The sequence below is a fragment of the Oreochromis niloticus genome, linkage group LG4 (genome assembly GCF_001858045.2).
Source record: "Oreochromis niloticus isolate F11D_XX linkage group LG4, O_niloticus_UMD_NMBU, whole genome shotgun sequence".
Taxonomy (NCBI): Eukaryota; Metazoa; Chordata; class Actinopteri; order Cichliformes; family Cichlidae; genus Oreochromis; species Oreochromis niloticus.
The window spans coordinates 24,614,312-24,685,786 of NC_031969.2; the positions used below are offsets into that span (position 1 = coordinate 24,614,312).

General features: G+C 39.1%; 4 protein-coding genes across 11 annotated transcripts; 1 reads left to right on the top strand and 3 right to left on the bottom strand.

The window, feature by feature from the left end:
• Positions 1-1,144: 1,144 nt before the first annotated feature.
• On the top strand, positions 1,145-10,715 carry LOC102075575 (uncharacterized). Of its 5 annotated transcripts, none has more exons than XM_025906351.1 (28): positions 1,145-1,343; positions 1,431-1,532; positions 1,650-1,694; positions 1,830-1,949; positions 2,032-2,134; positions 2,211-2,316; positions 2,392-2,631; positions 2,719-2,937; positions 3,020-3,164; positions 3,234-3,419; positions 3,511-3,651; positions 4,393-4,584; positions 4,676-4,783; positions 4,920-5,064; positions 5,144-5,450; positions 5,681-5,763; positions 5,929-6,083; positions 6,718-6,844; positions 6,972-7,103; positions 7,184-7,345; positions 7,476-7,778; positions 7,846-8,127; positions 8,229-8,338; positions 8,435-8,549; positions 8,883-9,085; positions 9,186-9,271; positions 9,369-9,438; positions 9,576-10,715. In XM_025906351.1, the coding sequence occupies exons 1-28, from the start codon at positions 1,257-1,259 to the stop codon at positions 9,642-9,644; spliced, it is 4,143 nt and encodes a 1,380-aa protein (XP_025762136.1). In that variant the 5' UTR covers positions 1,145-1,256; the 3' UTR covers positions 9,645-10,715. The 5 variants fall into 5 exon arrangements, with proteins under 5 accessions (XP_025762136.1, XP_019213309.2, XP_005468841.4 ...); XM_019357764.2 differs by having other exon boundaries at positions 8,244-8,338; positions 9,576-9,771; XM_005468784.4 differs by having other exon boundaries at positions 5,171-5,450; positions 9,576-9,771.
• Positions 9,862-27,883, bottom strand: unkl (unk like zinc finger). 4 transcript variants are annotated; one of them, XM_005468785.3, is made up of 16 exons: positions 27,732-27,883; positions 26,899-27,108; positions 22,443-22,619; positions 21,299-21,432; positions 21,011-21,146; positions 20,815-20,932; positions 18,698-18,782; positions 18,430-18,596; positions 18,066-18,257; positions 17,105-17,155; positions 16,827-17,004; positions 16,640-16,729; positions 16,303-16,539; positions 15,899-16,086; positions 15,538-15,795; positions 9,862-15,374 (listed from the first exon to the last, which is right to left on the bottom strand). In XM_005468785.3, exons 1-16 carry the CDS (start codon positions 27,794-27,796, stop codon positions 15,219-15,221), a joined length of 2,442 nt encoding a protein of 813 aa, XP_005468842.1. In that variant the 5' UTR covers positions 27,797-27,883; the 3' UTR covers positions 9,862-15,218. The 4 variants fall into 4 exon arrangements, with proteins under 4 accessions (XP_005468842.1, XP_013125052.1, XP_013125051.1 ...); XM_013269598.3 differs by having other exon boundaries at positions 15,899-16,017; positions 16,640-16,750; XM_013269597.3 differs by having other exon boundaries at positions 16,640-16,750.
• Positions 27,884-32,490: 4,607 nt separating this feature from the next.
• gper1 (G protein-coupled estrogen receptor 1) lies at positions 32,491-36,359 on the bottom strand. The gene is made up of 2 exons (XM_005468788.4): positions 36,247-36,359; positions 32,491-35,030 (listed from the first exon to the last, which is right to left on the bottom strand). The coding sequence occupies exon 2, from the start codon at positions 34,596-34,598 to the stop codon at positions 33,534-33,536; it is 1,065 nt and encodes a 354-aa protein (XP_005468845.1). The 5' UTR covers positions 34,599-35,030; positions 36,247-36,359; the 3' UTR covers positions 32,491-33,533.
• Positions 36,360-43,340: 6,981 nt separating this feature from the next.
• gpr146 (G protein-coupled receptor 146) lies at positions 43,341-54,727 on the bottom strand. Its single transcript, XM_005468789.4, has 2 exons — positions 54,353-54,727; positions 43,341-47,245 (listed from the first exon to the last, which is right to left on the bottom strand). Exon 2 carries the CDS (start codon positions 47,202-47,204, stop codon positions 46,203-46,205), a length of 1,002 nt encoding a protein of 333 aa, XP_005468846.1. The 5' UTR covers positions 47,205-47,245; positions 54,353-54,727; the 3' UTR covers positions 43,341-46,202.
• Positions 54,728-71,475: the final 16,748 nt, after the last annotated feature.

Consider the following 71,475-nt stretch of genomic DNA (forward strand, 5'->3'; position numbering starts at 1 on the left):
GTGTTAAATATGTGTTTTGAGCCCTACTTTATAAGTATGCATATTACCCTTGAGGAGTCTGATAATTCAGATTAAGTTCAAAATATACTAAGAAGCAATCAAATTTAACTTTTCATATAGGTATATTACATTTCTTGCAGTATTCATTGAAGCAGTCAGTACACCGATTACCTGATCTTTGCTTGCCCATAGCAGTCGTGACACTAGGGTTAGCCTTGGGTTAGGGACTTGGGGAACTGTACCACACTACCAATCATACTATGTTGACATGGCAACAGCCTTGCAAGACTACTCATGTGAAATTGGTTACTAATCCCCTTTTCATGCTATGCTATATGTTTGTTTTTGTTTTTTTTAATGTACAAAAGTTTAAACTGGTGCTTGTTGAGTTTTTAATAGTATATTTTAAACTTAAATAGAATTATAAGACTCCTTCAGGGCAGTAGGCCTTGAAATAGTAGGTAGAGTATGGCTATGCACAGCACCTGAAGGGGTGTCCAAATTCATAGGCTGGATCCACCTGAGGACTCGGCCTTCGCGGTCTACGTGGGCCAGGTCTTCCGAAGGCCGGTGAGGCCGGAAGTAAGCGGCTGTGAAACTGGATGGTCTAGCCTTCAGTTTTGCGTCACCAGCTGTCTCGGTGGAGTTAAATAAACTCAGCTGTCAATGGTCAATGGTCAATGGTAACTTTATTGTCCCTAACGGGAAATTGATTTGCAGTATGTCCATACAAACAAACAAACTTGTCTGCTCCTTTCTGTCTAAAATATAACAGGACACTGGCGTAAATTTTCGATCATCTCACACTTCTGTTTAATTGGTTTTCTGTTTGACGTTTATTCAGCTGTGTGAAAACTACAACTTTAACCAATTTTAGCACGGTAGCTAGCAAACTAGGAAAATTTCTGTTTAAAAAGTCATAAAAAAGAGTGTTAGCCAGCATAAAAAGAACATTTCCCTATATTTAGAAAAGTTACAGCCTGGTGAGCTTACCTGCCCTAACACACACACAACACAGCTTTGGAACACTATGCCAATTTAGTACTTGTTTGCTTTCATACTTTCGCGAAACTTTCGCGTTTCAGTATGGGAATTTCTGGCAGCATTTGAAGGCAACACTGTTGTGAAGCTTCTCGTTTCCAATGGTAACCAAGAAGTACCCAGGGACTAACAATTACACGTTCAGCGCAAAGAGACACTAACAGCACAAAAAACGTTCTTACTTTAAATTAGTTTGTTTTTATACATTGTTAGAAATGGATTTTAACCGTTCTTCGTGTTGGAATTCAATTTCGGAGAAGGTTAAACCAAATATTCCTACCATGGACTTTGACTTTTCACCTGTAAGTTGTGTTTTTAAACTTAAATCTTGCTAACGTCCTCTAATAACTATTTTTTTATATAATTAATATCGTTTTAACGTTGTATAGCCAGAGAAAGACGAAATTATCGCCGTATATCAAAGACCAGCTGCTCTTTCACTGAAGCTTTCTGAGGACTTCAACAGTTTTTCAGTAGATGCTGAATTTGAGGTCAGTGAATATTTTTTTTCCCTCTGGGATTAATAAAGTTTCTGTGATTCTGATTCTGAATGATTATTGTTATTTCTTATTTTTCTTATTTGTATTTGCCTCGTTTCCCTTAAACAGGAGCTCCCAAAACCATTCTCCGAAGAGATTTGCAAAAAGATGGATGTTAGTGAAACTATAGAAAGCAGGACATTAGCCTGTGTGGATGATGCTGACGTGGGATATACTGGTCTGGTTAGAGCACAGCACCATAAAGCCACAGCACTTTAAATGTACTTTGTTTTCTTGTTATCATTAAAGGCGGGTGCTGGTGAGGATAATTCTGAGGTGTTGAATAAAGGAGTCAAGCTGAAGGCCTCTTTAAAACCAGACCTGGAAAATGTGAAATCCTATGATGGTTGCCCTGTTCTCTCGTTTGCTGTGAGTTTGAAAAGTAGAAAAACATCATATGAAAACAGTTATAAATAATGCAAGTAAATATTCTCTAAAAAATTACATTCAGAGGCTTGACCAGTGGGATTTGGATGATGCCCTTAAAAATCTAAAAGAGAACAGGCTGTCTTTGCAGCCCCATGTAACAGTGGCACCCCTGAAAACGCATCAAGGTAAGTCATTATGAAACGATTTACTGAGGCTGTAGTGATCGATGACAGGTTTATGAACTGAATCTTTGTTTTGCAGGTGATGGCATAGACAAGTTGCAGGAGAATATAATGGATAAATTAGCTGCTTTCTGTAAGAATCAGTCTGTGTCTGTGTTAGAACCTGTGAGTCCAGACTCCGACAGGTAAGTCATATCACTGCCCAGGATCCGTAAGCCTTTAAAGATAATATTATTATAATAATCGCCTTTTTCTTGCAGAGAAAATAGAATGTCGAGCAGATCAGTGGAAAAGTGTGGAATAGATTTGCAGTTAAGCCACCGGGAATGTCCCACTGTTTATATTGACCTGCGTTGCCCTGATCCCTCAGTAAAACCAGCAAGAACATCCCCAAATCTTCCATCAGAGTCGTCAGCCAAACACAACAACACTCACCAGAAAACACCACCTGCAAAGAAAAACAATTTAAAAGTGCACACTGGATTGCATATGGGAGGCAGGTAAATACATCCTGTGTCAGGAACATTGGTCACACTTCAGTTTGGCTTGTTTTCTTTCAGCTCATGTTGTCATTGCTGTGCTTGCAGGGAAGAGACTGGAAAGAGTATGTTGCTTAAAAAAATAAGGGAGATGAATAGAAATGAGAATAAATATCCTGATAAACGTATGCGTCATCCAGAGCTTGGCGTGGAAGCAAGCACAGATGTTAAGTCAGAACATCTGTGGGTAGATAAACAATCCGAACCTGAAGTGGAAAGCCCACAAACTGTTTTGGGACGTTTAGTTAAAGAACCAAAACAGCAGAGGTATGGAGTTTGTTTTGTTTGCCTTTATTTGTATTAACTCTTATAAACAAATATGTTAACCGCGATGATGACGAACTATTAGGGACCAACTGAGACGACGGGTTAAGAAGGCGTCTCACCGTGAACAAGCCCAGGAAACTCTTAGGCAGCTGGAAAAACACCGTCCAACCAAATCTGTGTCCGGGAAGCAGCCAGCTGCCGAAATGACTGATGTTCTCTATGAGTTTGTAAGTGTCACTGAATTCAGAATAAATGCACAGTGCATTTCCCTACACTTACTACTTCCCGTTTTTCAGGAAGCATCTCATCAAGAGCCAATCAGCACACTACCAGCAGGTATTGAAAGTAAGGGCTCTATGCTGCTGAAAGTCAACCTCTGCAGTGCTGGTGTGATAGAAGACAGAGGACATGGGAAGAGAAAATATCCAGCTGCAACCAAATTACACATCTATAACACTTTAGTGGCATGGTTTCTGTCTCTGGTTAGTGGATAATGGCTTCTATCTTCTTATGTTAGCCATACTGTAGTTTGTTGTTTGAGTTCTTTCCCCCCCTGTGTTCCTGTTTTGTCAGGTCGGCCCAGAGCCATGTAGCAGTGAAGACGAGATCAGTGCAAAGGTCCCATTCTGGGTTGCAGGACTTCAACAGCTGTGGACAGAAGATGGACTGGCTTTGCATGTTTTAATTGTGGCTCGTCACTGTTATCCAGCAAGGGTACATGCAAAACAAAAGAGAAAGAAATTACACACACACAAAAAAACATTTAAACTGCACAAAACTGATCTTTTAAATTCTGATTTGAGCCAATTCAGTCCGTGGCCTAAATCAGACACAGGTCTGTATATAGTTTGCAAAGATTGTAGGTGCATCATGAGTTCAGACTGAACAGTAAAATGAGACTTCTTTGAAGCTAACTTAGTTCCTCAATGACACTCTACCCTTTCCCAGACTGGCATTGTAAAATGCTCGTAGGTTGTTTTTTTTTAGTGCTTTGCCTGCTTAAATAAAGGATAAAGTGACATGGTACTTGGCATGACATGAAAGTATGGCCTGGCTGTAGTTCAGCTGCACAGGATATCGCTTCAACAAAGTTATCAGATGTTTTGGATATAAACTCGTAGTGATTATCTTTTCACATGACAAAAATGTTTTAGCTCTTTTTCGAAGGGTTTTTACCGTCAGATACAAAAAGCTTGAATTAAAAAGCAGACTCTCTTTATTCTCACTCTTCTTTATAAGCTTCTCACAAAGTTGCTGGCTTCCGCTGTACATCGACTTATTGAATTGCTGATTTTATGTATAGGTCTGTAAAACAGTACGGCTTTGTTATTGAATGGGCAAACAAACAAAAGGATGTAAACGGTGGCTCAGATTTGAGTGCTAAGGCTTGCAGTGTGAATGTAGCCTTTGTCTCATGAATTTGACAGTGACGCAGATCTCATGTTTGTTTTCTAGAAACGGGACACAGACGTCCATGCACCTTTCTATAATGATGTCTGCAGGTTCCTCTCTGAGACCTCACTCACTGCAATTACTAGCTGGCTGCCTCACATTAAAAACCTGTTGGACCAGCAACCCTGCACCTCTCCCATTCACCTCCCTTCATCCTGTTTAAATTGTTTTATCTCTGCCACCTCCAACCAAACGGTGGGTTGCTACAGCAAGGTTGCTTTAAGACTCCCAACATCAGAGCGCTCAGATGTTTTTCCTTCCTGTCTTTTGTTTTTTGTTTTTTTAGGTCATAGAGAGGACATTTGGTCTAAGTCCAGGTTTTTACTGGCAGACAGTGGAAACTCAGGATCGTACTTTTAAGGGAAAAGAGACCACACAGGAGCTGCACACAGAGGTGAGCAGGCTGTCTTTAAAAGTGCTATCTGCAGGAGTAATTGTGCTTTCTTTAACGGCTTTCTTTTGATTGCAGGAAGCACAGAGTCAGAGGAACAGCAGGGACTAAATTTATTTTTACTCGACTTTTGTTGTAGGTGTCAGTTGTTCTGGGGTGCAGTGGCTTCTTTCAACATCCTCTTCTAACACACTACGCCCTCCAGCTGGTCCTAGACTCAGGACTCGATGTGTGTGGTCTCCGGCTGCTTTATCCACCACAGGAGCTTCTGAGTGAGCGCTTTGGTAGGACATAACTAATACCATCTGTGCTTAAAGTTACTCTACTTGGCCTGGATGCTTGTTTTTTATTGATTAAAAAAAGTCTTTGAAAATGTCTCCTCTCATTCAGGTAGCACAGCGGGTAGTCTGAGAGACCATGAGCCCTATCATCCTGTTGTTACTCTAGCAGTTCGAGGTCCTTATGCCCACTCCTTGTTGAAGGACATAACTAGTTCCTTAGATTCTCTGCGACCCAAAAAGGCAGAAACCACTTCCAGCAATGGTCTACACTGCAGAGATCAAGAACCACCATTCATCTATACCCCCCAACTGGCCAGTCAGGTCCACAGTGAGCTGTGCCTGTGGTTTTCAGGAAGACTGCAGGGAGGAAGTGCACAGGATTACAACAGGTGTGTGGAAAATGTTCTTTAACTATGTCCATGAAGTTTTTTTTTTTAATCAAATAACTGATTATTGCACATTTTCCGCCACCCTGGACAAATTCCAGGGTATTTATTATATTGAATTGATGCCATTAACTGATGGGTGTTGGTGTAATCCTGTGGGGATGACTGGAGCTTAATTTAAAGTGTTACAGTGTGATGTTTTTAGAATCAGCTACCTAACATTTTCTTTTTAGAATTGTGCCTTCAGATGACAGAGCTGGAGCCATCCTGTCTAATCCAAGCAGATCATCTTCTTTCCTGTGTGCCACAACTAAAGGTACGGTAATTCAGCGAGTCCAAACTGTCACAGTGGGGAAAATTTGTCAGTGCTCACCTTGCATTTTAACTTTTATCATCCTGAGTCAAAGTCCTTGTTTGTATCAAGGATAAAAACATTTTACTTGAGTGGAGCTGCTCATCTTTCTCTCCCTAATTCTTGTAGCTGATTTCCTCCTCTTGGTGTCACCTGTTGTTCCTCCATGCTGCTATGGCCAGGTGCTGGCTGTATGTGAACGCAGAGGCTTCAGTCTTAGAGGGCTGCAGAGGCTGCAGGTTCATAGCCATGGGGCCTCCCTTCTGGGCCTCAGCAGCTTCCAGGTAGAAGAACCAAGACACTCACTCAGTACATAGAGCCTTAGAGAGAAAAGCTCTAATCAATCAAATCTAAGCAACAAAAGTTTGGAGATTGTCTTAGGTCTCAAGAATTATTCCTTCTATCTGTCTCAAAGGTTCACACTGAATTTGGAAAAAGAGCATTCAAATGCAGCTTTTTCCTGCTGGAATCAGCTGCAGAATCAACTAAAACTTAAGGAACTAGCCTCACCTAATGAATTTAAGGCAGTTCAGGTTTCAAATGTTTTGTCTGAAACACCTGAATAATTAGTCATTATTATTGTACTGCTGTCGAATTATTCTTTTTCGTAGTTAAATAAGGGTTAATAATAATAATAATAATAATGATAACAATAACAAAAGAAAATAAATATAATATGACTTTATTTTTACTCATAGGTACAAGTCAACCAATAAAACATATAATAAGATATAATTTGTTGGTAGGCTGCTTGTAGGAGTGCGATTTTTTTGAATATTTGAATGGAAACAATAACATCAGCTGTTTGACTCTCAGCTGATTAAGGTGTACCGTTTACTGAGGAAGCAGATACTTCTTTTTGTACTTATTCCCTTTTTGATGTCATCAAATCTTGAAGTCTCTCTGTGTATGTTTTAGGCATCTGTGTTCTGCAGTCCACCTGCTTCCACTCCAGATCACAAAGAGCTAGAGCCGCCCTCTCACTGTCTCGTGTTACTGCTGAGAAAAGAACATGCATCGCGTCACAGTGTCGGTCTACCATCAGGTCTCAAAATCTGTCTCAACCCTATAACATAATTCATCTCTGTAACATGAAATGTCAAAATGTGTGTCTTATAATGCAGGAAGTCTTTGCTGTCAACATAATCTCGTCCAACTGTCATATGTTTCAGCGCTAATGAAAGAATTCAAAGCTCAAAAGCTTCTGGGTTACATTCACTCAGGAAAGGATGATGTTCACACATCAGAGCCAAGCTTGTGTTTCCACACTGTACCGATCAACAAGAGCTTATTCCAAAACTTTGGTAAGCAGTTTATGGTCAGTACAGATACAAGAAGAAGATCCTGTGCTGAAACTCTCTACTTATTTATGTTTTCTTTGTAGTGAGTTGCATGTGGGCAGTGCCAAATCCCTCCAGTGTGATCCTGTCTCATCACAGGTGTTCATTCAGACCTGACATGGAGCAGGTAGTAGTTTTGACTCTGTGTGGGAAGGACTTGACCCAAGGCCTCAGCCTCCTAAACAGAGTGCTGTTAGGAGAAGAAGGTAGAAGTATCTGAGAGCACAACTAGCTAAACAAAGCTCATTCTGAGTGATTTTTTTTGGCCTCTTCACAATTCTCTTAATTACCCTTATTGTTTCTGACTGGTTGCAATACTTTTTTTTAATGTTATAGGTGATGAACAACATGCTAGATTTAGGCTCCTCAGCCTGAAGTATCTTCCTGTGCTGACTCGACTTCAAGCCCAGGAGCTGAGCCCGTATGAGGTGGGAGATCCGCTCTGCTATACCAGCACGGAAACACTGATGTCGTCTCCAGCTCTAGTGTGTGCTTTGAGAGGGTTTGTTGATTTTTCTTCGTTGAGGAAGCTCCTACCGCATGACTATCCTCAAAGCCTGAGTGTCCTCATGTCTCCCACACCTGAAGTGGCCCTCAGACAAGCCTCCCTTTTTTTCTTTGAGCATGAAATGATTCCCGGTAAGTTTGTTGTGCTCTATGAAAGTTGCTCTCAGTGATACTTAAGAGCAGCTAACTTTCTGTTCAGACCCACAGATGCTGCTCACCGTGTGCCTGTTGAAATCACGAGCCTGGAATCACAGTCTCACTAAAATAGTCAGCAAACTCCAGCAGAGTGGCCTCACGTTGGTGGGCCTACGGGTAGTGACCCATGACAAAAGTGGTGCTACTTCACTGCTGCGTGCAGAAAGTGGGCACAACCTGTGCTCTGGCCCCTCGCTGGCTCTCTGCCTTCAGGGAGAAAATGCTGTGAAGAGGCTGCTGGACATGCTGAGCCAAGAGGACTCTTCAGTGTGGATGACCTGTCATGGTACGACCTACTTGTAGCTTCTGTGATCACTGCCCTTAACTGTATACTCGTACACTGTAGAGAACAGGATTGCCATGCAAGTATTATGTTTAAAATGTCAGTAACCAACGTTACAGGATCAGAATCGTATCAGCAGGCAATTATGGATGTGAGGAGGTTTTTTCCTGAGGGGCTCTGCTGTACTGAGACCAACACAATGAGACAGGAGCAGGTATGCTTGTTAAACACAGGACATGGGTAACCAGACTTCAATGTTGAGTACAAGGGTTGTAATTTTGGCTAAAAACAGATGATTTGTTTTCCCCAGATACTCCGCTTATGTTCAGACCCTTTAGCCTCCGTAGAGCGTCAGCGGAGCTGCACACTGACTCAAGCGGCTCAGAAAAGTCTTTCAGTCTCCTCTGAATCACGACCAAATGGAGGTTTGGTGTGTTTTTTTAATATGCCTGTATTATACGGTATTGTTGCTGACAAAACAGAGCTGTGAGCAGCTATGCCTTTTAATCGTAACGCATTAGTGTACTCATATTCATGAATCCACATCTCCCCGTTATTAAATATGACTCAGTTTAAGTGACAACAGTGAACATTGCAGGGCACACTAGTTATTTTTAAGCAAATATGTCCCTTTAAATGATTTATCTTTTTGGCAGAGGTTCTCTTGGAAAGGATGTTGAAATATGACTCAGTTCCAGGTAACCTTTGTAAGCTATACACAAAACAAATGTTCTGTTTTGCTTGTTTGTTGGTACTAGGGTCCCTGAAGCACAGGCAAACAACCTGTCTGCTGATACCCTCGAACGCTACACCAGGCAGCCAAGTGCCTTCCCAACTGGAGATAGTGGAGCAGGTGCTGGGATCAGACTGCCATCTGGTGGCAGGAAGGATGAGCATCCTAGATGATGAGCAGCAAAAACATATATCTGAGACACTTAAAGTGTCAAGCATAAGGGAGAAGGTGAGGAATGGGGCCTTGATACAGGTTTATTTGGACCATAAATTCATGCAGACAGTGCAGTCAGCTGCTGACTTTGGCTGTTGTCTTATGCTTTCAAAAGATGGCTCCTTTTTACTCAACTCCTTGTCTCATCATGGCTCTCCGAGGAGAAAATATCGCAACTGAGTTTGGCCTGATCCTTAAAAGGTATGGAGGAAAAACAAACTTAATAAAAAAATAAATAAAGTCTAAGTTTAAAATTTACTTAGATGTAAATAACTTTCTGTTTGCATTATTGCAACAGGATTTACAAGGCAAGGCCAGACCTGGAGCAAGTAGGGAAAAGCATCGTCTTCCCAGAAAATGAAAGAGAGGTACACCTGAAAAATATCAACTTTTGATTCTTTTTTATTCTTAATATATTTAAATAAACCACATCCTCAGCAGCTTAATAACCCTAACAATGTGTTAATATACATTTGAAGTTTGTCCATTTTATATTCTTTTCCAGGCTATGCTGCTGATATGCTACCTATTTGACACCTTGTCTTCTGAGAGCTGTGATGTCACTGTGCCATAAACATTCAAATGTGTGCACGTGTAAGCATATTTTCCAAAGATTGCTCCAAAAAGTGCAAAGAAATTTATAGCTTTCACTTGTTTTAGTTTTTAGATATTGTTCAATAAATATTTATTCAAAAACAGCATTTTGCCTCCTCTGCTAGTCCACTTCCTCTTTAAGGCGCAAACCCTTTTCTGTCAGTTGTGTTTGAGACAAAAATTAGTCACACATTTCAGATGAAAAATTATTTTAATTCTCAAGATGATAAAAATAATTTTGTGAACTCTGTAAACCATTGCATAACTGTAGTGTAACAATTTAACAAGTGTTAACAAACTAGTAATACACTACAGTAAATATGCGGTACACAATCCTCAATGTAGAAAAGAAACATCTAGTATTCTAAGACTTGCACCTGTTTTTGTGTTCACAACACAAAAATATCAATATATACCAACAGAATAATTTCTACAATTATCAGTATAGAATTTCCTACATATCCATACAGCTCATCACAAAATAAGGGACATATGTTTTAATCTATAATGTCTAAACCCACTTACATTAAGTAAATAGATCCATGAAATGCAGTTTCCTCAGATTTAACATTCTCTAACAAATCACTGTTTTACCCTGAGAAAAATACATTTCTTTCTTTATAGTTATTTTATGATTATGCTAACAAATAGAAACTTGAAAACTTGCATTTGTTTAAGTTCTAATAAATTTTATTGAATAGAAGTTCACAACTAGATGCTACATCATAATCAATTAACTGCGCTCCATAATATCCAGTGACCTATTCATTGAAATTCTAATTTAGAGCAATACATTCAATATTTCAGGGTTTCAATGTTAAAATAACATTTTTACTGAAATTTTCTAGAGTACATGGAACAAGTGGTTCCACATTAAGATCATTTACTTTTGACTTTACACTAATATTTCTTTTTTTTACTTAATTTGAACAGCTCCATACATCATACATGTACAAGATTGCATAAATCTTCTGGCTCCATTTTTATAATGTTGAAAAGAAACAACAAAAAAAAACAAAGAAGACAACAACTAACAATAATGCAAAATAGATTAAACTATTCCAATGCAGAGCATAATGATACATCTATTACAGTTCATATACAAGATTCTCCCTGTTTGGTGCTTTTCTTTGCAAACTGTTGGGTTTCTGATATCAAATGACAAATCCACATCAGATCTGTGTGTTCAGTGGTCGGGCGTTGCTGTGTTTTCTTGAAGTGCATGGCAAATACAGACGATTATCAGTCAGTTTAAAAAAAAAAAAAATCTGCTTCATCCTCTTAAACTGGTGAAGCAAACCTCATTAGATTAGCCTTTTTCCTTTCAGCTGAAGTAGGCTGAATGTATGAGACATTTAGCGATCACATTATGGTCCACAAAATACTGTAAGGCACTGAACTTTTGATTCCAATTGAGAAAGTTATATTTTGTCTCTTCAATCAATCCACATTACAGAATTATTAAAAGGCACAGACGCATTTGAAAGCGTAATTGGTCCGTTAAGAGAAACAATTGAAGAAATCTGAAGAAATGTAAAGAAAAACCAAGCTGTGCTTCCAAAGAGAACGTTTGATTTCTTCTAGAAATTTTTGGCAGGTAGACTAGTCTCTAGAGAGACTGACGGTCAACAACAAATTAAGTGGAATTATGTCTGTATCTGCCATTGATGCGTCACAATCGTCATCTGTCCCAGGGAAAACAAAAACCAATTTGGACCACGGCTTTAAGAAACAGAAAACAGAGTCGGATAAAAAGAAAGCACCTTACAGGCCTAGCATAACAGTACACAATGCTATTCATTTCCAAACTGATTTTTATGTAGATAAGCAAAAATCAACAAACAAAATTGACTTCACAACAGTAGTGAAGTTTATATGGCCACTTCAGAAGCACAAATGTCATTCACCTTTGACATTCCTTCACTGTAGACAACAATTAAACTTACACTGAATCCGCGCTTAAGGTCAGCATGTGCTTGTGCCATAAACATCAATGTATACTTAACACAAAAATCAAATGTACGAATACACATTTTGTAAGGATCTGACCCATGCATTTTTAATCATCTGCCACTCACTATGACTAGCTTTAGATAGAAAAAAAAAGATTAATTACTGTTAATGAACATTAACTATTTAAGGTACTAGGTGATTTACTTTTTTAAATCAATTTCACTTTTCATTAATGAAGACAAATGATGAAATGTAGTAGAAAAGAAATAACAATACAGGTCTTTGGTAAAACTACAAAACATGGGCTCAAGTCTGTTACTGTTGTAAGCAAAAGCCATTGGCAAAGTCCTGTTATTGACTCAAGAGGATATACTGAATGAAATATTAAAGAAAAAAAAAATCCATCTAAAAACAGAATTCCTGCCACTCACAACGCTGTCTCACCTGTCACCTGGACACCTGGAGAAAGACCGAGCTATGCTGACAGCTACAGGGTGATCTGCCCAATACTCGGGTACTTGTCTAAATTCTGTTCAAGGGTAAATTTTCCCCTCACAACACATAATTGGACAGCTACTAGACCACCGCTTTGGTTCATTTTTAGATTTTCCCCACTAGACATCATTAATTTCGTTGGCTTCACAGGCAAAACAAAACAGACCAAAAGGATACTGTGAATTAGCTGCACTGTACACTGCTATCCAGTGTATAGGGGGTGGGGAAACAAAGCCAACCTTCAATCAGTTCAAATAAAAATAAACAAAAAAGGGACCATCTACTGTAGTGCAGGTCCTTGACATCATTTTAAGGATTTACAAAAGTACTGAAACTTAGACTCAAATGAATTTACAAATGAAGAATTCAATTTAAAACAAGAAAAAGGTCAAGTTAGATGCAGAAGACATTATTCCAGGATCTGAAATCTGAGCTGTGGATGCACAACAACATTCAAACATCTAAATGTTTACAAGAAACTACATTAATACCTTTTCCAGTAGCAGCGAAGCTTGCAGAAGTTATTAAGCCTTAACTACACTAAAATAAGTCAGTACAAATATTCTGGCAGTGTGACACAGTGCGAACATTTTTTTTTTCTTTTTTTCTCCTTTTGTGTAGCTGGTTAATATATCGCATAACATGCAATACCAGAAGTGTTTAGCCTGCCTTTTATGCTTTAATATAATCATGAAAATCCTAAAATACCATTAACCTTTCTTGATAGTTTTCCTCTGAGTTTCTTAATTGTCATCTGTGTAAATGTAAACAATGCATTTTCCCATTTATAAGTAGCAAAAAGTGTACCTGGAGATACATGATTTTCTACTGGTTTTAAAGCAAGAATAAAAAGGGTTTTTTTGTTTTTTGTTTGTTTGTTTTTTTAAACACAGTAGAAGGTCATCTGAATTACAGGAACCTAAGCACAAATCCAACGCAGAAAATTACTATGGAAATCTTCATTCACTGCAGAATCATTACAACAAAACCTACTGAACTGTTTAAAAAAAAAAAAAAAGCATTTTGTATGTTGCTATATAAATTCATGTAGCCTAAGTTTGCATACTCCCAAATCTTAAACTGGAAATCTAAATTCAAAGACTGAAGCTGCACCAAAAGAGCACCACAACCAAGGAATGAATAGGTGAGTGGGTTGGTGGAGCGGAAGGTTCATTTCTAAGGGCAAAGTCAGGACACAGGCACTGACAATTTTCATATTCAATCATCTTCTGCAGAAATACTTAATGGAATTTGGCCAAATACACTGGCATATATTTATATATACACACATATAGCCATAAACATGTCAATGCCTCTGCAGAATTAAAATACACATTTTGCAGAAAACGCGTGCACAAGCTTTGACTACTTGTGTTTGCGTTGACAATTCTACACATAACCTTTTGAACTAAGGCAAGGCACTTTAGAGTTAGAGGCCGATATGTTCTAGACAAGGTCAAGAGGCTAGATTCCTACAAAAAATAAGAGGAAAAAAAATGTGGGAAAAAAGGAAAAAAAAAACCATCCCCGTTTCAGGCTTATAGCAAATACAATACATGCTTCTCTAATGGATAGGCTATATAAATTTCTACAAAACAAAACTGATTGAAAAACAGCCTTAACATGTAGCATGTGCCTTACTGATATTACAGCTGCTGGTTATGCCTAAAATGCAGTTTAAATTTGCACTTATTTGATTGAAATTTTTATAAATCTAGCTATGAAAGTAGAAACTATGAAGTACTTTTTTTTTTTAATATGAAATCTTAATATGTAGAACCATGCTATGATCTAACAATAGGAAACATGAAATATTCAATTATGTTTCACAGTACACACAAAAGCTTCAGACATTGTGTAGCTTATTATGTAGAAAACAAATGTATAAATCTAAAAAATAAAGACACAAAAGAATACCTACAAAGCAGCTTAAAGCAAATTTCTATATTTATATATATTTATATATACCCTTGAATAAAGTCCCAGGTCAACAAAGTGCTTTTAATAAGAAAAACTTCTTCAGAAAGTTGGTCAAAATAATGATGCTTGACTGTTTGCATTTAAAAAAACAAAGTTGGTGAAATTTTATTTAAGGGGGGGTTAAAGAAAATATGACTTTAATTAAAGAGGACTGCTTTAAATTGTGTTTTGACATTTTCTGTTGATTTAAAGATGACAAACCTTACTGGATCTGTAGTATTTTATGAATCTGTTTTTTACTACAATGAAAATTAGAGGTTTTCAGCACATAAACAGTTCTAGTAGCGCTGTGTTCAATAATGAAATGTATACTAACTCAGCTTGACACAGACCTGCTTTATGGTTCTCCACCACATACACCAGTGCACATTTTTTTGTCCTGATCAGACTAATTCAGCTTAAAACAAATATGTGATTCCTGGATTAGACATCAGTCACTTTCAGGTGCTAGGATGTCTGCTTTCTTGAATTGCTTCCAAATTATTATTTTTTGATCCAGATGAGTTCCTCTGTAATTAAAGACATATCTGCTTTGAGTTTTGCTCACTTTAGGTTTTCCATCAGCAGAATAACCTCAGCTTTTGATGGCCACCATGTTCCCAACATGCCAATTTTTGAGATGCCATCCTAAAATGCTTATGTTTTAATGCTTCAATGTTTATTCACATTAAAGCAGTTCATAAATGTAAGTTATAAACATTGCATACAGATACAAACTCAGTCCTTATGTACTGAGCTTTTACGTAAGCTTAGTAGCAGACTTCTAATGTATAATTTTGTATGTACTCTTGCCTAGGTGGGATCGTAGACAGATGGTTGTGTGCTAGGAGGACCTGATTTTATGCCCTGTACAATGTTTTAGTCATGATTCCATATTATTCATTAACTTTGTAAGTGCCTGGTTTTCATATAGAAAGTGCTTGGCTATTTGATGTAAAGTGAACATAAAATGAGCAAAAACCACAACGATTGAATCCCCTGTATGCAATCTGATTGATAATACTATTTGTTTGGTCAGTCAAACACCATTTCATCCTAACAGACACTGCTGTGTAGAAAATTGTAATATCTATTAGTAGTTTTTCAAAGGGCTAATTGATTAAATAGTACCTTAAGTAACTGTACATCACCACTTCAATATTTTTGTTCTACAGTAGGGACATTCTGTTTTACTAGGTGCACAGTTCTCACAGAGTACATAATGTTGGCAAGGCTGCAGAACAATGCAACGATCATGCTTTTGGCAAACTATACATTTCTTTGACTGAAGCTGATATATTACCTGTTGGGGGAAGAAGAGAATTGAGATCAGCTGCAACTTAGGGAAATGCAGTTCATGCAGACTTTTCAAATAAACATGCTTGATGACAAACATGGATCTGAACTGTTTTAAAACTAAACCGATGCTACAAATGAAATGTTGTGTGTGCTCTGGGCTTTCTTACCTCATCTATAAGGTCTAGGTCATTACGCAGCTGACTCTGGATGGAGTGAAGCTTAGACAAGGGGAGCTGGTCCAGCTCTCCATAGCTACGTAGAAGAGGTGTTCCAGGGGTGCGACAAAGCGCATCAAAGTCCCCCTGGAGCTCTTTCAGCTTGCGCTCTGTTTCTTCCCATTTCTGTTCTGCCAGCTGCCGCTCTGCCTCTGCTGTCTTTGCTTGCTCCTTTGCTTCGTGAGCGTCTTTCTGGCAAGCTTCACAGGCCTGAAACAAAGGTGAGGGTTGAATTAAAGAGAAAAAAAAAAAAAAAGTACAAAAAGTATAAAAAGGGAACTCACTCTGGCACACAGTCAATTTGTATACTTACTTGCTTCACCTGATGCCAGGCCTCCTCAAATTGTTTGATCTTCCTCTTGGCCTCATCCAGCTCTCTGAAAAGGCGGGCCACATCAGCACTGGTGGTTGTGGAGGTTAGGCTGCTGAAAACTGGAGATGGACTGGGTGAAAAGCTGCCACTTACAAAGTCCCAAATGCTGCTAGCTCCTCCGTTCAAGCCTAGGTAAGCGACGTGTTAAGATAAGAGTGATTTAGATTAAACAAAATCTTGGTTGCACTAACTTGTGTCACTTTTTATACGATCCAACTCTAGTCATACTTTCAGCTTCACTACTGCACACAGAACTAGATTAAACACCGAAGGGAAGCTGAAGGAAGGGGCTGATGAAAGCAAATGCTTTCCAGCTTGCTCGGGGGAAAATGCGATCAGCTTACCCAGAGAGTTCTGGGAAGAGGAGGTGGGTGTTCCCAGAAGGCCGTGCTCTTGCTTGGCTAGCATGTTTGAAGGTTGATTTTGCTGAGATACTGTCCCCGACAGCAGGGACTGTGACAGTGACTGGGAGAGAGAACTTAGAGGGGAGGTGGAGAGCGATGATGAAGAATTAAAAGAAGATGATCGTGCCAATGAGCCAGGAATGTTGACGGGAGCAGATCCACCTAGCACCCTTTGACCTGAAGGACAAAGCATATACAGGTTTTCTTTAGAAACACACAAATCCTAATGGAAGGATTTGTGAGGAATAAGTGCTTGAAACATATGAAGTGACCTTACCTGCCATTCCCACACTGTTATCTTGATCCTCTAACTCCTTATCAAGCGATGCAACATTAATGTCACTAAAGTTGAGGTCCAGTGCGGATCCTGACGGGAAACAAAACAAATCTGACTGAAATTTGACAACAAACTGCAGAGTGACAGTCACTTCAAGCTGTTTTCCCTTTGTTTTGCATACACTTACCAATGACAGACTCCACTGTGTTGCTCCCCGGATAGAAAGGAGTGGCTTTTGCATTCATCGTTGATAAGGTGGTGGGTGAAGAACTGTCTGAACCAATACTAGAGGCCAAGCTTGACGTTATACTGGAGGTAAAGCTTGATGCCAATGGGTTCACCACAGAGAATACAGTATTTTGTGTCTAAAAGCAAAGTACAGTAAAGTGTTTAATTCCTATGTTCTCAATTACAAGTTTCATAATAAAATAAACACATTATGTAAATGACTCACTAAAAACAAACCTGTTTTTCTTGGTCCATCATTTTTTGATCCACCTGCCCCTTGTTCTTAATCTGAAAATGATCAAATGGCATAGAAACAATCCATTTCAATGCCATATCCTTTACATCAAGCCAGTATTAATCAAAATAATTTTATTGCACCTGCCCTGGACTAACACATTTTATCTTAACCATTTTTCACCGTCCCTGCACTTAGGCTCCCCGCAGCACTCACGGCTCTTGTCATTCTGATGATTAACATTTATGGAGCAACTTTCTTCAGACTGATTGCAGACTGTAATTAAACCGATCGCATTACTTCACTCTGCCTTCATCTTGTAGCACTAGCAAATCGCGAGTGCAGGAGACAGTAACATTTTACTGTGAGTGGAAGTCTTCTATAAAGTGAGAAAACATTAAAAATTCCCCTTAGGGGAATTCTTAGCAAGGAACTATAAAACCACAAATGCAGTCTAAAAACTATTTGCTGGCCAGCTTGATCATAAGACAATGCTATACTTCAGAAGATTTGGCATTTCTTTAGACGGGGAGGGGAGGGGTGCGGTGGAGAATATTTTTATTCCATATTTTTATTATAGGGCTCTAATAAAGCAGCTTTCTATGATTCACAGTTCTAATTGTTATTTCATCTTATACTGGGCCTTGGTGTAGTGTCTGACATTTTAGCTCCGTTTCACTTGTTTTAAAATGACTTTAAAGTGTCCTGTAATATTCTAGAGGTGTTTTAAATTTAATAAGTCATCATCACATACATATAGTGCATGTAAGTAATGGAATATTTTAAAGAAATCAATGACATGACAAGCAAACAATGAAATACGAGGAAAAAGGCTTGAGGTGGTCAAATTAAAATGGCATGGCAAACAATAAATGAGTGACAAATGGCTGCGATAACAGTGTAAAGCCCTAAGCTGTGTGTGGGGTTTACTTTTCCCGAGGTTAGAGAGAGCAGTCTGTGTACCTGATCTTCACGTTCAAAGCCCGGAGCTTTGGGATAGTTAGACGTCAGAGATGAGACACTGGATGTGGTGGACTCTGAACATGAACTATTATTATTTAAGGATTTGAGCCTGCTGCTGATGGATCCCATTGGGGATAACAAAGTGTCGCTTCCTGAGCTTGACGTTACAGTTGAGCTATTAGAACATGAAACCTGAGAAAGACAAGTGCACATGGTCTTATAAAAACGATGAATACAAAAAAATGACACGAAATAAAAGCATCACAATGGATGAGCTATGAAAGTGATGACAGAGTTCTCAGATGTTTGAAATCAAACTGTTTAAGATTGTGTCTCGTGTGAGTGAGAAATGGAGACAACCTACACTTCCTACTTGTCCATTGCTACTGGCTGTGCTGTTGGTGGAGTTTCCTCCACTGTTCCACTCAGTGACTGGACACTCCGAATACTGCTGAGAGCTCAGCTGGGACTGAGAACTCGACTGTATCGCTGTTAGCAATGAGCTCATGGTCTCTTCTGTAGAAGGAATTCCTAAAAACAAATGAACATAATATATGTATATGTTAAGTCTCAAAAAACCCTCAAAACCTTTTCACTGTACTCAGATAGCATTAAGGCAAACATGCACTTACTTTCTACATGTGCAAATGCACAAAACGGCCCTCTGGGACAGTATCCAGTCTGGCGCATGTCATTGCATTTGGTGGATCTGTAGATCTTGAGAGACAGAAAAACAGGATTATAAAGAAATAAGATGAAAATGTATCTCACTATAGAAAACTAACCACAGCATCAGTCTCATCAACAAAACAATAACGGTTCATACATTAGAGACTGAGGAGATGAGTGATGTAATCACAGTAATCTGACTGTAATACATGAAATCTGTCTGTGTGTTTGTTTTTTCGTCAACAAACTCCTTCTAAACCATCGGGAGTTAAGCAGCTAAACTTTGCAAGCAGGTACACGTTGGAGCCCTGAAGATTCTTATCTACATCAGATATTATGACATTGTTGTGTTCTCTACCAACCACATAGAACAAGCTAAAATAACCCAATTTTGTCATTTTTGCACCTTACAGGTTTTATAAGGTGTTATCACTGACACCTATAAGGTGTTATGCTGGATCAGGTGACCCTGTACCAGTCAATGATTATGCTGCAATAGGCTTAGGCTCCTGAGGGGCCTCTCATTCTATACCACTACTGCATTTATTTTTTTACAAATTTTTAAACACTGGCTTTTTCTCCCCATAGTGTGCTTTTTGATTGTTCATGGGGGTGAGGGTTGGGGGGGTTGTTTGATTGTTTGGATTTATTTCTGATATTGTAGGCTTTTTACTTACAATAAACAAAATAAATATAAAGCACCTTGAGGTGGCTGTTGTTGTAAACTACTGCTAGACAAATAAAACTGAATTGAACTGAATTGAATCTATATCCACAGGAGTTGAATTACGCAGGATCTAATGCCATCATGTTGCCTGGAAACCACCTATCAATGGGCGACAATCCATTTTTAGCCTTTCCTTCAGCACCTTATGAAAGCTTCCTATTGTTTTAATTTCACAACAACAACAACAACTCACATCACAAAAATTTAATTATACATGCCTAGCAACAAGGCTAAAATTACTCTGTTTTTCCATATAAACAACATCTACCAAGCACTTGTAATTTTTCTCAATGATATATGTATCTGTCTGGCAGGAAGATGAACAGGACAAGCAATACGGTAGCATGGGCATGTACTAGTAATGAAAATGTGCAATAATCTTATCATCATAAATGTTCATGTGTTATGTAAAATTGTTTTTTAACTGGATAATTCTGAGCTGTCTGAAAAACACTAAGTGAAGAAATTATTACATGACACCAAGTGTCCAGTGGGAGATTGAGGAAAGATTTCAAAAAGACTGCCTAACCTTTGTATGGGAAAAAACAAATCATGCAGGGTAATGGGTAAGACACGGGTAATGGGTAAGACACGAATAATCAGGTGAATGGCAGAGAAGCATAAGTATGGACTTCAGACCCGGAAGGCCTGCAGCACTTCATCATGAACAAAATATACATGAAAGTTAACTTGAATATGTACAAAAAATGAATATACTACTGCAGAGATCTGTGAAGTTCTTTCTATGAAGAGATGAGACTAAAGTGGAATGGCTGCGACTCAAAGATCAGTGGGATGCCTCATGTGAAAGTATGTAAACTTCATAAGAGCAGGGAAACATTTTCCCAAAAGATAAGTATAGAAGACTTCTACCAATTTGAAGATGTTTTGGAGATCAGTGTCACAGGTACAGTTTGAAGGGAAAAAAGAGAGATGCCCAATCATTTAACTTTCCAGCAACAAAACAATCCTGATTTTTCCAATTCATCAAAAGCTTTGTGCTCCTGAAATGCCTTTAAGTGGCCATCTTTCTCACAGCTCTTGAAAACAGAGGGTTAGGGTTAGATAATCTTTGATTTGATTTGATTTTTTTAAATGTAGCACCAACACCAAATGTTAATGAACCATTTGCAAGCTGGTAGATACGTAGATGAGAAATAGGTTAAAATTATGGGGGTGGAAGAGTTGTTTTTTTTTCCTTATAAGCATTTCTATGAAGATTTCGTTGACATTTCACACTACTTCTAGGCATAACTTAATGTTCAAAAATACATCATATTATGCATTATGGCCATTGTATTTTCACTCCAAGCTTGAAAAACTTGCATCATGACTAAAACAAACTTAACTCACCTCTGGGTGAAACTGCTGTTCAGTACGAGAATGGCAATACTGGCAACTGTCTCCACTTTCACACTTTGAGGGCTCGCCCCATTCATCACCGTGCTTCACATTAGGGCAAGGAGTTGACCTGCATTCAGAGTAGGCAGCTTTAACATTTTAGAATTAAAAGCCTTCATATTTTAACTTATACTGAATCAGAGCTCACCTGTACTTGAACTTTCGGGGATTTCTCCTCCGATCTCTACTGTTGTGGTAGTGGGGGCAAGCATAGCCCTGTCTGCATAGTCTGGGTGGCTTAGTACACTGATCTGTTTTATAGTTGGCTAAAACAAAGGTGGTATCTGCAAAAAGAGGCATCCCCAGTTTACTTTCTTATACCTTTCACAATGAAATAAATAAATAAATAAATAGAATAAATAAATAGAATAAATAAAGAATGTTGATTTGATTAGCATTCAATACAACAAATGGCACGCAAGTTGGAGTTTCTTACCTTGCCACCGGGGATCTTCCGTCAGAGTTTTTTCAATCATAGCTTGGCTGGCTAGCACACCAGGCTGCAAATCAGGAATCCCTTCCCCTGATCCCAACTGTCCATTTTGGAGGGCCTCTTGTGCTTGGATTTCTCTGTGCACAAAAATAAATAAATAAATACATTTTTAATTCAGTGTACCTTAAAAAAAAAACAAAGCAACAACAACAACAACAATACCAAAAAACACTTTTAAAGAAAACTGAAAAACACTATGAAGGGGAAATCTCTAAGTCTACTCTCATAACCAGTCAAAACCAACTTTCAATTAAATGATATTTGCTTACTTTGAAACTCAAAATACTACACAAACAGATATAAAGGGACACCATATCATGGACTAACTGTATATAGTAAATGCAAAGGAAGCTGCAAACCTACAGTCTGTGGTCTGGAACTGGACCACTAAAGGATCCAACAGGGCCCACTGTAATGGTTTTTGAGAGTAAAACTTTTAAGGGATTTTGGAGAAGTTACAGCAGGAAACACTGACAATGATGTCATGAAAGTAGTAGTGTGAGCTGGTAATTTAATCTGAGTCTGAACCATTGTCACTTTCACAAAGACAGACGGTGTGAAAACCAAGATGCTATGCCCACACCCTTCTTTCATCTGCAATAGTAGCATTTCTTTGTAATGTGAGTATAGTCCATGCTGGAAAAACTGAGATATGCTGTCTTTTTTTTCTTAATTTGGCTATCACTTGTTTTATAAATGACTAGTTAATTGTTAAATGTTAATGTTGTCAGACTGTCTTCACATGAGAACACAAGAAAAAGTTTCTTTTTAACAGGTTGTCATTGATGTGTTTTACTTGTCCAGCTCACATGAAAGTCAGCAGAGCAGTACATGACCATTACTCATGAGTGTATGCACTGATTTAAACACTGACTCCTTAAGATCATTAAAACATATTTATCTATTATAACTTGTTCAGGAAAAAAAAAAAAAAAAAAAAATCGCTCTACAAACCAAATCCACACATACAAAATAGCTACTCTGCACTGCAGGGGTTTAATGTAGCTCAATTGTTACGTGCATTGTGAAGCTCTGAGTGAAAAGTCTGGCAGGCATAAAAGAGGCCACTATTTGCTTTGCATGTCACCTGATATCATAGACTGGAGGTCGGAGATCATGTGGCCCATGAGCAAAAGCACAGTGGAGGCCATTCTTCACACAGTGCCCTCGAGCATCTGTCTCATGGATACAAGTGCCAGTCTTGTAATATCGTAGATGGTACTTGCGCTCTGTGTCACCAGTGGTCCGGTGTAAATAAGGACAGCTAAGAAAAACAAAGAAAACATTCACAACTTTCACCAGTTGATCCAAAAAGGATATCTGAACAGAAACAATCTGGCAAGGCAATGAAATAATATGTAACATAAAATGTCCAAAAACTAAACATATAGCACAAGTACAATTATTTTAAAATGCTTCATCCTTCTTTGAGTATTAATGTTAATGCTCTAACAATTCACTATAAATCCATAAGGATTATAAAGAGAAGGAATTCTTATAGCTGTACATATTTTAATATTCTGCTTTAAGTGCAGGGCTCTGGAAAGTTTTAAAATGGTAACTTTGCAGGCCAGTGATTCAGACTTTTAACCTTGATGTAAATGTTGCAATCTGTGTACCAACCACACAGGTTGCAACACACTCTTCCAAGCAAACGTTTTCAAACTTAAAAGCAGCTCAGCGGTTATCAGTGCTCAGTTCAAAAGCCTGCATCTCTGATCCGTATGATATGGGGTATAAGGGTATTAGTACCTATGGATTTGCCAGATTGCAAAGGCACCATCAAAGCTAAAAAGATATACTGGCTTTAGAGGAACATATATTCTGATCCAAATAAACTTTTTCAGGGAAGGGCTTGAATATTTCTGCAGGACATACTAAATCCCAAACTTCATCTGTTACAGCAGCATGGTTTCGCATCCAAAGATCCAGTGTGCTGAACTGGCCTGCCCTTTCACCATCTCAAAACATTTGTTGCACCATGAAATAAAAAAATAATACAAGGAAGACAGAACTGTTGAGCAACTAGAAATCTATATCAGACAATAATATATCTTATATTTATTGATTTTTTTATTTTAAAAAAAGAGGCATAGAGGTTGTTAACCCCAACCTAATAATATCAAAGATGTTTAACTAATGAGATTTTCCCTGCGGTTCCAAAATACATGTATTTTTTTCTTTTTATGGTTTCAGGTCATTTTTTAATAGTTTCCAATATTTTATTTGGATGACATATTGCTTTGTAAGCACTTCTTTTTATGGAAAGTATTTACATGAATATGTCATTTTATTTATCCACTGTATCTTTCTTCTTGCTGTTTTTAAGTATCCCTTGTAATGGATATGTGTGACATTGGATGAAAATGTTTTTTTGTTTTTTTTGTTTTTTTTTAAATACCCCCTATTATTTACATTCTTCCTGTCTAAGTGTCAAATTAGGTACCACCCTGGTTTTCTATTGGGCACGCCCCATTTTCAGAGACAATGATTGGCTTTAAGCCACATGACCATACACCCAGCCATCCTTGCTGTTGCCTCTTTCATGGATATGTATGTTGGCCATATACGAGTGGTTTTACTTATTTATTTAGTCTGCATAGTGCACACATTAAAATGTTGCCTGCAACATGTTTTATAATGATCCTGATGAAGGCCACAAGCTGAATCCGCCAATATTAAACTTGTTCTTTATAAACATGTTGCTTGAGCTTTAATCGACTTTGTTTTCCTCCATACATGTTGGAATAGGTGAAGTTGCGCTAAATGTTCTATTCTGTCACCACAATGCAGGGCTAACACACTACCAGTGCCTCAAGATATGTAGAGCAAATAAGCCTCTTGAATAAACCAAATTTTCCTTTCTTGAGCAGTTGCTATAGCAACACATAAGGTCATGCAAAAATAGCTTCCATTAGTAGAGGAGGAATTGTAAGGATTGAATACTTTAATCATTTCATTTCTTTTTTTTAATAATTTCTATCAGGCACTCGATTAAATGCGCCATCACAATTTCCTGTCACACAGAGAGGCTGCTGTCTGTATACACTACTCGGAGCAAATTATTGCATTAGTATTGGGAATGTCATTGCAACCCTTTAGCAGCTCGATAATTAAACTTTCACCTCGCCTAGAAGCGCAACCCTTAAGCAAAACCATTTTCCCCCCAGGGACAGCCCACAAAATACCCAACACACAAAACTACAGATGTTCCATAATCAGTAATCACATATTAAACTATAAATGGGGCACTATAGTAAACGGATATTTCGAAAATATGACGCCTGGAATATAAATAAATGGTTGTGTGTCAAATTACACAGCCTTTAGATGGAGGTAATAGCAGCAGCAGTAAATATCATGCTGGAGGGCAGAGTCAGCCTCTCAAATAGCCCATCTCAGGGACAAAAGGGTTTGCTCTCATACTACACAAAGGGCGAATCCAGTCAGAAATGGTCATTTCAGACTTGTAGATTTTTATCAACATCCACAAATTAGGACATGGCCAATATTTCATTTATCTGTTGTGTCCCATAATTTTGCACTGGCTACATTTTCAGACAGTCATAAAGAGCTAAAAGTCTCTGAAATAGCTCCATTATTTATTCATAAGAAAGAACTCACACTGTTCCAGTGAGCATCAACATTAGACCACAATTCCAGCATCAGTGTATCTCTAAATATTACATTAGTTGCATATTTTTTTATATTATATGTAGTAAGTGTATGAGACACCAAAAGGCAAGGTGATACATTGTCAGTGCAATGCTACATCTGTAACATTCTGACAACATCTGTGGCAAAAATTCTCTTTTACAAAAGGGATCTAAATGATAGATACAGCCAATTTATGAGTCAATACTGGCATAGTAAAGATATGCAGGAACGTTTATGTCTGCCCTGCACCTATCTGCACTAATGCTAAGAACTACATGCAATGCATGCAACACTGGTGTGAAGTCATGCAATGCCTTCATACAAAATTGGTAAAAATTTGTTAAAAAACAAAGAAAACAACATACATACATTTAAACAATTTTGGCTAATATATACTAATAATGGAAATGTTTCCCCCCCTATTATCACTATCAAACTAGAACTGCACGATTATGGCCAAAATGCTTATCACAGTTACTTGGGTCTATACTGGGATCGTGAATAGTTATCAAAATGACTGATTCATTTTTGTGATTAAAAAAAACAAACAAAAAAACAATAAAAGGATATAAAGGTGTTTTCATACTTCTTGGCATTCCTGCTAATGTACAAATTTTTTGCATTAAAATAAAACTGGTCCTCTAGTGATTCAGTGAAGCTTTTAGAAGAAAAATATTGAAAGAAAAAAAAGCCCCAAAATAAGTACTTTTACATTGTGGTCCATTACTATTCATTACTATTACTATTCATTTAAGAAATTCTGAGGTGTTGTGTTATACACCAGACCGAAGTGCACCTTTTGAAGCACAATATAAAGCCTTTCACACCATTTATTGTACCTGCATGACGAACCTGAATACCACTCGGCAGCTGTGAGATCCCCCTCTAGTTCACATGCAATCTTTTGCATACAGCGGCAGTTTCGCCACTTTGGAAAAGTACAACATATCTTTTCAGCAGTATGTTGACCATTTTCATGGAGGCACATCGTTGGCCAAATGGAATGTGATTGCTTTGGTGATTTTAGGGAGTCTTTGTAAAGCGGATGGAACACTGAGTAGTTGTGCTGCTTTGTAGTGCAACACATCTAGAAAAAATGCTGCAGGCTTGTTGCATTTATTAACATCACCTGCCCTAAATCCAAAGCATTTCTAAACAAGAGATGATGATCCAACTTCTAGGAATGAGCTCTTCACTTTCTGCTGTGCTGACAGACTTTTTCAATGGTTTGTTATCTGCAGTATGTCATCACTGCGGTCCAGTGCATTCAGGAAACCTGAGGCTGTGTAGCGTGGTGCAGGTAACGGCTATGATTGGCACAAGCAGACATGTCGTTAGGGAGTGTCTGATTTGCTTTGACTTTACATTCTATTGACGAAGGACGTATTTTCAATATCGATTAATCATCATCATTTTATTGTGGAAAACCAAAATCATGATGAGATTAATATTCAATTAAATGTGCAGCCCTATATCAGAAACACAAAACAATGGCTAATTTTTTGATGGGCATTTCTTGCATAAATTCGTTTCAATATTAATTATTTAGGAAGATTCTGGACTGATAGCAATACTGATGTTAAAATTAAACACATGAAGTGTTACCCAATGCTGACATCATTTTCTCTTATTTGCTTTTTTACTTGTTATTAATTTCCTTTTATATGCGAGACAAACAAAGAAATCTTCATTACACATAAATAACTGAAATTCTTTAAAACCTTTCATGAAAGCTATTTTAATCATATCGCCTGAAAAATGTAAAACAGGACATGACAAGAGTAAACTGAGATAAAACAAACATGCTTCTCATTCCAAACATCAACAGCTGCCAGGACGCAGTGACACACTCATGTAGCTGCCCTGACTGAAGTTGCGGGACTTACTCATCGCCATCTGGGCAGATGCCTGTGGTCTCGTCGTACTTGGTGCAGTAAACGTCGGGGCTGTAGTTGAAAGTCCCGTCCCTTCTTCGTATGGGTCGCCTTCGTCGCTGGTTGAGAAAATGCCAGTGAAAGCACGTAAAGGGTCTGTGCTGCGTACACTTGTGCTGGAGGAACAACGGGCACTGCTCTGTCCTGAACTCCTTCAAGTATCTGAAACAAGCAGGGCAAACACGAAGCGGGATTTAAACGGCTATCCGCTAGCAAGCAAGAGCTAAGCCAAGAGAAAAGTTTAGCAGGGAGTCGTGTTGTAGCCTACTATACATTTTGGGTCAGTAGCGTTAGCTTGCTATGCTGAATGAAAACTACGCATGTTTTTCGTCGTAAAGCTCGTACAGAGCACCTGAGCGTACGTCTATAAATGTGCGTAGTAAGAGGGAACTCAAAATAAGGCCGAGCTATTTACAAGCGGACTGGTTAGCGAGTTCCTGGCTAATCATTTAGCGAACCAAGTTGACGGTGTAATATTAACCAGACCCAATAAAACCCTTCATCAACAGCGCGAAACACTTCAAAACGATCCCGCTAATGGTTGGCTAACCAGTTTGGTGATTTAAGATCCTAGAGTTTCCTGTATTGACGCAGATGTCGTTAGCGTACAGTCGCTGTCTGCTATGTAACGTTAGGTAGTCACAAAGCCAGGAAAAGCACCATGTTTTTAACGCACGCACAGGAGTTGAGGAATGCTGGAAATGCACGCGAGCAAAGGTGCGCGTGCAAACGAGCATTTTCAGCAGCGAACGATTTTGTTGTTTCTTTGCAGCAGCTTTACTCACGTATAGTGGGTAGGTTTCTCGGTTTGAGGAGACGCATTGGCCGCCGTTTTCGAAACCGACGGCATTTTCAGTCAAAACAATGAATTGCGCATGCGCTCGGATCTGTTGCTCCCGTGGATGCATGTTCGCCTGCACGCCAGCGCACTGCAAACACCAAACGCGGCCGCACGGGGGCAGTATGGGGGCACTGTAATCACGGAACGATGACTCACTTCCCACACTGTTTATGTCTTATTCACATGCCTTTGTTGCGCCTCATACCAATATACCTGTATTTGTTTGTATTGTACTTAGATTTTTATTCGTTTAGATATTTCATGATATTTCAGTCATTCTTTTTTTGTAGTTTTTACCTATGGATATAGCGTTCTTTCTTTTTCTTTTGTATTTATTTTTAATAGTCTGTATAGCTGGTTTGCTATAGGTTGTGTTTAATATTTGGCTTAAACACAAAAGTAATTCATCAGCTTTTGTGTTAAATAATTTGTCTGCCTTCATTTGCCTTTATTTGTCTGTTTGTTTTTAAATACTTACAACCATTAAGCTTGTCATGTTAAAACCTGTAAAACACTCAGTGTTACTTGAAAAAAGTGACTTTGGTTTTAAATCGAGATGTATTTGTTTAGTCAAATGCCCCTTACTGCTTGTGATTAGTATAAATAAATGGTCTCTCATCCAATTAAACCTTTTAAAGGATTATCAAGCCATCACTGAGCAACAAGTGGAGTTTAAAGCTCCAGTCAGAAAGGGGCCAGAAAACCAAACTTCATCTTAGAATAAGATGTTCATTTAATCTAACCGATTTCAGGCCAACTCTCTTTTGTGTCCCAGGATTTAAAAAATATGCTTGAATGATAAATTATCTGGAATGACAGATAAAATCAATGTGATGTAGTTTGTAGTAAGTAAGCTTTGATCTAATAAGTTATGTTAAGAGATGGTGATATATCAGATTGTTTCTCTGTTTCTTTATTGTTGAAAAATCTAAAGGAGTAGTTGTTTTGCTTTTTGCATTTTTCTCAGCTTACCAGAATTCCACATTAAATTGACATCAAGTAGTTTCAAGGGTCTTTACTTCTGTATCTGGGAATATAATCTGCACTGTTCAAGTTCTTTTTTCCTGGGATTTTAATGTACAAATGCAATTATACAGCTCATCCATTATTCAGCTGCTCAGGTGCACCGAGTGCACTGCCTTATATTTATGCATAAGCTCCAGAGCATCCCGTTGTAATTACATTGACATGCCCCACCCATGCTAAGCTTACAGTTAGACAATGTTGGGAATGTTTGTTATGTAAAAATAACATTTAAGGAGCGGAATCATATTTTTCAAGCATTATTTTTGGTATGCTTTAAGCAACTCATGTTCATAGCGGAGGATAGATTCTTTTTAGATTTCAGCAATACGAATCGTACAACATACAATAATGTGCAAAAGTCTTGAGCCACCCAACATTTCTTTTATATTTTGCTAGAAAATGGGAAATAGGTGCACAGCTTTATTGAAATGTGCGAACATGCATGGAAATACTGTACATAAAGCTAAAATAGAATTAACAGAAATATTTTGAGCTTAAAAGTCAGTGTCTGGTATGACCACCTTTATTTTTCAACATAGCTGGAACTTTCTTGGACAAGCTTTCTTGTAGTTTCTTTAAGCAGTCTTCAGAAATAGGTCTCCAGGCTTCTTGAAGGACATTGTAATTATACGTTACAATATAACGTACCTTGAGGAGACTGCTGTTGTGGTATATAAATAAAATTGAATTGAGTTGAACTGAATGTAATGCTCTTCTTTAGATGCTGGCTGCCTTTTGTTCTCTTCTCTGTCAAGATGATCCCACACTGCTTCAGTGTTATGGTCTGCACTCTGGGGAGGCCAATCCATGACTGATATTGTTCAATCGTTCCATGCTTTTACTGGATTAGCAGTATGTTTGGGATCATTGTCATCCTTGAAAAATCAAGCCATTGCAAGTCAGATACTTTCTAGATGGCACTGCATGGTAGATCAAACTCTGACTGTACCTTTCTGTGTTCATATTTCCATCACTTTTGGCACAATGTCAAACACCACTGGCTAGAATTCAGCCTCAAACCATGACAGAGCCTCCACTGTGCTTTACAGATGGCTGTCAACACCTCTTTCTCAATCTCCTCCATACATGCTGATGAAAAAAACAAACATTTTTGAATTTGGAATTATCACTCCATGAGACCTGTTGCTACTATTTTTCAGTTCAGTTCTTGTGTAATACCTGGCATACCTCAGCCTTTTCTCCCTGTTTCCCTTCCTGGATAATGGCTTCTTGACAGCCACCCTTGCTTGTCTGAGGCTTTGGCAAACAACAGATGGATCAACTGAAGGGTCAGATACACCTCTCAGGTCCTCTGTCAGGTGTCTGCTGAATTTCCTCTTATTTCTGAAGGACAATACTTTGAGAGACTATTCATCTGCTGTAGATAGTTCATTTAGGACTGCCACTTATTTTGTCCTCCACTTGTTCAATTTTCTCAAGTTCTTTAATGACACCATACTGAGATATAACAAGTATCTGGCTAATAGCTCTTTAGGAATAATCTTGTTGGTGCAAAAATGCTCGCAAACTGTGTTATCATCAACATTTTCTTGTAGATTCACCTAAAAACAATAGGAACAGTGATGTATTTGGCTGTCAGAAATTTAAACCTTATGTGTCTGTTATATGTAGACACATTATTGGTTCATCCCTTCAGTTAGCTACCTTTTGAATTAGCTGCCATGAATGATTCATAAGTCTATGTTAAGACAAACAAAAACATTCTTCTGAAAAAGGTCAGGTAAAAGCACTGGATTCAAATGACGTGGGAAAGCAGCCAAGGAAGAAGAACTGTTAAAATCCTCCAGAAAGAGTGAAGAACTGTTGCTCAAGACCACTTTAAACAATTACAATCGATTGTTTTTCCATGGAAGCAAAATATGAAGAAATAAAGCAGATCTCCGTCTTAAGGAATGACCAAAAATTCAAACATTGTATAAGTCAATAGTATTTCATTCTGCGCTTTTATCAAATGGTTCTTGCTTATTGTGCAATTCAGAATTATCAAGAGGACAGACTGAATTTAGGCAGTGGAAAAGTCGCACCCTTTTCCCTTCTGTGACGTCAGCCACCACAACCCTTTAACCTTCCTCAGTAGTCTCAGCTGTTCACATAGTTCACAGAAAAGCTCTTCTCACAGTTGTGTGTGTTTATATGTGTACAGATGGGGTTTTTTTGCCTCTCCTTCAGGGCTCAACAAAGAGGGTCTTGGCTCTGGAGTCTAGGTGTTGCTTGTTTATATCAATGAACGTGACAGCCCTCATTGCATTATTACTTGCCTGTCTTCCTGTTTCTGTGCCCTCACGGCACTGTTAGAGCTGTGTGCCGTTTACAGAACATTATAAATCTTCAAATATGTCTACGGTCATATAAAATTTCCAAATATACAATCTGTGCTTAATCTTTGTTAAGATTAACAGATTTATGGACAGGTGTGAAAAGCAGAACTTGTTGAATGGGGAAAGTGCAAAACAAAAAACAAAAACTAGCGTAATGGAAACACTAGTCGAGAGAATTTTTAGCATCGTGCACCGCAAAAAGTTTAGCATTTTTTGCAGACGTCTAATAAACAATCACTGAAACAATACTCAGAGTAGCTTTCCCAGGCTGAGGGCCCGTTACAGCTGGAATAACAGTTTGTGGTTTGGACTCCTGTTTTTCCCAGTGACGCCATTATCTTTGGTCGCCTAATGCACACACACACACACGGCCTGCAGGCTGACAATACACAGATTGCATATAAAGATAACCTGGTTGTGATGGCAATTCCTGTATCCAGTATTCATAATGCATGATACTGTACAATGTTTGCTTTTGTAAAAATGTAAATAACACTGTCAATATGCTTTGAACCATGTTATAATAAATTGTAAAATATATTACTATAAGGACTTGTGAAATTAAGAAGGCAGTGCAGTACTACACAAGAATTTACGACGTTGATTACAGATCAATAAACAAAGAGGCTGTAAATTATGACAGGTTTCATGCAACCTCTAATATGACGCCTCAGGGAGCATACAGTTGAAAATTTGTATACTGCACCTGCTAATCTGCATTACATTAACCTGTGTGGTCAATATCTTAATGTTTATTATGTTCTGTCAAAATCATTTTGTCAATTTACAGGCAACTATATTGCAGTGATGGCCTCTGGGAACACAGTGAATCTGGAACAAGAACATATCTGACTGGCTAAATTGTGTTACTGCCATTAGTTGTTTGATTCTCCCTAAAAAAGAGAAGTTTTTACCTTGTAAATAAAATATGTGGATACAGTATGAGAAGATGAAATGTTGTCTGTCAAAGCCTCTGTACTAAGAAATTAAGAATATATGTTAAAGAAAGCCTGAATGAAGCAGCTTCATGTTGTTAGCATTGAATGATGTGTTTTCTCAGTCTCCTGCCCTTCTGGCAAAACAACACCTGCCTCTTTGCTTTACCATCATGCTAACAGGAACTGTCAAGTGAGGTAATAACTGCAGCCATCTTTAAAGTGAGCCCTGATCCTCATTCTGACATTGGATTCAAAAAAATTTGAGCACAAATGTTCTGCTTATCAATTAAGAAATAAAGGTTGTGTGTTAACTTCTATTTACTGAAAGATCTACAAAATAATCTCAATATTTAAACAGTTTTATTGATGCTATCAATAACTTTGACTTTCAGTTCATGGAAAAGTGGGACATTTTCTTTATTTATAACAATAAATTAGATTGTGAACCTGTGTTTGCATGCTCCAGTGAATGTTTAAAGTGGACCTATTATGCTTTTCTTTGTTTTCTGTCATGTTAAACACGGCCAACATTTCAGATTTCTAAATCCGTGTAAAAGAAATGTAGATTTTCATCTACTTATAGCTCTTTATGAGGCTGGTTATACCAAATATGGCTGTCAGACATAGATCTGCAAATCTTTTGCTTGCGAGGGGCAGCTAATAAAGACTAGGTTGGCTTAAAGGAGCTACAATGTCTTTTTTTGCAGGGAGTTGAACTGAGGGGCTGAATGACCCCCAGTATGAGATAAATATGGATTATTTGGAGCTGTGAATCATGCAAAGTCACTCCAGTAGAGTAAAAACATAAAAATCTGGAGTTTTAAATAAGTTTAATAGGTCCACTTTCACTAAACATGGCAACATTTCAACAAAAGTAAAGAAAAAACTTAAAAGCAGAAATAAATAGGCACTGCATTGTCTTAGACAGGAAGAGAGCAAAGACGGTCACTGCTACTTGTTGTGTCATCAATTTAGTTCCAAATGCGGCCACATGATGGTGTGGATGTGTAGGCGTCCTTATGCTATGTTTATATATATATATATATATATATATATATGTATACATAGCACACAGGTAACATATTTATTATTATTATTATTAATCTTAATCTCACTTTGCTGGACTTTAAATAGCACATACCAACATCTTTCTTGTCATTCATTTTCTGGCATCAGAAAATGAATGACAACTTAAGGAAAAGTAAATTTGGAGATTAGCATGAAATAGATTTTATATACTGTATTTGTGTGTTTGATATTTACTAAACACCTTGTTTTCCTTCTCATGGTGTAAATCCTTGATGTTTTTGTTCAGAAATTGAGCAGGTTAACTGAGACACTGGCACAGCTACTGTATGAGGCAAAGCTAAATAACAGTTGAAGAAAACTGATACGTAACTTTGATTTGACGCAAGTTTGTGTAACTTAAGTAACTGTCTCTCTTCACACCTCTGACACCTCACCCCTGACAGGGAGGTGTAAATCAAGACCATGGTGGCAAAAGCGGTTCACTGCCGACCAGCTGGCCTTCTGCTTAATGAAGAGACGCAGCTTGTCCCTGAAGGTCTCTCCTAGAAAGCTGTAGATAATGGGGTTGAGGCAGCTGTTGGAGAAAGCTGCCAGATTAACAATGTGGCCTGTGAGCGGGTAGTCGTGCCACAGGGTGGTAGCAGTCCTCTGCGATGGGTCAGCTGTGCCCTGCAGTAGCTGAATGCTGATGAAGACGTTCTCTGGCAGCCAGCAGATGAAGAATACCAGAACCACCACCACAATCATGCGCAGGGCCTTCTGCCGCCGTGGCCACAGTCCACGGTGCTTCTGGGCCCTCATGAGAATTCGCCCAATCAGAGAGTAGCATAGACCAATGATGGAGAAGGGCACCAAAAAGCCAATGGTTACCTCCAGCCACTGAATCTCAAAGACATTGGCGAAACAGAAGTGCACCTCACCCCTGTGTTGGGTCTGCACAATGGTGAAGGGGAGAAGTGTGGCCAGGATGGAGGCCATCCAAATGAGGCCACAGCTGAGCTTGGCGTGCTGCATAGTCCTCAGTGGGTTGCTGCTCATGGAGCTAGCCAAGGCGATGTACCTGTCGAAGCTCATCCACGTGAGAAAAAAGATGCTGCTGTACATATTGACCTGCAGGAAAAGTGACATGAAGGTGCAGAGGACGGCGTAGTCGTAATACTTTTCATTCAGATTAAAGACCTCAATGAGGGAATCTGCCACCAGGATGAGGTCAGCTACTGCCAGGTTAACAAAGTAAAGATCGGGGATGGTCATCTTCTCTCTGTGGTTCAGGTTCACCACCAGGATTAAGATGTTACCAATAAATCCAATAGGAAAAAGGAGGATGGTATATAGGCAGGAAAGGAAGAGACCAACGATGTATGATTGGTATTTGTCTGAGTTTTCGCTCAAGTCTGTAGCATTGTATGGATATGAAGTGTTCAGTTGTTCCGTACTGTTTACATATATCCAGACCCAAGAAGTTGTCTGCCCTTCCATACTGTCTGTGGTCGGCCTGTCCTAAATCATAAGCCACGTGTAAGTCACCTGTAGCTGCTACATCGTTACACCACGCTAGTTCCCAGCTTTGCCTCTTCAAAGGGTGAATCATCTATGCTGTGACGGCATGCTGGCAGAAGTCAGGTGAGTGGAGAGAATCATTTATGGCTTCTTTGACCCCATGCTTACATCAAGTTTCATCTACCAAAAGGTGTTTGATGCCGAACAGGAGCGCCTCCATGTCTTTAAATGGCCATTGGCCCTCAGCTTCTCCGATTCACATCACACGTGCGGTCCTGAGATTAAAGGGTGGCTTTCTTTCTCCTCTTTTGAGTCATCTGATTTGAGTGCTGATTTGTCTCTTTAAGTCCACGTGTATCTCTATTCAGCAGGCCTTGACCCAAGATGTTATTGCTGTGACACCTGAGCTGTCTGAACAAAAAAGCCCCCCCAAAAACAATAACATGAAAGATAATTAGGGGTAAAATCTTGGAAAAACAACATAAATCATTATAATTATGATACAAATGAGATATATCAGGTTTATAGCAGGTACTTAAAAATACTATCAAAGATAAAACATGAAAATTATACGCCTTAAAGAGAACATTTAGGGGAATAAATGAATAGAAACAACCAAATGTGCACATTAACATTCAAGCTTTAGACTTAAACAGATGCATTGAAATCCTTCTTTAAAATCCTCAGCCAATCCGAACACCCTCAAACCGGTTTGTTCACACTGACTATTAATATGAGATCAATCCTGACTGTTAACAATTAATTTAAGATGAAAAAAAAAAACATTTCGTTCATTCTTAACCATTTTTTTGACACACACCAGTCAGTTTTGAGTGTGTTAAACATAAAATACGTTTTTTCAAAAACAATAACAATAACAATAATTGTAAGGTTATTTGGTCTCTGCATTATATTTAAAATTTTGAAGGTAATTTCAGTGCCACATCTCAAGCTTTCCCTGGTGAAATGCAGAGTGTATATGGCAAACTTGACCTTTAACAAACATTCTCAGCTCCCAGGGTTTTATTCCCATCAGAGTAAACCCCTCTGCAAAATTAATGCACTCTTGAGAGGCAAATATAATAAATTAATGTGTAGACTATGAATCTCACAAAGCAATATGTGTGCATTATTTTTACATCTTTACTTTAAATGTCTCTGCTCTTGAAATGCATTGCACGTCATGATTATCTTCGTAATTAGGCTTTTCTGTTTGAAGGCAGTGCAAACCCCGAAATCTAATGGCAGCATTGATCAACGAATCATTCCTATGTTTTTTCAACAATCTAAATACTCTAAAAACATCTTAACACTGTTTTTTTTCTCTTTCAAGGTCGAGAATTTCAGTAAAAATCATCTGAAGATCATTGACATGTAAAAAAATTAATATATTACAGCTTTCTGAGTGATTACTCAAGTTGAACACCTACTTAAGAATTACATAACTTGTGGAACTGCATTCACACGACAAGAGAAAGCCCCATTCACATTGAAATTGATTGTAAATGATCAAATACATAGAGTAACACCCACATGTCTATTTTCTGTCTTTTTTGGACAAAATACATAAAATACATAAATCTCCAAACAGTACAAAGAATTTGGTGATTAAAAAAAATACACTTACATATAAATCTAGCATTTATTGCTCCTCCTTGCTTGCCTGGTGTAGAAGTCAGGGAGCCAAAGATTTGTATATCCCATGTCCAGGCTTCTCTTCTGCACCACCTGCTGTTTGGCCCAACCCTGTCTGGAAATGAGAGGAGGGTGGGAGAGACAGAGAGGCAAGAGATCATCTGTCACCTATAGTTTGTCAACATGCTTCATTTGATTATCTTACTCTTTCTCCTCTGACTTAGTGATTCCAAGGGTCTGCCAAACATCTAAATCCTAAAATCCCAGATTTGAACTGGATGGGTGCTTAACTTTAAATCAAAGAAAAGTTCTGGCAACAATTAGATGCAGCGTGGCGTTTACCTGGACACAACCAGCTTGTGTTGTTATAGAAACCACTTATATTTTTTTTAAGTATTTGTTCACCTGGGTTGCCTCGCACTTAGTCCTAGGGCCAGTGGAAAAATACCGGTCATGACCTTGCTTTTCCATTAGTATGTTTGTATAATAAGTAAAGTATTGATTTTTTATGTACAACAAAAAACAGTGACGGTTGCTTATTCAATACCCACGGTCAATACAACAATTACACCCAGATAAATCTTTAGAACACTGTGAGGTGTCACTTTCAATAAGTGGGAAACAAAACAGGCATTTTGCTACTGGCCAAGGTTTAACATCAGTATAATTTGTGCTAATTTATATTACACCTGAGACTATGGAGAGCTGTTGGATGTAGTGTTGGCTGATTTGGCATCTTCCTGACCACTCAGATGGATTAACCACAGATGCCTACAATTATTCCAGACATACAATAACCATGTGCTAAAACAGAGCTATTTACTGAGAAGACATCAATGTGAAATTAAATTATGCTGGAAAATATAATAGATAAAACTATCCCAGTATAATTTATTGATGCCCTAAGCCTAAACCTACTGTAATTAAGAGTAGGTATTCCCAAATGATCAGTTGGCAGCTGCGAAAAACAGTAGCGGCTACCGAAAACGATGTAATCTTATAATAAATGAACTCATTAAAGGGGACCTTACATAAGCATCCAGTGGTGAATGCTTATATTAACCTGATCCTGTAATTCCAAGTGTATAATATTTAATACAATAATATTTAAAACCTCTATTGTCGGTATGACCTCTATTCACTTGAAACACCTAAACAAAAATATAGGCTGTAGCAAAAACGATATGACTAATAAATAAAAATTTATACTTAATTCATTTGTCTGAAGGTTCAAAGAGCGATTCAGGAGATCCCTATGAGAAGACCATCGAGGGACCACCCCCAGGGAGGGTGCCCAAGGGTGAGCGTCTGGTGGCTGGGCCTTAGTCCACAGGGCCCGGCCGGGCACAGCCCAAAAAAGGGACATGGATCCATCGTCCTGCAGGCCCACCTGCAGTAGCTGAGTAGCTGAAAATTCCACATAGAGTTCTGGAATTGACCTATCCCTATTACTCACAGTGACCTGTGAGCAAAAGGCTTGATGTAGAAAGTATTTTTCTAATCTTGGCTTTATAATGTCATTAAACATCTTAATATCTCAATATGAATTATACAAAAACACAATGGTAGAGTCTAAGGATAAAAATCTGGAACTATAAAAGACCATAATATCTCACCTTCAAAAACAAAAACATCTAAGAAGGACTAAAGGAAAGAAAGTTGATAATTCAGGCAAAAGCTTCCAAAAGACCAAACTTGACTGTAAAGTCCTCACAAGGTGGGAAGGTTGCTTCATTTAAAGACACCCTGGGGAAGGCAGGCAGTTGGGGTCAAAGCTGCATCACTGGTGTTGAAGTTCCTTTGGTATTGCTGTGCACCAGCCTAAGGGGTTTAAAAAAAGATGTGAGCAACAACAAAAAGCCTGTGGAGGTAGCGGATTTAAAGACAGGGAAGGTCAACGCACTCAGAGGCGTCTGGACTTGAAGTTTGGAGAGAACAACAACAATAAATGTTAGAATTGAAGAAACTGCAGCTAACACAAAAACAATGCCTAATTATGCTGAATGATTTTTTTTCTCGTAAATAAAGTGATGAGAGGATTAGACAAAAAACAAACAAAAAAATGAAACAAGCTGAAACCCGAGGACTTTGGACATATTAAATATCAGCATCCACCACTTTGAATTTATATTTGGCAGAAGATGAAGAAAAAACTATAAAAGGTTCCCTTTAGAAAGGAAAAAAAGGGAAACGTGAACCTTATTCCCCCAGCACAGGATTAAAACTCAATCTGATGTGTGTGGAGTAACTCACATAAAGCATTACAATCTTTACTGTGTTTTAATAATGTAAGACATAGCAGTATTATTGAAGGCACTTTTAAGGGATTAGTAGAATTTTGCCTTTTAAGCAACAGGAGTATGTCAGAGAGCTTCATGTCGTCAAGGAGCTGTGTTTTGGCAGTGAGGATATGGTACAGCAGAGCAACAGTAACAGTCTGAGGGAGCAGACAGGGTCAATACAGCAGCTGGAAGCCCTGCTGCTGCAAACAACTTTGGGGTTTTGACAGGAGAATGGACAACAGAGAGCCGTTTCTGTGGATTACATAAAAGAGGATTTTAGCTGCGGTAGAAGGTCAGCGCAGCAGCATACACGAAGAAAGACGGGAGCAGCAAGTCCGAGAGGTCATACAGTCAGCCAGACTGGTGTGATTGTTTTTTTTCCCCAGCTACCCGAAATCTGAGTTATTCAGTCTGCATGACTTCACACAGATAAGGGGAAAGCGGGGATGCAGTGGTCAAATGTGCAAGTCAACAAAACCAAATTCATGATGACTGCTGAAGCACACTTAGTTGTATTTGTTTTAGTAGAGAACAAATACCTCACATATGCCATTCCCCACCAAAGCATGATAAAAAGCTGAAAAAGAAAAGGTGGGGCACTGACCGATTGTTGGATTTCTGTACAGTATGAAGCACTTCTAAGAAACAAATCAGGCTAAAGGTTAAATTAAGTCTGGGCCTTGTCTGGATAAGGTTTTTTGTTGCCTAGCATCCAGCAAGATCTTGCATGTACTGACCATGGCTGAAAAGATATCGAGCGAGACACTAAAACCAACTTAAATATGCTGCAGCAAATTTCTGTTTGACATATTTTGCTCTTTATTATGCAGATAAAAAAAAAATCATCATACCAGTTTTTGCCCTTTTCATGATCTGCATAACTCTGCATAACATAGAATTTCCATACTGTGCTTCAATTATATATCTCTATCTTGAGGCGTTTCAACTGGATTCATGTGCTCAGTGTTGTCAGAAAGGATGCAGTTCATGCATATGTCCACTGGATGGCCCACTGGCATTAACAGTGATTGATGTTGGAGTGGGATGAGCAGTGGGTTACAGGAATCCAGTAAAAGTCTTCTGTGGTGTTTAGGATGATTTATGAAAGTGTCTGGCTTTTTCAATGTATTAAAGCAGGTCGGATGTTGATTTTTTTTATTCTAAAAATAGACAGCAGGTCAACTAATGAAACTGATGGATAAATGCACGACAAATCGAACATTTCTTTTGGTCTCATTTTTAAAAAATTGAGCCATAAAATTCTGTTATAACTACAAAACATACTATTGTTATAACTCCTCTTTAAGAACTAGGCTAAATATGGAAGCAATATCAGTACAACCAGTGTTAATGGGAAGTTTTGGGGTTTAACTGCTTGTGGTTGGGGGAGTGAAAGTGGGAGGTCTGGAGGAGGGAGGGTATAGCACCCTCATCTGCCTCCACTTACCGGTCTGATGTGCTGCTGGCTCTATTCAGCATCTCCCACAGCCACAACCACAAACTTTGAATGGAACATCCTGCCTGAGTCCAGCTCCTCTGCACTGCTTCCAGGCCTATGTTTGATATTTAGCTGATGCTGGGATTTTTATTGTTAGTCTATTTTTTTCTTCATTTCTGGAGATGAGAAGCAAAAAGAACAGGTTTGGCAATGGAGGAAGGGTAGGTTGAATTCAAAGCATCTCCCCAGAGCTGAAGTGATGCGGTGGGCTGAACATGAAGGTTCCTTCCTGAAGCTTTCTGGTCTGTTCTGAATTTATTATGGTGGGAGATTTCAAACGTGTCAAGGCCAGGCCTTCCACCATGTGAAAGGAACTGTAGCCCTGTTATTCTGCAATTTATCAAGAACATGTTCACCATGTAATCTTTAGATTTGTTTTTTTGTACAACTGCTATCTTTTTGCTGTGCACCTGCCTTTTCACTTCCTTTGCCCTATTTATTATATTAACTGTTTTTCTTTCACTATCACGTGGAGCGTTTTCCTGCTTGCAGTCAGACACTTTTGCTCTCTCTTTCTTGTGGCTTGGCTGCTCTAGGAATTCGGGATTTGACGCCACTTCTTCCCCTTCTTCTGATCCCAGCGTGAGATACCTGCATGAGAACTGTAACCTGTTTGGTCTTGCTCCTGCCTTTACATTATATAGCCCAGTTTTCATCCACATTAAGAAAAAAAACAGCGGTGGGCTAAGGTTTGTGTGTGAAATGTGGATGAGTGCCAGATAAAACATTTCAAACCGCAAGCCAAATTCTCTGTCTTCATAGGTGGTCTCTGATACTGTGTGTAAGACCGAAGCCGACCCTCATACTTCTGGTCTGGCTGAACCTTTAAAGGAGAAAAACAACATTAAGACTAATGTAGCACATTACGAAATCTGTGCTATGTCAGCATTACTCCATTTCCAGACACATGCTGGTACACTTAAGAGCTTTTCCTGGTACACTTAGCAAAATAAGGACGAAAGTGTGAAACTTGTAACCTGACACACTTCACACTTCACGCTTTGCTTTTATTCCAAGCAGATAATCCATACCAGATAATGTGTATGTGTAACTTTACAGTGTATGGCAAAAAAAAGTAGTTTGATTTGTTTTGATTATTGGAAAATATCTTCTATATGCTTTCCTTAACGCACCTGCAGGCCTGGGGGAGTCTGTATCAAGTGCAACATGTTGCTGCACAGTTCCTTGAGGGCTTTTGGTGTATGTGCAGTTGTTTAGGTTGTATGTCTTTTGTATGCTGCTTTGGACATAATCATGTGGGCTTGTAAACATGTCCAATTACCCTTTTGTAATCAGCTCGATGATAACAACACATATGAATAATCATCCCTGCGTGCATGACGAGTTTCCTGCTCTTTAAGAGTGACAAACAACTGAAAAAGTCAGTAACTGTTGAGTGATGGTTTGTGCTTTTTGAGTTAAAAAGCTCCCAGAAAGTTCAATCCTCAGAGATGGAAACAGCAGCCATGACAACCATGTTTAATTCACTCCATTATCATATCATTTCCAGATGCAGTGCACATAATTCAAGACCCCTTCCTCCCCTTCCCACTGTAGATCTTATGTTTTCCCTCTATGTTTTGGTCTCTCAGGTATTATTAATGCACACACTGTTGTGCAATACAGTGTAACTGCTTCCTAACTGTAATATGAACATCATAACTGATTACTTCAGCCTGTTCAGATTTAACTGAAAAGTTGGGTGTTTATAATGTCATCCTGCCAACTCACACACTTCTAGCGCTTGCTTGGAGACAGAGGCGCAGCTCTAGTGTGTACGGCATTGTTAGATGCCTACACAACATTGTTTTGTGACAGAGAATAGCAGCAGCAGCCTTGGACTGTCAGACCCACAGAATGTTGGGAATGCTGCTATTTTCCCCAGCCTGTGCATCCTGGTTAAAGGGTCCCTCCACAAACGATGTGGTGTTAGGCATGTGGTAAGCAGGAGGGGAGCTGTGGCATCGTTCACAATCGCTTTCACTGCAGCTTAGAAATACGGAACAACCTACACAACTTTCAGTCCCCTCCCAGATCTGATAAAGGTCTGTGACATGCACTCAGTCTTCCTTAAAAAAAAAAAGAAAAAAGAAAAAACAATGCTTTTCACTCTATCCAGCCTTTATCATTAAAATGTGTAGTATTTGGGCATTCTCGTTTACACTCACCAGCCACTTCATGTGGATACACATGCTCAACTGTTCCTGCAAATATCAACCAATAATCAGCCAATCATATCACAGCAACTCAGTGCATTAAGGTACGTAGATGTGGTGAAAACAACCTGTAGAAGTCCACACTGAGTATCAAAATGGAGAAGAAAGGTGACTTTGGACATGTGATTGTTGGTCCGAGTATTTCAAAAAATTGCTGATTTACTGGGATTTTCCAGCAAAAACATCTCTCGGGTTTATAGAAACTGGTCTGAAAAGAGCTATCCAGACAGGAAGGCAGAAAAATCACTTACTACAACCCAAGTATGCAGAAGAGCATTTCTGAATGCACAACATATTGTCCCACAAATGATGGGCTACAGGAAAAGACCACCCCAGGTTCCAGTCTTGGTCAGCTATAAAACTGCACTGAGGCTTTTACACAGGCTCACAATTTTTGCTGTAATATTAAGATGGTAGGTTAAAAATGTGACATAAACAACATGAAAGCATCTCGTTGAATCTTTACTGTCAAGGATGAAGGCAGATTTGGATGTTCCAGTGTGGTACAAGCAAAGTGTAATTAATAAAGTGGCCAGTGAGTATATAAATGCCTACATCAGAGCTGATTCACTCATCCCATCATCTAATCAGGGGTACTACTGAGATTAGTGTCACTAATGAACAGTTCACATGCATAAGCACCACCAGTCCACCAATAACCAACATCTCAATATGACTTTAACTTTAGCCAACATCCACGTAATCTCAGATCTATGGATTCAAAACACAAACGGTGGCATTTGGTTTGGCTCCTACTTTAAGCTATTTGTGTTATATATGCACAATTTCATCTTGCTGGACTTTTTTGCTAAAGAATATAATCAGTTATGGATTTCTGAGGTTAATTTCAGTTGTTCCCTGATTGGATGATGAGATCATTTAGGTAGCTACTAGGTGTATATACAGGAACACTGAGAATAAATGAATTTAATTGTAGTTTCCCTGCATACACCAGCTACTTATTCTGATGTAAAAACATATATTTGAAATATCGTTCCCTTGAAACATGTTCACTATTTATAAACAATACAAACAGAAACATTGTTCACATGACCATACGAATGGTAAGATTTCACTGAGACAGGAAGGAGCGGTTATATCCATGTTAGTTTATTGTTTAATCAGTCTTTGACTCAGCTGACAGTAGAGTACTTACAGAATCTAAATATATCTCTCAGAAAATAATACTGTATTTTTTCAAAGAGCACGGTGTCCTCCATACAATATATACAAATCATTTTGTACTATACATATACACTTGTATACACAGTCACAAAAGCATAACATCTGAATGTGGATTCATCTGGATGTTTGAGGTTTGGTTGTTCAAATAACTAAAATGTATCTGTACTCGTTCAACATACAAGAACTCTTAGGGCTGTTTCTTTGCGCCGACGTGAGGTTTTGGCCGCCTCTGAAATAATAAACCATTCTCAGACACGAGCAGCCATCTGAGTTAGGTGTGATTTGAGCTTTGATCACGCTTTAGTTTCTAGTTGTGAACATCACGCAATCACTCCATGTAGTGACCGCTGATCATTAATTCTGCCAAGGAATTGGGGATGGATAGTTAAAAAACATTAAAAAAAAAACAGACTAATGGATGAAATTACAGCAGTGGTTAAAGAAAACTGATCAGGCAAAGTTAGGCAGCACATGCACACATCATCTTCAAGCAATTCAGAAAAACTCGATGGTATTTTGAAGCAAAACAGTGCAGTTATTTAGCTACTGGAATCTCTACATGATTGTCATTCTCTTAGTGTTGTTTGGTGCAGCTTCAGGTCTTATGCTAAACAAGATTAATTATGAGCACCCTCTGTTTGGATATCTTTTCATAACACTTCCATGAAGTTGAGAGTACATCACATGAACTGCATAAGCACGTACAAGTTGTGCCTGTTCAATTTAAGCATGTTTTTCGGAGGAATGAACTCATAATCACAAAAAGTAGCATAGAAAATACAATTTCTATGCTACGTTTAACAAAAAAAAGGACCTTTAGAAATTCAGTCCAGTGTTTGCTCTTCATTCCTAAATGCTCAGTTCACATTAGGACACTGAACTGAGTGCAAATAATGATTAACTGTGCCAAAAACCATCCATTCAAGGATTTTGTGGGGCAGCACATAATGTGTTTTAGGTGAATACTATTTCCCACTGACCGAATCCATATGCATGTAACGAGGGCAGCACATGAAATGAAAAAATAGAGTGTGTACGTGACTTTGTTATAATCTTGACAGCAAAAAAAGGGTCAAACCTGTTAGTACATCTGGCATTCCTTCACATTTTACAGCAAAAGCGCACTCGCTGAAATACTTCAAACATTTCAGCTCAGCTTTAGGTCATTAACAGAGTTAATGTGTGCTTGAAGGTGTAAATTAAAACTGAATACAAACATACGATTCATATCAGAGCGCGCCCGTCTCCATTTAACTTCGAGTGGACGCCCCGCCTTGCTGGTGTATCATTTCACAGGCTGAATAATAAACTGGCCCTTTAATTCAATATGCAAACTAATGCAGTGAAGCAGCAGACCAAATGCTAGAACGTGTTTTTAGTTCTGATAGCTGGGATTTATTGCCATCAGATTGTTCTGTTCACCGTTTACCATGGAAGCAAGGAAGCAAAGCAGCTTTGATAATAATGTGCATATTACCTTAACGCATGTGAGCAGCATTACAGTTCAAACTCTTCTGTATCATACACACTGCTTCCAGGTGCTTATCAAGTGGGCTTGTCATATGTTTAAGAAGGTTTTTGATAGTGTTAGTGCGCAAAAACCTCACAGCCAGTCATGAGTCTTGTGGCTTGTGCATGACAACCCCTCAGGGCTCTCTCTGTGACCCTGTGTGGGCTTCACTGACCCTAAGTGAGGCTCTGGGTGTATAATTCCTGCAGAAATAGATCAAAAGTTAACAGAACACTGGCTGTCAGCTCAGCTTAATGAGTGGATTTCGAAACTGTTTGTGGTTATCAGGTAAGGTTATAATCAGCAGAGATCACAAGAGGTATACCGGTTATGTCTGAACCCTGAATACAAGCTTTACGTGAGCGTTATATTTAGTTTTGTATGATTTAAAAGTGGTGTAGATGTGTGTGCGTGTGTATCTGTATTTTTGACAGTAAAAATAATCTCTTTGTATGTTTGAGTGGATCAAAACTTCCGAATACAATCTTTAAAATTAAAATGGGAACATATCTTAATATCAGTACTTAGTTCTAGCCACAGGGTAGTACTGGCGTGCATCCAAGGCACACTTAATATTGTACTCCACCTTCAACATGTGAAGATTATTTAATCTGATAATCAAAACCAATTAAAGCAGAAGGAAAACTGAGTTCAAATAAAAAAAACAGAAATGGCCGAGGCTTATAGTTTGAGGGCGGTAAACAGTGATTTCCACTGGCACGCACACCGTTCATTAGCGGCGGTTGCTTATGGGTATACCAGCAACCGTCATTGCAGGGGTGGAGAGGGTTCTGTTAAAAAACAAAGTAACTTGGCTGCATTTGATAATTAAATTTTTATAGCTTATTGGATCTGCTTGTGTGTTAGAGGTGAAATGTAGGCACAAAAACCACACCCACTCCCAAAGGAGGACGCGGAAAAACTGGATTTTTTGTTGTGAAACTCTGTCCTGCGTAGTTATTGGATGATTGTTTCCAATTTACTACCCTCATACTAGAAGCCTGAGTTTCTTGGTGGAGAAATGTATTAAAAACAAACAAACAAAAAAACAGCACTTAGTGGTTTTTTGTTTGCATTGTCCCCTCATTGCAGAACTAGATAGATCAGAAGGTGACAGGAAATTCCAGAGTTAGCTACGTCGCTCTCAAAACAGTCCGGGGTTGTGAGAGACCCCCGTCAGATACTGGCGCTATAGAGGGGAGATAAGTGCTGGGTAGGCCGATAAGTGGAAAATGCAAGCAAGGGTGGCGGGGGATCTCACGTCACCACTTGCTGCACTGTTGAGCGTTCACGAGGGCAGGACTGGTCTCTGCAATGCAGCCTCCTGAGCAGCCGCTGGAGCTTGTTGGAGAAGTTTTTGTTCATCTGCCTGTACATAAGAGGCATTGCAAAGCTGCTGGAGAAAGCCAACAGTTTAGATACGCATCTCAAGAAATAATAGGTAGGTAAGTAACGTGCACTGCTAATGTATCCTGGTGCAACAACTACAGTATGGACTAAAAGAGTCATGTAGTACGGAGTCCACAGTACGAACTGCACACAGACTGAAGCTAGCAGCAACCTGTGTATGGAAGGGTCCAAGCGAGCAGAGTCCTGATCCAAAGGTGTAGATTCCTTCCTGATGCGCAGAATGAGCACAAAAGCGTAAAGCACAGCCAGGGCGGGCACCACGTAGCCGATGAACATCATGATCGAGTCCGCTGCCTCCTTGTTCTGCATTTTGGAGCATTCGACCATCTTGGTGGAGATGTGGTTGCACACATAGAAGAGCAGCGAGGAGAAGCTCGTGAGCACTGCGCCGCCCCAGATAAACCCGCACACGTGTTTGGTGTTATACACACTCGACATGTACGTGCGAGGCAGCGCGCGCTCTATGTAGTAGTCCAGACTGAGCAGCGTGGTGGAATACATGATAACCAGAGATGAGATGTTGAAGAGGATGAGTAGGGTGATGTAAACCTCATCGTTATACTCCCACACATGCCAGCGGGTGAAGGTGGAGCTCAGCAGCTCCACAGGCGCCACCAGGTTGAGCACGAGACCCGCAATGGCCATGTTGACAAAATAGACATCAGGCATGGTCATGGACACCTTGTTTGAGAGGTTGACCACGACCAGCAGCACATTGTAGCACAGGCCCAGTGGGAAACACACCAGGAGGTAGATGAGGGAGAGGATTGACAGGATGAGGCCAAAGTCCCGGCAGAGCCGGAAGTCCACGCTGGTGTCCGTCTCATTGTAAACCATGCAGATCCACATCGCTGGGTTCTGACACGGGTCGAGCACTCTCAACAGGTCGACTGTGGACAGAGTCAAGGAGAAAAGAATTAGTCATTAATTAGATATGTGTATGATAAAGGTAAAAATAACATAGAATTCTTGGTAGATTCATTAAACTCTTAAGCTTTGCTATAAGGATTAGTTTACCATTCTTCTCAAAAATCATAAAGTTCACAACATCCTAAAGTTTTTGTGGCTTTTGTTTTCTTTTTGTTTGTTTAACATATATGAATTTCCCTCATCACGTGCTTTCACTGTCAGAAGCTGGAGGTAATGCACCTACAGGCCTTTTGCTAACTGCCACTGTACAAACAGGACGAACACGCAAAGCCTGAGGTTAATAACCGTTAAAGAGTAATGTTTGGAATTCCTTTGAATAATAAACAGAAAGACGGTGCAGTGCAAATTAGAACAGATAAAGGTAAAGCGTGCCATAAATTTACCACAACTATGCAGAGTCATCTGAGAGCGAGCTTCAAATAACAGTCGAACAGTTACCAGAGAAAGCTGAATAGCACGTTTGCTATTTGAACTCTCCGTCATTTTCAAACAGAGCAAATCATTAAATCACTTCTTGTGCCCTTTGAATCAGGGCATTGTAATCCTGAAAAAAACGACTCTAGTGACACACAGGGACCTCTGAAATGCTAATGATGGTGGCCACCAATGAGGGCATAAGTGGTGAGCCAATTAACAGCTTAAACAGGAAACATATTAGCCAATCCTGTTGAACGGTTACAGTAGAAGAAGAACAGTAACTCCTTCTCACTCATGATGCATGTGTACCGGTAGTACAGCTTTCAAGAGGAAGAAGCTTTTAAAACCTTTTCTTCCTGGGATCTGACTGTCGATTATAAACATTTGATTTTTATGTCCCAGTGACGTTAAAGTGACAGTCATTCTCTTTTCCCCATTCATTTAGATAAGGGCTTTAAAATAACAATCCAGACTTGAGTCGAAATAACAGTCAAGTCACCAGACTTTCTTTTAGAGGGGCTTTGATGACGACCATCGTGACAGAAATGTTTCATTATAGGATAAAAACAGTCAGTGTATTTTGTCTTGCAAAGGGATTTCCCTCTTAAGGGGCACAGACATAGCAAGAGCACAGCAGTGACCATAAAATGTCAGTGAATTCAGCAACTTGTGGTGACGGTGGGGAAAAATAACCACTGGTGACACAAAGGGGGCGGATACTGAGGTAAATGTACCTCACCTTTAGGTGAGAGACTGAAGCAACAATCAGTGGAAGTAAAGGATACAGCTGCTGACATATGACTAAATACATTAGTGGATTACCTAGGCAACCGTCAGAGGTAAATCCCTTTATATGCGGACTGGGCTTTAGGGAACAAGTGCACCTAAACAATGTGCACAACGAAATACGCTCAACAGCTTAACGGAGCCAGTGAGTTCAGGCTTTTCCTTTAATTTGTCATCTATGCGCATAGAGCAGTATATATGACTTATTTTTAACATCACCCAAAACTATCTATATTTTATGTCATATTTATGGATTTTATGAAAAGGTCTCTGAATTTACTCTGCGTGATATTATGAAAATGATTTGTTTTTTGTGCTGGCTAGAGCAGTAAGCAAGGCCACGACACAAAAACACGTCCGCCACGTCTCGCCTATTATGCCACGGGTAACACTGTTAATTTCACTTCACTGCATCTGACTGACTGAATACAAACGCCTCACAATATGTTTGATTTGCTAGCTCAGCCTCAAAAACCCACCATTTCTCCTCACTGGCCAGAGCAAATGAGGCCTTTGTTCTGGTGGAAGAATACAAAACTGCATTTGTTTGACACCTTGGCAAGCCGTTTCTCCCTCGCTCTGCCTCGGCGTCCTCGTTCTCCCTCCTACAGTTGCATGCAAGAGCGCCGCTGACTGTGCAGAGCTGCCCTTATATTTTTCATTCACATGCAGCATGATAAAGAAGAACACTTCACAGACAGCTTTGGTGCCGAGTCAAAGGCATTTATCTTCCGTTCAAAGTTACTGCCAAGCTGCCTGGGAGCTGGGCAGGCGGCGATGGGTAGATTTATAAAGAGTGAAATGTGAAGCAGGCTTTGGTGAAGGGTCAGCGAAGAACGAGGTGTAGGTTGGAGTTCAGGACAAGGTCAAAAAACAAAGGAAAGAGGGAGACAGCGTAGACGTCAGGAACATTTGGGAGCAAAGCTGATGGGGCTGGATGATTTAGATGTTTCCTTACATAATTAACTGGGGTAATTCTTAGGAAGATTATCATTATAAGTGAAAGTAAGTAACTCAGATACACAATATTTCATTTCCTCAGAACTAAATTGACAGATATGTTTCCACATGTCTGGCTTCACTTGCAAAACTGCTTTTGGGAAAGGACGATAACATTTTTACATGGAAACAGTACGCCCGCTAATCTGTGCAGAATTTTCTGGAAATTTTCTCCCCAAGAACACCCTGAAACAAAATGTAGGAAGGCGGTTTTGTTTTCAGGGGGATGAGTAACGATGCCAGTAAGGGAGAAACATTCTTCTGTGTGCTTACGTAACACCACTACAGAGAGGCTGTTTTGGCCTTAAGCCTCTCACACACACACAAATACACTCAGTCCCTCCTCTGTGCTGCTTCAATTGGCTGCAATGGGGCTGTAGTGGGGGCTGGAGCACAGAGCTGGACTAGAAGTGGATCGGGAGGAGGGCAATCTTCACCGAGTCGGGAGCACTGGTCAGCCCACTTGTAAACACTGCTCTCAAACACTGGCAGCTTGGTGACTCATTGACGAAAGCAGACCTTGAAAAAAAAGCACACTATAACCAGTGCTCCTCTTTTCATCGATTTGTGCTAACCCCCCCCCCCCCCCCCCCCCCCCCCCCACCACCACCACCAGCACAATGCTTCCATATACTAAGAAGTACAGTAAGCTTATTCACCCTTTACTTCCTCCCACAACCTTTCATCACTTCCAGAGAAAATGACTTAAGGGGAAGTTTCTGATTATTAAAGAGGACTCACTGCAATGTGGCTGGCAGTCCTCATTAATTAGCACCTGCTGTATACAGACATTTCTAACTCCCTGTCATTAACACATTGGCTGACTCTACAGCTTCTGATAGCTGCAGGAGTTGTTAAAAAAGAGGGCAACTGTTCTCTCTTGTATGTATGACTCGAACATTTGCACTTTGGGTAGGTTTCTAATTTATTTCTATCTAATTATCTTATATTTGTGAATATCTGATAAAAAAAAAGACTATTATGCTTGAGAACGTGAATCCCAAGTTAAGAAAACAGGTTAAAAATATAATTCTGTAACACTGCTGGTGAGTTTTCTTTGCATTTCCTTAAAACCATCTGTGGGATGCCAAAAACCCTCAGGAAAAACAGTTTATTCCCCTGACATTCTTCCCATCCAAAGGAGTGCTCATCGGGCCAAAAACAGAACTTAGTTTGCTTTTCAGGAACAAATTTAGTGCCCTTCTGGACAGTACTCCCCCCATGAGGACAAAGTGGTGCTTTCCTGTTGTGGGGAATCACAAAGTCACTCAGGATGCAGTGGTGCTCAACAGCTCCAGAAGAAAAAGCCCCATTAATAATGTTGTAACCCTCCAAAGCAGAGTTAATAGGAGCTGTCTGCTGTTGTTGTGGAAATCCACTAACAGAATCTGCATGTTTGATTAAAATATCGATATCTGACAGCAGCATATCAATAATTGCATTGCGAGAGGAAGCAATGCTGCCGTATTGATATTTTTCTCCACTTACAGGTTGCATTTTCTCTCTGCTTCTATTCTTTTTGAACAGCAGGAAAAAGGCCGTATGTTATGTGAGAGAAAAAATAATGGGACCGTTCACGCTCGCTGTTATTGCCTTCGTGAATGACAACAGTAACAGTAACAGGCTTTTTGCCATTGTGGTGCGACTGGCGTGACCATGTTGGAGACACGATTGCACGATCGTGTTGGTCTTAACCGCCATTTCAGTGATATATCAGTGCAGAAAGTCACAGATGATATACACAGAGAGACACTGCAACAGCTTGGAAAAAAATGGAGTTTCTGGAGAAAACTCTGTGACGCCTTTGCTTCCTGTTTTGACTTTTTCCAGCATTGATGCTGAGGTTTGTTTGTTTTTTCACCTGGCATGCAGAAGAAGACTGCACACCTCAAATGCCAGTGTCAAATGTTTTCGTATAATCCTTTTGGACTGCTCGCTGTTTACCATAAGCATTCATTCACTCTAGGCAACAACCACTCATGTCGTGAAAGTCAGTGCACTTTAGCTCTGCGCGTTTTGCCAGCAGCCCACGATAATGAAATCTCTAGTTTTCTACTCAGCTGAGGGAAAAACAAGCGAGGTGTAAGAAAACGTCCACCCCTGACTCGGAGGCAGAACAGCTTCATGCTGCATGATCCACGTGTGTTTTGATTCAGTGTAATGAGGGCCATTTCATTTTCTAGCCCATTTTGGAGCCTGTCAAGGCTACAGCTGGAGGTGACGTTGTTGGGGTTGAGTGAAGGTCAGAGAGAGACACTACACCCAGCTGTTATTACGGCACGAGCGCTGTCAGAGCAGTTGTGGTCAGGGCTAAGCTCATGCAGCCATTGAAGTATGCATATTATCTTTTATTAATTTCCAAGGAGAATGGCAACTTGTCACTTTATTTTCCTTTCATACGGTTGTTGAATAAAGTATTTCAAGGACTGTTCCTTAGAGAACATGCCCATCACGGTTCCCTTCTTTTATGCTACATTAATTATGAGCTGCGCTAACAGGAGATGTAACTATTCATTCATTTACATCTACTGCTATAAGCATACAAACCAGGACAGAGCTCTATAGCCTAAGCTGAAAACTCTTGAACGTGACTTTGACTGCAGTTGTACACTTGGTTAAACCTTGTCTGAACTTTTTGCACTACGCCATGTCAAAAGTGGTTAAGTTTAATATCCCCAGAGGGGGCAGCCCTGCTTCGGCATGCTTCGGCCCCACCAAACACGATCGTGTAACAGTGACGCCCACGTGCTTGACGTCTCAGCGTTCTGAAGCCAGATATCACTGCCCGATGGGAGCAGTGTGACATACTGGGCCCACACCCCTCGTATATCCTTACTGGAATTTACAGGCCCTTCTCAGAAAGCTGCGAGTGATGTCACATGATTTTGTAGCCATGTCTACAGCAACACAGCAGCAGCAGAATGTACTACAGCCAGAAAATAAGATTACGCCACTCATTTTTGCACGTTTTTGTGCAGGGCTTTTTCAAACGGCTGTCCACGGGACGGAAATCATAATATTTGATTATAAATAAACAGTGAAGAAAATTGGCTTTGAATATATTGGACATCACTGAAGATTGTTTTTGCATGGACTATTTGTTTTCCAAGTATTTAGACTGTTAAAAATATATAAAAAATATGCTTCAAGTATCTAAAATTAAAGCAAGCGTTATTCTTATCATCATATATATGATATTATTGAATCATAACTACTGATTTATTAATGTGGACATTGGTTTGTTGTTATGTATGTATTGTATAACTACAGCGTTGATATAAAATGGTACGTTAGGTACAATCTTTACATTCAAAATAACCCACACTCTGAGGGGTGGCCAGTGGACTCGCCTCAGATATTGTGCCTATGCAACACTATCAGACGTGACAGGTGACACAATATAGCACATAAGTTTCTTTAATAACCCACAAATCTACAAAGTAACTTATTGCAACTTACAAGATACCTTGTTTTCCTTTCTCTACATTTAGCAAATGAAGAACAAAAATCTATCAATGGTAATTAAAATCCGTGCATTCCAATTCAAGCCCTGGGGAAAGGTTCTATGTACAATTGCTATCAGTTTTTGGACAGTGGAGATAATAGCTTGAGTCTGAAAGCTTTTAAACTGCACATTTTCCTGCAAATGATAGAGATCTGCTCCCTTGATTAATGAGCGCATCACTGACGCTTTAATGGATTATCTCCTTCACAAGGGGTGTCAAACATCATCTGATTATCTTTGAGGAAACAGTAGTTCCTCTAATCGAGTTCTAGTGTAACAGAGTCTGGTCAAACATAGGTCAGTCTCAGTCTCAGCAGCATTCCCGGCTTCTTTTCCAGCAACTTGCTGAACTGTCAACGGCTTCAACAAAGTCAAGAGTTCAATGGTCAGCACAAAGCAGGCTTACTATCATTAAGCCACAGCCACACACGCCCAGTTCGCCTCCGGTCACATGGATGAAGCTGATGACAACAAGTGCAAAGACCGAGTCTTAAGAAGCAATTCATTTGGGTGACAAGCACTACTGACTAGTGGCTAGAGCTACTTCGCAAGGAAGTGGCACCCATTTCAAAATGAATGATAAAATATAGTAATTACCAGTAATAACCTTCCTGCATCTGCTAAAAGCAATGATGAAGTAAGAAAAGGACTGAAGTAGGTAAAGCAAAGACACACGATCTGTCAAAACAAACCCAAAGCTGCGTGTAAAACCTCATTAAAATTAAGACTGTTTTTTGTATATATCTTAATGGTTTAGCACTACAAGACTGTATATGTGTAGGCATGGATATAAGGGAGCGCAAAGCTGTGCTCATGTTGCAGCTTGTCATAACATACATATTCCTCACAGTTAACAGAGCCACTAGTTTTAGCTCCCAAAAGAAGATATCAACAACAGATTGGAAATGATTATTCATATACAGAGCAGATTACCTGAGAGGCCTTTTGATCACAACGCTACAACTTTTTTTCTCCCCTACACCTCAGAAAGCTGATCCCGTGAGAAACCTCGTCAGGTGTTGTTTTCCAAATACAAGCCCGTCGCTGAAATTGTGGAACTTCTGGAGCTGAACAAAGCTAAGAAAACGCCAGCTAATGGAGTTGGAGGGGGGGTGATTTATTTTTCTTCACGCCGTGTCATTACACTTGACCAGGCAGATGAAAGCGAGGATAGCTGTCACGACTTTACCATTATTTATTCCACCCCCTTTCTTTGTTGGCACAACTGCGACTACTCACTCTCGCATCTAGTCATCCCCAGCGGTGCAAATTCACTTCTTCCCACTTTCAGGTGAAAGCCAGAAACCGATACCTTTCGCATATGTTGACATGAAACAATGGAAACGAGAAGAGAACTCACCACAAACGTATAGGCTTGGATCGGTGACAACCCTATGGAGGCATTGGGTTTTGATGTAGCGTTTCCACTGGCATTTCTCAGTCGTTTCATTTGGGTATGGAAAAAAAAATGACTTGCTCTCGTGAAAAGTGGGAGGGAAAAAAAACACGTTTCAGTGGATTTCAGTTGTTTCGCTCCGCATCTATCAACTTTTCGGACGAGGCTGGATCTGAAAAGGGGCCGACCGTTACAGGCATTACTACTGCTGGAGTGCTGCTGAGCTCTACAGTGTGTACACACGTGACCCTCCCCCACCGTCTCTTCACTCCGCTCCCTGCTGCTGCTGCTGCCGCCGCTCCACGGTCGCGAGGCCCGAGTGGCCGTTCGGTGCTCTGATTGGATGGAGGACAGGGAGGTGGGGCGCGAGGGAAACCCACACACACACACACACGTACACACACACAAACTCGTGTTTTCATCACTTTAGAGGACATTACTTTGATTTATGTTTGTTTCCTGGAGTCCTGTCTTAACGTTCAACTTAATCCAAACCTTATCCAAACCTCAAGCCAAGCCTTCATACTAAAATCAATTACGAACGTTCGGTGGACTTACTTTTTTATACCCCCCAAAAAGGAGTCCAATGAATCTCCAGGAGATCATGGTGCAAAATATACACAGTGTAACTCGTAATTCATCAGAAGAATGGCGCAATACACAGCCTGATTTGTTATGGACTTCTCTGTGAATGGCGAAATCTCAAAACATTCATCATGAATCAACAGAACATTTTTGTAGCAGTCTGTCCCCCCATATTGTTTTGCTTAACTCCAACCAAAAACTTAACCCTTTTATGCAATGCTTAATTTTAACCATCCAATCAACCTAATCCTACCCAAACCTACTCCCAACATAACTAGTTGTCCCTAACTTACCTAACCTCTACCTTAACTTACTTACCTGTTCAAAACAACATGAAAAAAATATACAGGTAACCTACACTAAGGTAACTAGTTTAAAAAAAAAAGAACCTGGTCCAAGTTTTGTCACAGGACAGGCAAAGTGCTTTTGTGATGATGCACGCACAAAATAGGCATGCATTCCTCCTCCTCTACATTCCACACATTAGTTTGTAACAGGATCACTGAGCGGCATTATTTTTAGCTTAGCTTTTGGGATGAAAGACAAAACAGCTACCATTGTGATGTTTTTCTGAGATGTAGCATCCTGTCTGAGCAAAGTATTTTTGAATTTTAAGTGCATGGGTCTGTTACTCAAGCTGTATTTCCCAGTTTGGTTTATTGCCTCACCACAATCTAAAACAATCCAGCTCATTGTTTTAAAAGATGTGTTTTTTTAAAGGCCAAATGACCCCTAACCATAACCTAATTTAATGCTGGATTCAGACAACCCAATGATGGTAAGTCGATTGGTCTGGGATCATTGTATAATCTGTCAAAGACATCAGCTTATGAAAGAATAGGGCAAAAGCTGAGTTTGTATTCTTGAAACTCTGGGGTACAAAGAACATTTCTAAACCTCCTTTCCAACTAAATATTGCAAGGTGCATGACTTGCATGACTTTTAAACTCTTAAAGTAATTCAAAAGCTTTGACATCCAACATTTTTAGGAGCTCTTGCTCAATTCATTTCAATCAGAACTGGTAGTTGCGCAAGTTTCATCCATACTAGAAACGTATTTGAATTTGAGCTTCAACACCATTACTGACCTTCATAACACCTGCAAAGTTCAGAGTGGCTTTGGTGTTTCTCCAGCTGATTAAACAGTAACTGTTGAGAGCAACACCACAAACAATTGAAGTCTTGATAGGGATGAAGACAGATGCCTGTATATACAATTTCTGTTGTGGCTTTGCATGGTTCCTGAGAATAGTATTGTGTTTAAACTGAAGATTTAATATATTTTTGACACATTTTTATAAACTACAGAGAAAATTAAATGAGAAAGTAATGATGATGTTCTGTTTATGTTCTCTTTAATGAAGATGAAATGCAATGCTTCCGTCTCTCAGAAAGAAAGAAAACAAACGTTACATTCATAACCCTGAAGGTAGCGTACTGGTGGATTTCTACTTTGTTACACACACGAGGAAGAAATTGGAATATGACAAAGCTTATAGTCAGCTTGGGGAAACATTACAATAAACGCAGTACAATTAAAATCATTTGCATTGTTCTGCTGAATGGACTCTGAAAAAGCAGCTGGAGTTTGGTTAAGGAGATTAAGCATTATAATGCAAATTGTTTACAGTTTAAAGCAGAAATCAGGATTATGAGACATGTCAGAAACATAAAAAGTAACACTGTAGGATTATTGCAACTAATAGCTAATTTTGCCAAACATTACATTGTTACAAGATAATGAGCCAAGTTAGAAATTCATTCATTTAAAAGCAATGGTGTTTCAAGAAGAAATATGCAATTATTAGGATATCATCATTTTATAGCTGAACAGTAGCTCAGTGATCTCAAGTATTTAAATTACCCTACAGCAAAAACCTTTTTGTCCATACAGGAGTCATACATAGAGTGTAAATTTACTGCTTACCTGAGAGAAGGAGGAATACAGTAACAAAGTAAAACACAGTATTCAAGGACATAAAGCATATAGTTCATTAATATCTAAGAGAAGTAGAAGTACAGTACCTGTGCTTTGTGCTTTGTCGTATCTCAGTTAGTACTCCTGCCCTTTAAGAGTGCTGAACATTAGTCTCTTGTTCCACTTTCAAAGAAACAAAGTAGCTACGTCAGCATAATATCTGGTGGGTACTTACAGCCAGTCAAAGATACTGAGAACTGTGATGTTCAAGAACATTAAGTTTAATCAGATAACTAGTCGTAATACAGGAAACTGTATGCTAAACCATTTCCTTTGCGATTATCATTGACTCTGTCAGCTAATAAGTACTGAAAACTCTGTGCTATACATGCAAAAGGCAGGGATACTAAGTATCACATGAGTGTGTTAGTTTATTAGTCAGTGTTGCAAAAGGCTTGGACCAAGCAGAAAAATGTCAACAATAGTACAACTATCTAGCAACATAAAGTCATCATGAAAAAGAGTCAGACCTTTACAAAACAGCAGCAATTGTAGTTCAGTTTGGCAACTAGATTGAAAGTGGCCACTCTGTAAATTAAGTATCACTTCAATCCCCAAAGTTCTTGTAAAGTGTTTATTTTCCTTGTTCCTGCTTGTCTCAGTCTTTTATCATTGCTTTTCAGCTAATTGAGGTGCTGCAGTAGAACAGCACACATTCGCTGCACTTCTTGTGAAAGCATCGCCCTGGAGACAGAGATGTTGTTCCAGTGATTACACCGTTGACTGTGTTCCTTTGTCCGATAAGACATTCAGAATTTGTCACGTTGTCCTTGGAACACAAAGTGCTCATTCATGCAACCACCCCCTCTGCTTGCTTTTGAAAACTGATCAAATTCATGAACGATTGGTTTTCTTTACAATCAGTGAATTTCAGTATTATGTTAATCTCACAGCCCACCGTCTCGCAGATTGCCACTCTGTTTTATGTCATGAAATTGCATTAAATTGTATAAATCACAAAAACAAAGTCCTTAAGGGGTGTTTTTAAGGCCGTTGAGACGAACTTTAAGTAAGAAACAATTAAAAGCAGGGGCAGGTTCAACCCCACAGGTATTCATGAAGGAACATATACTTAAATGAGTGATCATTAAAAAAAAAAACCCCTAAACCCCCCCACATTTCCTTTAATACACAGAGATCTAGAAAATAGATACCTGCTACTGTGAAACCAGTTTTATTTATTTAACTACCACATGCCCATGCTACAGTATTGTTTGGCCTATTTGTGTTTTTCTTGATCACACTGGAGGGGGGAAATGTGTGGTAAATGTTATTTATGTGCTAATATTAGGTCGCTTTAACATGTTGCTAGGTGGTTGCTAGGCAGTTATAATTAAACTTTTGTCACCATAAATGAGAAGCTACCAGGTATTTTAAAACTAGAATGCTTTCATGAGAAGTGATGGGTGGAAAAAGGTCCAAATAATTTCAGCCTGTTGCTAGAATGTTGCCAGGCAATGTGATCGCATCATAATGCATCATCATATCAATTCAGCTTTTGTGGCTATAAATTTGATGTCAATGTTGCAAAATAAAAATGATCTGATGTGTCTGTAACATTTTACAGGTGTATAAATATTTTTTTTAAATGGGTCATTTTAGCCAGGTGAGGTTTGGTTGCTTAACTTATGGTGTTAAGCAGAGGAGTTTGCAGATAAAGAAACAAACAGAATGAGATTTTGTGTATTATACTTACCATTTTGTCATGTAAACTTGGGTCTGCACAGACCATCCAGGTTGGATGAACAGTTCTGACAACTTAGATATTTCAGGTTCACCTGTGCTGTACATCTGTTGTAGCTAATCAAGACACAATATCTTGTCAAATATTTATTTTAAACTATCATATACCCTGGCTGAATGCACTGCTTCATCCACATCTGCGTCACAACATAGTATACAATATGATATTTTTCCAAATCTTTTTTTTTTTTAACATTCATATGATTAATTCACCAGTATATGTAATGTACAACTTAATGTGCTGGTCAGAACAACCCCTTACTTCCACCCTCTTTGTTCTAAGCCAATCTCACAAGATGAGCACAAGCATATGCCCATTAAAAACCCATTCTCATACCCATTGTGCAAGAACACCTTTCATCCTTGGAAAACAGTTTGAGGCGTTGTGCTACTCATCCGATCTTGTATGCAGAAACCCATGTTCGTCCAAAGTCTTTTTTGTTCATAGGTAGCTTAAGGAGCTATTGGAGTCTTTGCTTTCTCAGGCCACTTAAATTACAATATGCTAAAAAGCTGCTACTGACCCCTTTTTTTGTTTTTATTTTTGTCTAGTGATGTAAAATAAAATTGCCTTTCACAGGTTTCTGTTCTTGCTTGTATGACATGTAAGAGCTGACAAGATGAGTGACATTTTTTAGCTTTGGTAGTTCTTGGTCTCAATTTCTGACAACATGACATGAACCCTATTATTATTATATACAGTGGTGTGAAAAAGTGTTTGCTCCCTGCCTGACTTCCTATTTTCTTTTGTATTTTTTCACATTTAAATGTTTCATATCATTAAAAAAGTTAAATATTAGACAAAAAGTGGTGAACCTTCCCAGGAGTGGCCGGCCGACCAAAATTACCCCAAAAGTGCAGGGACGACTCATCCAAGAGGTCACAAAACCCCCCAGAAAAACACCCAAACTGCAGGCCTCCCTTGCCTCAGTTAAGGTCAGAGTTCATTATTCAACAATAAGAAGAAGAGAAGAACAAAGAGACTGGGAAAAAATGCCACCCATGGGAGAGTTCAAGGAGAAAACAATTGCTGACCAAAAAGTACACAAAGACTTGTCTCACATTTGCCAAAAAACATCTTGATGATCCCCAAGACATAACATATTCTGGGAAATTATTCTGTGGACTGATGAGACAAAAGCTGAACTTTTTGGAAGGTTTCAGTCCCGTTACATGTGATTTGAAACAAACACAGCATTTCAGGAAAGAAACATTGTACCAACAGGAAAATATGGTGGTGGTAGTGTGATGGTCTGGGACTGCTTTGCTGCTTCGGGAACTGGAAGAAATGGAAATAGAACTGTGAATTCTGCTCTCTACCAAAACATCCTGAAGGAGATTGTCTAGCCATCTGTTCGCGACCATAAGTTGAAGAGCACTGGGGTTCTGCAGCAGGACAATTATCCAAACCAAACCAGCAAGTCAACCTCCGAATGGCTTAAGAAAAACAAAACAAAGACTTTGCAGTGGCCTAGTCAAAGTCCTGATCCGAATCCGATTGAGATGCTGTGGCATGACCTTAAAAAGGCGGTTCATTCCAGAAAACTCTCCAATGTGGTTAAATTACAACAGTTCTGCAAAGATGAGTAGTGCAGCAAAAGACTCATTGGCAATTATTGCAAACACTTGATTGCAATTGTTGCTGCTAAGAGTGGCCCAACCGGTTACTAGGTTTAGGAGGCAATCCCTTTTTCACACAGGAAAGAGGTTTGGATTTTTTTTCCCTAATGACAAACACCTGCATTTTGTGTTTACTTCTGTTATCTTTGTCTAGTATTTAAATTTGTTTCGTGATCTGAACCATGTAAATGTGACAAACATACGACCAAATAGGAAATCAGGAAGAGGCAAACACTTACGTACCACTGTTACTCTAACCAAGAATTTAAACCTTGAATTTACACCTCATATTTCCCGTGTTTATATTAGTTAAAGATCAGAGGGTTTTACTTCATATTCTTGCAGTTTGTTGTGTATAGTCTAACACCTTTTCATTTTTAGATTAATGGGTGTCATCAGGTGAATTGTTTTAAAGTCTTGATTGCAGGTTTAAACAAGGAAAACGTGCTGATTTGTATTTGTTTGCGTGGCAGTGCATGTGATGCTGGCATTTACTCCAGCAGGGAGAAAGTGAGTGTTAGGGGCAGAGTGTGTCGTGAGTCTGAGGACTAAACACAGTTTATCCCTAATCACGCTAAAAAAAATCTGTTCTTCTTGGAAGCCTCGATCCACTGTAAGGTTCTGGTCTGAATTTACTTTCCCCTAAATATGTTTGGCTGCATGACGACATAGGGGTTGTTTACAAATCCTCATCTACACTCAGCTTCATTCAGCCCTGGATGCATCTGTTTGCACAGTCACTTTGGCACCAGATGGTCTCAGACACGTAATGTGAGTCTAATGATAATGACAAAACACAGTGTCTGTGGACACTCTGAAAGTATGAAGCATTTCAGCAGATTTTAGTCTTACTTTGTGTCCTTTTACACAGAGAATTGTCTAAATAATCAATGATTAGGTTGCTCAAAGAAATTTGAGATATTTCACAGGAGCGGACACAGCTAAATACTTATTTGACTTACAAAAATATTTATGTGAGAAACTGCCTCCACGCAAACACATTGAGGCAAACTGCATAGCACTATGTTGTGCACACTCCTTTTAAGCTCAGAGGCCTGGGAGTGCACATTAAGCTCATTAAGTCTGTGGCGGAGATTATGGTTTACTGCAGACCGGGCAGCGCTGTCCAGCGGCTTGGACATCTCCTCATTTTTAAAGGCCGGGGAAAAGAGTGGAGGAGCTCTTCTTATTCACTATCGACACTTCCGTTTCAGACAAAGGGCTAACCGTATTGTATTACGTACAATTAGAGAGCAAGAAAATAGAAATGCGCTCTTACTTCTTAATAAAGGAAAATTATAATATGGTCGCACACAAAATACCACCAAGAACAAACTAGAGCAAAGCTTTGCATAATATTTACATCTACTGGAAGAGGACAGAGCAAGCTCTCATCATAAAACATGACAAGTTCATAATTTAAACATCAGTATGTTCTGTGCAGCTTGTTTTTGTTTTGCAACACACTGAGGTCTGTTATGCTGTCAGACAGTTTCCTGGAAAAAGACTTTCAATATGGTAATATGCATTTGTGTCACCAGGTTTGACTAATAGAAACATTGTCTGTGTTTTTGTGTATGTGTGTGTCTGTGTGCCAGGGTTTTCTTACTAGAAATATGAACGTAAATACGGTATTAAAATATTTAACTGGTGGACCAGGTATAGATGAATACATATAACCAATGGTGTTTCTTGAAAGGAAGGAATCCCAATGGAGAATGGATTAATATGACACGACATAAGCTTATCCCTTTAAGCTGGTGTCTGCGTGTGTTTCCCTGCTGGGACGAATTATGCTTTGGAAAGATTTTTGCTGTCAGTTTTTGGTAGTCCCTTCCCATCTGTTTGTGTCATCCATTTTTCTCCAAAGATTCATTAACATTTGGGCTTTGTGAGCCAAATAATGTCACGAGCAGCAGTGATATTTTCTTTGTCCTGGCTCATCCTCATATTTATGCTGAAATGAGCAGTATGCCTTGGAGGGAGATGGCAAATAGCACATCTGTCAGTCTGAAGAAACATCTTACTCTAATCAGTGCTGATAAAGGTATAATGGCCATAACAGAACACTTTGAGAAGAAGTCAAGCACTATAATTTATGTACAGTACTGTAAAGTGTGTGTACATCCATTACTTTAAGTACTTTAAGTACTTAAATGGCTGAGCACACATGCATCATGACTGACTTCGGTGTAGAACATGTATATTTTAAAGATATGTAGCCTATATGTATAACAGTACAATACTGTCTCTAAGCTTATACTCATTATACTATGTACAGTTGTGCTGCGAAAGCCTTTATAAGTTGTGGTTCCGGGTTTCTTATTGGGATCCATTTGTTTGTTTTTATGTTTTCATATTTCCCTCATCATATTCTTACCATATATAATAACTGTTGTGTAGTCAATATCCAGCTATTAATTAGACTAACCAGTTATACCAGTAATAGACTGATTAGCTGACTTATTAATTAAGGCTAATACATCTGATGTTCCTTTTTGTCCAATAAAAGCTGTTTCCAGACTTGGAGCAATATATTTGTTCTCTCTCACGCCATGGAAAAACTGTATTTGAGCTAACCATGACCATAACCCACTACATGCGACTTTTGGAGTGAGTCATATTTTATAACAGGAAAGACGTAATTGTCTGATAGGGAGCTGAACACTTTGCAACCGGCAGCAGAAAAAAAAAATATTATGTGCTATTCCTGTGCTGCCCATCTGCAATAAAAAAAGAAATAATCAACCTTGTGTGTGTACTTTCAGCACCTGTGTAATATCTCAAGGTCACCTAATGGTTCACGTTAATAACGGCAGTACCAGAGATACACATTAGCATGGTGAGCTATACTGCGGCCTTGTGCCGCATGCAAATTTGATGTATTTATATCCAAACCATCAAGTTTACACATGTAAGTAGCTACTTTCAGCACAAGAATATCAACCCACATAACATGTGTATGTGTGTAATTTACCTTCCCATTCACAAAAACAACATAGTTGCTCTGAGAGTTTTTAGGAAGATATAATAACTCACCAGGAAATCTCATAATTAAACCTATAATATAAAGTCAATGTCTCAATGCATTTGGAGATATTCCTCATATAAAATGAACCATGTATAATGTAGGGAGACATTATTACATATATATCAACATACTGTCCATCCATTTATTTTTCAATTCAGCAGTCATAATAACTATTTAATTTAGTTTGATTCGGGATGACTATATTTAAAGTCAGATAGCTGTTTCTCGGAATGGAACAGGGAGGCATCAATTAAATGAGGAGCTAAGGTGGAGGTGGGTTGCTCAGCGGCTTGCAGCGTGCAGGCTTAAAAAGCTTAAACAGCATGCCCTGTTCTAGATTAGTCAATCAGCTGCATAGAAGATTATCAGCTGATCGGTCAGCTGATACAGGCTGGCACACAGAGAGCAGCTGATCTGCTGGGATTGGAGCTTAGCTTGACATTTTGGCTTACTTGAACCGACACAATTGTCAATTCTTAATTAATCTGCTTGAGGAAATGCAAAACTGTATAACAAAGAGATTCAAATTCAAGACTCTGTTTGCACATATTCCAATAAGGAACAGGGCAAAGGACAGAGTTAATCTGACTGTAACTCTAGATACAAAATCAAGAAGAGCTATACGATCTGTTGCTCACAGTTACATAGCAAGTACAAAGAGAATCAAACAATATTTTACCATCATTTGAGGCAACATTTTTTTTGTCAGTTTCATATAGTCTAATAATTCTTTCTTTGTACATTTTCTTGAACTGAAAGATATTTACACAGCCTCTTAAGACATTCTTCAGGGAATTTCACAATTCAACTGCTGAGGCTCACATCTGCTTTGAAGCAATGAAAGGAAACCGTTAAATGCAATTTCCTTCTTTGGCTTGTTTTTTTCCACATTTTCCGTTGATGCTCTGCTTTTTGAGCTCTGTAAATAAACAAATACTGATTGCTTGTAATCTGATACACACTTGACTTGGTTTTAAACAGACATATTTTTATATACCTTTGTTTTAAATGTGCTGTTGTAGTGAAATTGCACAGTACATGGCTGCATGGCCTAACATTTCTGGAGTAACTAAATAGGACTGATGTTTCGGGACTGGGCGTATTCGAGAAGAAGGTACAGAGTAACCGAGAAGGTGCTCAAGCTCAGGGAGGAAAACAGACAGCTGCTTCCATGCACTGCTCTCCTGTTACCTTGTCCCAGTGACAGAATGAGCACTGACCTCAGATCAACCTTGTAATCTATCCTTTTCAATAACATCCACCTCAGCTGTATGCTTTAGCGATAGTTTTATGGCACGTTCCTTGAATTTTCCTTGTATCTCATGGGAAATTTAATTGTTGCCTTTTGTCACAGTATAGCAGTTCAAATGAGGCCAGCTTGTGTGAGGCTTTTAGTGGTAATAAAATCCAGAAGATTTGGGTGACCTCCATGAGGAATGTGAGTGATTAAATAGGTCTTGATTATGTACTTTCTCTTGCTGGCAGATTCATTATTGCACAAACTTTTGCTGCGCAGCACATTTAAATGTCCCCTCCATATGTACTCATTATGTTTTCAATGCACTTCTTTTGGTGTAATGTGGATGAACACAGCCATGTTTTGGATTGCTTATAGGTTATTAGTGGTACTTAAGCATCTCTCTGGTGGTGCTGTTTGGCACCGGCATAAAAGACCTATTTACAATTTGCCAGATTAACTTGCATTAAGGTCATACTGAGAAAACAATACAAAAATGGTTGGATGAACACAAGCAGGTATTGCTGAGATATTCTGAAAACATGGGCAAAACTATAGCGATAAGAACATTTAAATGGGTAATTCTGAAACCGCAATCTAGAATAAATTCTTAGAATAATAATAATCAAACCAATAATGTCATTAGTGTGTGCATGCAGCAAGTTTGGGTTAAGTCATATTGAAGTGCAAGTCCTTTTCAGATGTTTGTTTTTACTAGAGCTGCTGAGTCTGGGGAGGCCATGCAAATCCTCTTGCACCTAATCTAGTTAAGAATTTATTGGGTTTAAACACGTTAATTGTGCAACAACCTTGTTTTCAACAGCTTTTTGTTGCTTATTTAAGAAAAATAACATTTAGGAATGCACTACACTGTCTTCAATGAAGTAATTAGCTGAATTTGAGAGAGTAATTAAAATTGGGTAAACAATATTTTACATAGCTAAGTTGCTTAATGGTTTGATGTGATTCTACCTATGACCATTCCCCTTCAAAACAGGGCAAAACCAAGTGAAAGCCTTTTTAGACCCATGTGTGAGTTTTATCCTTGGTTTCATCATATGACAAAGAGGATCAAAAATGGGATTCAGTGAAGGAGACCAGGACTTTTGCCTCATGGGCTCCCCTGCTCTGATGTGGCCATAAGCCAAGATTATTGCACTGTTTGGTTCCACCAGATGTAGCAGCACAACTGGATGGGCACTGTCTGGCGCTGATGAGCAGATCTAAGAGGGATTAGTGAGCTGTTGAACACTGGGAGGCTGTCCACACACAGCTGTGTATTTTTGTGTTTCATAATGCTCTGGCCTCTGGTCTGCCTCTGGCTTTGGGTCCAACCCTGAACCACTTCTCCCTCCCGCTGACCTCACAGTTCAGGGAACTCTCGGACTGCAGACAGCAGGAACTCCTAAATTTCTGGAACAGCATGAAAGCTTTTAGAGAAACAAGACTCTCCCTGAGGTATTGTGGGAGAGAAGTGCTCAGACAGACACCATCATCTGACAGCATTGTCTCTTTTTTTTAATGGCCACAATTGCTAGAAATTTATATAGCGTTGTGTAAAAACATTTCATGCATTTAAAATGAAAAATATTCAGAATGCAGTATCTTGGGGAGACATGTAAACAGTATTTAGGATAATGCAATGCATGCATTAAGAAGCACATTACTGTTCCTAAATTCAGTAATCACATCAGAGTTAGAAATCAAACTATTAAGTAACTTGAGTTATGTAAGTTCTGCATTAGCACATCCATCTGCCCATTATCTGCCTTATGGGTGAATGGGAAAAAAAGCCAATGGGCCTATTCATACACACTTTTACTGACTGGTGAGTGGTTGCTGGCTGTTACCAGGTGAAACTGGTAACAAAGAAGGTGGCTTTCCAAAAGTGTCTTTGTGATTTCTTTGGGTAGTAGCAGATCGCAGCAGTCCTCCATTGTACACATGAAAAATATCAATTTGTCTGCAAATAATTGCCAACTGTTTGCAGGATGAAGACTGTTTGCCTCCAAATTCCTTCATTTGCCTTCAAAAGCTCCTACTTTTGAAACTATGTGGTTGCAGCATTAAGGAACAACTTTTGCTTTGATTGCAAAGAGTTTCCATTCAGCAAGTAGTTGGCAAGTGTTTGCAGACAAATAGGCGTTCTGCAAACTGGGATGTCACCTAGCAACTGCTGGCAACCGCCTGCATCCACCTGCCAATGAGTCAGTTTTCCTAGTGACCAGTGGTTGCCAACTGATACCCTTGCTGGTCTTAGGAAAAAAAGGGTGACTTTATATCCTTTTGGCTGCTATAGTCATATTTCACCTCCCTGTAGCAGCCCCTGTTAGTTGACAGCTTTTATTTTCAGAAAACGATCCCCGTAGAAAAAAAAAGAGTCAGATGATAAATGTCTTAGGGAAAAAACAGCTACAAAGCACTGATGTGGAAAAATATATTAAACACAGTTTTACATTTATCATAGGCTTTGGAGACCACCATTTTCCAAATACGTTGTGTCATGACACAAAAAAAGAAACACTGGTTTCACTTTTGGAGATAAAAACTGTGTTCTTACATTTGTGGTATGTGAAATGGAAAAACTGGGTGTGTTGAAGAGTTTTTGGAAGACACAATCTGACCTTACCAGCCCTAGTAAACTTTTCAACAAGACCAAACAGAAACAATATCCAGGAGAAACACTGGTTCAAAGGTGTCTGATCCACAGTTTGTGTTGTTGACACAGGCTGTATTGTTGCATTGTTTCTCAAAGACTTTCCCTATAAATTGGAAAGTGGAGTGGTCAGGAGAAAATGCTGTCCTTCTAAGCCTTTTCTAGAAGGCTTTGGTCTGCACACAACATTGCTAACAATTTTTTGGATTCAGTGTGTCTCTCCTCTCACTCGCGGTGTGTGTCTGTGTGTTTGATGTCGTGGTTTGGCTGTCCTCTAAAGTGTTCATTTCAGAGTGGTTACTTTGGGCCTCATTTTGACTCACTGGCTGTCTGCCTACACCCTGTGGTCTACCATCCACTACAACAACTGCCTGCTTCGTGTGTGTGCATGTGTGTGTGTATACACAGTATTTCTTCTTGTGCACCACTACTGTAAATTTCACAATAAACTGTCACTCCTATATGCTGTATGTACTTGCTGCAAAACACACTTATTAAGCCTGCAGAGGAGGTGAACCATAAAGAAGAGCCCCTGGCTGTCAGCCAAGTAACCAACAACCAATCCCAAGTCAGCTGATGTTTTTCCAGCTCTGCTCATCATTTAGTTGCAGTGTATTGCAGTCATCTCATAAACCTATTATTGGGAGGATGAGGAGTGTACATAGAACATGCTCATTACTTTTTAATGATATCCATCATCTTTAATCACGGTCAGACTCAGAGCAGACTGCTCATTTAGGTGCAGAGCCTATTCTCTCTTGTTAAGAGTGCTCTTCGTTTAGTTTTTCAGGAAACTAACATTTGTCACACTTCCTCAGTGCCCTAAACAGCAGATAAACCATTACAAATCTATTCTTAAATAGAAGCAGAAACAGAAAGACTTTGACTTATAGGAAATCATGACTCGTGCTAAGAACAGCCTGTTTATTCGTTACTAAATGCAAACTTTGTAACTGTAGAAGAAATGGTAACGTTATCCAATATATCATTATTTATGCTAACATAAACTGCCTGCAGAGTGGGTTGTTGTCTTGTATGACTTCATGGTGTGGTTAACTCATGTTCTTATTTTTCAAATACTTGTGTTATAGCACTGTTTACAGGCAGATGTCAAAACCTTTATGTGTTTATAAACACTTAAAAACCAAGTAATTTATACATATAGGATGATATATACATAAATGTATATATTCAATGTCTTTGCAAGCTACATAGTCAAGGCACATAGAAATCCGTTCAGTTTTATAGACAAACAAAACCCAACCTTTAAAATGGGTATGCTGTTAATGTGAAATACTGTAATGTTGATATGGGTATATACGAATATACGAAAAAACATATGCCTTAACCAGGCATTTAAGAGACATAGTTCATGCACTGATTTCTTTGGACAACAATTTAAGTAACAAAATTCTGTCACAGATGCAAAATCTGGTAACTGTCAATTACGTACGGATGATGTACGTTGGTCCACCAGTTAAGGAGGAGAGGCAAAATAGAGATATAGATACCTACATGTGCCACGAACGTTATAGTATGGTATTATTTATATTTTTTATCTGATTCAAATCAATCATTTATTATAAATGACTGTCTGTAAACTATTTCTGAATGAACCCTAGTTTTATGTTGAGGGAGAACCTATTTTAAGACCAGTTTGAGCAGATGGTTAGACATCCTTTCAAAGATGGTTTAATTGCAATGACAGTGTAAAAATGTGACACAGCTTCCAGGTCTGAAAAGTGGACCAAGTGCTGAAGTGTCTTAAAGCTCTTTCTAATAGCTTGTAGGTGGTGAGCAAGATTTGTCGACGTCTATGGGGAGAATAACCCTCAGCTGCCTTGCTTTGTGAACTTAAAAAAGGTTCAATGGTAGAGGCCTTGTCAGTCACAAGTCACCAGCCAATGAGATGGCAGTGTCAGAATTAGTTCTATCCCTGTTTACTTGCCAAAATTCTGCTTTTGTCATGTGACATGTTTTGGATTTTTTTTTAGTTAAATTATGCATTTTCTGCTGATTCCAATATAAAGCGGCAATTGATAAACAATATCGCAAACTAGAAAGTAATCCCTGCAGGGTTTAATTAACTTTCCCATACAGCATTTTTACATCTACAAATCTACTCCGTGGAAGTCGGACAGAAATATTAATTTGAATTCTTTTTGTGTCATAGCAAATTCAAGACTGACATAACAAATTTAGGAAACTGAGTGTCTTTCATATATACACAAGTCTACCTTCATCTGTCTGATGGAGAAGTCGCCAACTGTGATCAGCGCAAACATCTTTGCTTTCTCTGTCAGCGTTCAGTTTCATTCTGCCTACAAATTGTGGTACCACTTGAGAGTGCAACGCATAAATCAGTTTTTATTGATATTTTATGTCATGTCTCAGTATACAACCGCTTTCCACTGTCTAGACTTCAACAATGGAATGGCCTTATGATGACTAATGTGTTACATAAACATGCAACTAAGAAAAAGTTTCATTTGATCACAAATGGATTGATTTATGAAACCGCATACTTCTGCTTTTAAATTTTCTGTGTGGAATCCTGTTGACAGGGCATCACATATTGTGAATATGTGATGCCCTAGGGCATGCCAGTGTGGGTTCCCTATGAAGTCATTTTTAGAATAACTAAAGCAGAGATAGACAGGAACTTTGCAGGGACTGACTGGAAGCGAGAAAAAGTGATCAGGATCTCGTCCAGTCGAGGACCTCTGTGTTTATGACTTTTGATCGGCACGAGGAGTTTGTCTCTGCTGCTTGGCTGTATGAGCTTTTGGCTGTGAATCAGGGCAGCCTCTCTGAGGGAGAAGAATTGAATTGATGTGGGTATTTGTACAAGGGACTGGATGATGGCAGGCGAGGAAATGCTAATGGTCTTTATGGGGCAATAAACAGGACATATATCTTCAGGTTGAAAGATGCACATGACCTTTGCTGTGATTTAGTTCCACTGAGTGAGTGTCAGGGGAAGAATGACGTCAAAAGGGATTTTGGAGTTTTAGTGAAGCAGAGATGACAAAACACAGAAGTTGAAAAGCTCTTTGCCAGGACATGCTGTTGACTCTAGATCATTTCTGTTCTTCCTAGCATCATATTTCGCAACACCTCCTGTCTAAAAATAGTTTCCCAACTTCCACCTTCTTTCAAACTATGAATGACTTACTAACACTGATGTGTCACCTTTTGACTACATCTGTGTGTGTGTCATTTGTTGTAACAGTATTGATCATTCTGGTATCTCCCACTTATTGACCTCTGGTTTATTTACGAACACTAGAACATATAAAATGTTTAGATAAGAAGTTTTTAAGATAAGGGAAGAATAGTAGGACACTTCACAGTGGATATGCACACTCCTTGGTGCAAATTCCACAAGGCCTCGGTAACACAGGCCTAGAGACCAGTTGGTGATTGCTTGTCATCCACCAGATGCTAGGAAAAAGGGGTATTCCTGCACACTCACCAACTGCTTGCCAAGTAGTAGACAAATGGTGAAAAGTGCGACAAAAAACCCCAGAAACAGTTTGCCTTCAGAGTAAATGTGCCCTTGTGGCAAGGCACCAATGTTAGTTGGTGAGTGTTTTTACTTACTCTTCCATGCAAGTTAAGGCACCACTGGTAATCTGCTGATTGGTCACTAGGCCTGTGCCACTAATGGTGGCATAAGTCTTATGCCTCTCATGTCACCATTAGTGGTGAAGAGATACAACTGATTTTGAACTTCTTCAAAAACATAGTACTAACTTTCTTGCTGATGCACCACCAATGGCTTTATGGTCAAATTAACATTGTAAGTACTACTAAAACTTAATATTTAAAAAACAGTCACTTCCTGGGCTGGAACTTGCTTCTTCTTTGCACAGTTAGTTTCTTTGGAAAGAACTGGTTCTAGTTCATACATTAGCTTTAAAGCCTCTTCATTAGCTTTGGCGATTGTGCTACAACTGTTGTATAGTATTGGAAAACGTTAGTGTTAATTTGCGAACTGCATAAATAAGTCAAATAAAGTTTAAGAGCTGTGAGAAAGACCTTTTCTGAAGAAGAATGATTTACTGCCTGAAATAAAAAAGCTTTACTTCCTGGAGCCAGTTAGCTTAACATACATACTATTGCAGTCACTTTTTGGTACAAATTAAACAAGCAAGATGTGACATGTTTAGCGTCATTCCTAAACATGTCATGTCACACCCTCACCCTGTCTAGCTGTTCTGTACTCTTTTAATCT

Excerpts from the sequence above, each read along its gene's own strand:
- LOC102075575 (XM_025906351.1), top strand. The coding sequence starts at position 1,257 with ATGGATTTTAACCGTTCTTCGTGTTGGAATTCAATTTCGGAGAAGGTT. Across the intron at positions 1,950-2,031 it reads GCCCTGTTCTCTCGTTTGCT|AGGCTTGACCAGTGGGATTT; the intron begins GTGAGTTTGAAA and ends AATTACATTCAG. Across the intron at positions 4,784-4,919 it reads CACAGGAGCTGCACACAGAG|GTGTCAGTTGTTCTGGGGTG; the intron begins GTGAGCAGGCTG and ends CTTTTGTTGTAG.
- unkl (XM_013269597.3), bottom strand. The coding sequence starts at position 27,796 with ATGCCGTCGGTTTCGAAAACGGCGGCCAATGCGTCTCCTCAAACCGAG. Across the intron at positions 21,433-22,442 it reads CCTCCAGTCTATGATATCAG|AGAAATCCAAGCACAAGAGG; the intron begins GTGACATGCAAA and ends TTTTGTGCACAG. Across the intron at positions 16,751-16,826 it reads CACAGTGGAGTCTGTCATTG|ATTTGTTTTGTTTCCCGTCA; the intron begins GTAAGTGTATGC and ends AATTTCAGTCAG.
- gper1 (XM_005468788.4), bottom strand. The coding sequence starts at position 34,598 with ATGGAAGGGCAGACAACTTCTTGGGTCTGGATATATGTAAACAGTACG.
- gpr146 (XM_005468789.4), bottom strand. The coding sequence starts at position 47,204 with ATGTGGATCTGCATGGTTTACAATGAGACGGACACCAGCGTGGACTTC.